The sequence below is a fragment of the Nothoprocta perdicaria genome, unplaced genomic scaffold (genome assembly GCF_003342845.1).
Source record: "Nothoprocta perdicaria isolate Ctin4 unplaced genomic scaffold, notPer1 scaffold_181, whole genome shotgun sequence".
In the NCBI taxonomy this organism is placed as follows: domain Eukaryota; kingdom Metazoa; phylum Chordata; class Aves; order Tinamiformes; family Tinamidae; genus Nothoprocta; species Nothoprocta perdicaria.
In genome coordinates this window covers 26,332-98,420 of record NW_020454994.1, presented here as the reverse complement: position 1 = coordinate 98,420, position 72,089 = coordinate 26,332, and the positions used below count along the sequence as shown (strand labels likewise).

The 72,089-nt window shown below is 41.6% G+C and overlaps 3 protein-coding genes across 3 annotated transcripts; 1 reads left to right on the top strand and 2 right to left on the bottom strand.

Moving 5' to 3' along the window:
- Positions 1–20,014: 20,014 nt before the first annotated feature.
- On the top strand, positions 20,015–27,238 carry LOC112945084 (prokineticin receptor 2-like). Its single transcript, XM_026036598.1, has 4 exons — positions 20,015–20,020; positions 20,864–20,976; positions 22,647–23,183; positions 26,541–27,238. Exons 1-4 carry the CDS (start codon positions 20,015–20,017, stop codon positions 27,235–27,237), a joined length of 1,353 nt encoding a protein of 450 aa, XP_025892383.1. The 3' UTR covers position 27,238.
- A 9,154-nt stretch (positions 27,239–36,392) lies between these two features.
- GZF1 (GDNF inducible zinc finger protein 1) lies at positions 36,393–44,193 on the bottom strand. The gene is made up of 5 exons (XM_026036608.1): positions 42,792–44,193; positions 40,813–40,907; positions 39,566–39,733; positions 38,367–38,524; positions 36,393–37,903 (listed from the first exon to the last, which is right to left on the bottom strand). The coding sequence occupies exons 1-5, from the start codon at positions 44,135–44,137 to the stop codon at positions 37,547–37,549; spliced, it is 2,124 nt and encodes a 707-aa protein (XP_025892393.1). The 5' UTR covers positions 44,138–44,193; the 3' UTR covers positions 36,393–37,546.
- Positions 44,194–48,146: 3,953 nt separating this feature from the next.
- Positions 48,147–58,892, bottom strand: LOC112945083 (GDNF-inducible zinc finger protein 1-like). The gene is made up of 7 exons (XM_026036597.1): positions 57,456–58,892; positions 55,163–55,239; positions 53,444–54,379; positions 51,158–51,252; positions 50,480–50,647; positions 49,450–49,607; positions 48,147–48,650 (listed from the first exon to the last, which is right to left on the bottom strand). Exons 1-7 carry the CDS (start codon positions 58,890–58,892, stop codon positions 48,405–48,407), a joined length of 3,117 nt encoding a protein of 1,038 aa, XP_025892382.1. The 3' UTR covers positions 48,147–48,404.
- Between the last annotated feature and the right edge of the window lie 13,197 nt (positions 58,893–72,089).

Here is a 72,089-nt window from a genome sequence, read left to right as displayed (position 1 = left end):
AATATGGCTGGATGAAAACTTTGGACAGCATGTTTTTGACAAACATTTCAGAGATTCCTGTCCTTGAAAAATCCCAGTCTTAAAAAGGAAAAAATAAAGTCAAAAAAAATGGTCTACTACTGCTTGAACAACTGCAATTACAAAGTAACAGGAAGAAAATCRTTTGCTTCACCACATTTCTACATCCCGCTTAAGGAACACACATAATTTCAAGAAACCTGCTGTAGATCACAGAATCATAAAATCCTTAAGSTTGGAAGAGACCTCTAAAGATCATGTAGTCCAAACCCCCCGCATACACAGGATTATATCCAAATAGGTTTGAAAGATCTCTAGAGGAGGAGACTCCACAACCTCTCTGGGCAGCCTGTKCCAGGGCTCGGGAACCCTCACTGTCAAAAAGTGTTTTCTCAAGTTCCTGTGGAACTTTTGGTGCCTCAGTTTGTGGCCGTTTCCTCTAGTCCTATCAGTGTCCACCACTGAAGAGGCCGGCACCATCCTCCTCACTGCCTTCCCTGAGGTATTTATAGACACTGATCAGGTCCCCKCCTCAGCCTCCTCTTCTCCAGGCTGAACAGGCCCAGCTCCCTCAGCCTTTGCTCATAGGGCAGATGTTCCAGGCCCCTGATCATCCTCRTAGCCCTGCACTGGAMTCTCTCCAGCARCTCCATATCCCTCTTGTACTGGGGAGCCCAGACCTGGACACAGTCTCCAGATGTGGCCTCACCAGGGCTGTGTAGAGGGAGACGATCCCCTCCCTTGACCTGCTGGAGACGCTCTTCTTAACGTACCCCAGGATCCCGTTGGCCTTCTTGGCCACCAGGGCACACTGCTGCCTCATGGTCATCTTGTCACCCACCATGAGATCCATGTCCCTCTCTACGGAGCTGCTCTAGATGAGTAGTAGTTAAGTGCTGTAGATGAAAGAACTTGGAAAACAACACATGTTTGTAGAGTTTTCATTTTTATAGGACAGTGTAAATACATAATCAATTTCTTTCATTACTCAGAATAGGTTTGCATTATTTACTGGACATATTTAAAGATGCTTAAGGTTGCAAAAACTGGTCAGATAATAATAATAATAATAATAATAATAATAATAATAAACAGCTATAATCTTACCTTTTTTTTTGTAAGAATATGCCAATAGATACTGTCACCTGCAAATTCTGCTGTTTTATTGCTCTTCACAACTCTATGTTGAGTGATTGCTTGTCTCTTTTAGTCACTATAAAACTGCCTTCAGCTGCATTGCTTATTTCAGTGCTTTCTCTATAACTTTGCATGGACACAGTAGGAGTTTTACTATGCTGATTTTAAAATGATAGGTTGTCTCTTCCAGCACATTTTTTTCAATACAGRTGAAGCAGAACTATTGAGTGAATGAGCTGTACCGCTGTCACTGTTAGGTATTACTGAGAAATCTTACGCCAATAATTAACATGTACAGTAATGTACATCAGAAACTGACTTTTAAAGGTCTGCTATATCATTACTAGCAACTGTCACCTCATAGTGTATAATTACATGATCATGCAACATATTTTAAGGTAATGCCAAATTAGATAAGTTATGGGAGATAAAAGAAATACTAGAGCAGGCAGTTGTGATTGTGCAGTAGGTAAGTGGCTTGTATTTAAGTTTGCTATTTGTCTCATTCACGAATAGCCTATCATCTTTAAAAAGCAGCATCTGAAATGTGCAATGTTTAAAACTGGCTCCTAAACTTCACAGCTGAGATTGGTAGGAGACCACAACCGGTATGTTCGGGGAAAAGACGGAGTTTGTCTGTTTTCAGCTCMATTGATTTGTCAAATCAACGATGCTGCAACACAGTTAGACTCTTATTGTGTTCAAAGCTATCAGAAAGCATATGGCTGGCATAAGCAACTGTACAGAAGAATTAAAAAGATAAGCATCGTCTTTATTTAGGTGGAAAGAATTGATTAGAATACCAGCTGAACACAAGTTGCAGCCTTTGAGCAACCTAAGAATAAGAAAGAAAAAGGAATAGGCTATGTTAAACAAAAGTACATTCTTCCTACAGAATAATCAGCTTACTATTATAACTTAGGTAATCCTTAGGTAACAAGCAGAAGGTCAGGCCAATATTATATTGGTTACTATAAAAGTATTTTCCTATGTCTGTTTATCTATGGATCCGACCACAAGTCTTGAATCATTTAAGCTGGGAGCTCACATGATCTAAGCATCAGTCCTGAGACCAGGTTAGCTATGCAAATACCCTCTAGAGATGACAGAGAAAAGGAGCAGAGCTCTCTCCTGGAAGGGGCTCCCAAATTCATATTTATAGGAATGAACTTAAGGAGTCTGGGTCAACAAACTAGCTATGAGTAGTGAGTTGAAACTCACCATTCACTGAAATCCTTCATGAAACCAAGTCTAGGAACTCCAAATCAAATAGTTTTACTTCAAGTTGATATAACGTATATAAGCGAAAGCAATTATGCACGGACAAGAAGAAAAAGTTGTACTTCTTCAGCTCAGCATCCTACTCTAAATAGTTAAGATGGATCTCTCACAACACAGTTGTAATGGTGATGGGAGAGCTCAATGGCAAATCATGCCTGTGTCTTTCCTGTCTGAATTTATTTAGTTTTCTTTTAAGCACATATGAAGGGCACAAAAAGATTTTACCAAAAGAGTAGAAAGTATAAGAAGACTTTTCTTTCCCCGTGTACAGTTACAGGTTTGACAGCTTCTAACACAGAATTCTCCTGTCTATAGAATTTAAGGCTGTCAAAAAGCCTGCATTATTGATAATAAAAATGTCTATTGAGAAATGAAACTACTTTTAACCTGTATTTGATATTCTGGATTTCCAACCTTTTCTCTGCTTTCCCTTCACCCTACCCCTTTCATCCAGCTAAAAAATATAAAAATATATTTCATCTAGATAAAAAATAATAGTTGAGTAGCAACATAATCTGACTTTGTTTAAATACAGGAGGCAACTGGTCCTGCAGTGCATCTGTGCTTCACAGTAACAAATTACAGAGAAGACAGATATTTCAGCAAAAATGAGACATCTCAGAATCATTCAAGGGTAATTCTGTCATAATGACAAAACACCTTGTTGCACAGTCAAAGAAGCTTCATTATATCTTAATAAGAGTATATCTAGGCTAAGAAACATAGAAATAGCATGAGTGCTACCATAAAGTACATGCAGAATTATAATCTTAATTATTCTAAACAATAAGCATCTCAGACCATGCTGTTTGAGTGCATTGCATACGAGCACACTGTGAATCCGGAGGAAAGCTTCGGGAATGCTCTTTTGAATCTGTATCTTCATTAGCGATGAAACAAGGCACTGACAGAGAAACAAAGACTGAAAATAAAAAAGATATTGCCTGTAGTACCAAAAATACTCTGTTTAATCAGTGTTTTATTAACGGCTGGAAAGTCACTGTCAGTTACATTGTGCTCCTTTGAATTTTCCTAACACTTCTAGCAAGCAAAGATTCTTCTGGGAAGAGAGTTATTCCTTTAAAGGATGTCATCTTAGTTTCTTTAAAAAAAAATGCTATTAAGAAGGAATGCATTGCTTGCCCTATTTTGAAAACCCAAACAAATCCTTCTATTCAAACTTGTGAACGGACATGGGCTGTCTCTTCCGACAAACAACTTGCAGGTCAATGGAGGATGTTCTGTGCTTTGCAGGAGAAGCTGACCTGTTGATAGCATCTGCCTGGTCATTTGTGGTGCACAATGACATCCTGGTAACTTGGCAGCATTTCAGCAAGAGCATTCCAGCTGTTCTGCAGGGTTTATTCAGCGAAAGCTAYTCCAATGCATCCCTTCCCCTTCACCTCTCTCGCAGAACAATCCTAAATACAAGTGTGGACACTCAAGATTTCRTTGTTTATATTACAATGAGGGGAAAGGCGAGGCAGGGAGAGGAAGAAAAACTTGAAAAGATTGTTTTTTCAAATAAAAGTCATAGCAAACTCTCAATACCTCCTCCTTTTCTCCCTCATTCAACATCTAGCCCATTCTCCAAATGCCAATCATAGAAATCCCAAACACAGAGAAATCTGTGTTTTCAGACAGACATAATTTTAAGATTGTGTGCTTCTGCATATCTGGTTATGTGAAACAGAGTTGCTCTTCTGTCTGCAGGGCTAAACACATTATTATTTTTTTTTTCAACTGATGAAACTTGCAGGTTATAATTATTCACATACAGGACGTTCATGGTGATCACAAGTCTCAAAAGTAATCASATCTTTGCCAAAGGGCCTGAGAAGACATAAAATTGGAAAATTCAGCCTCTCTGGAAAAAAAAAAAGTCACATTAACAGATGCTAACAAATAATTTTTGATTGYGTAATAGTTAGGGGTATTTCTAAAGATTTCTTTTTTGGTCTGTGTTAGTTTTATATTTTATATTTGTATTTTAGGCAATTTAGATTATTTTTAGAATAACTACCTGAGAGGTCAAAGTATACAGAAATTAACACCAGCATTTTATTTTTAATAAGTTTTTCAAAACAAAGGAAATTGTTGGAAATACTATCACACTAAAAATGCCAAAACATAAGCCAATGCCAGGAATCTTTCACAGAGAAAGTAAGAGGAGAGAAGAGAGGTTTATTAGGGAAGGACTGTTGAACCTGCCAGGAGACCATAAACCACCATCATGAGAGTGCTGGGACACAGCTACCACCTCTGATGAACTTCTGCCACAGAAAGCTTGGAGAAGGAACCAAAATGAATGCWGGAAAGAAGGCAAGCAAAAAAAAAAAAGCACAATTAGGTGTTTGCATGATCTGCTTAGGCAAGTGGAAAATGCTTAGGACAGGCTCACAGCTGCATCACCTCTGAAGTGCTCACTTCTTTCCTTAGACAGGCAGCTTGACTTGTTTCCTTCTCACTGCAGGACACATTAGCTGGGCACAATCCCAGCCTGCAGGAGACACAACAACTGCAGCTGTGCCCTGCCCTAAGACACAGGGGCTCTGCTGCAATCTGCACAGAGGCCAGAAATGGCTTAAGATGTTGCACTGCTCTTATCTCCAGTTGTGACAGGGTCCCATCTGCAAACCATCTTTTAAAATTGTCCACATCAGGAAGGAAGGAAGGAAGGAAGGAAGGAAGGAAGGGAGGAAGGAAGGAAGGAAGGAAAGCAGATTTTTAAGTACTGTCAAGGTTGTTAATATAAATAAATTACTCTTTTATGGACACATTGCCTAAAATGTATTCCACCTGTAGACAGTAGCACTGAAGCATTACTATAGTCACAGAACTCTTCTGCAGTTCTGATACATGATGGTGGGAATTCCCACAGAATTGGGAAATGATGTTCTGTAACTCTGCTTCATTCCCAACAAACCCCAGCCTTTTTATGTAACTGCAGAATAAGACACATCTACACCCTTTCACCTCCGAAAATCCAGCTAAAACTCCACCATCCTCTTTTATTTTATCACGGATGTATCTGAATTTTCCAGAGGTACCAAATGGAGGAACTCGACGCTGCACTTTTGCTCGTGTRCAGCAACTGCAGTAACTAGTCCTTGAGGTCTCTCTGCTGAAAATAGTTGCTGTCATGTATGGTCTTTTGGCACGAGGCTGGAAAGTGAGCTGTGTGGAAGGCAGCTTCGATGTCTCTAGCTGCATCTCCTCAGCGCTCTTCTCCATTTGAGACAAAATACTTCTATGCACCATGGTACAGAGGCATGATCTGCTGTAAACTGATGATCTCATGCTGTAAACTGATACACAGATAAAAGACAGGAGTGAAAAAGTTGAGGATACACGAACAGAAATATAAGAAAGGACCTTCCAACTAACAAGGAACCAGCAGAATCAGGAAGAGATAGATAAATTCATTGGAAGTAAAAAAAAAAAAAAAAAAAAAAAAAAAAAAAAAAAAAAAAAAAAAAAAAAAAAAAAAAAAAAAAAAAAAAGCATATGTCAAATACCTAACAAGGAAAATGAATAAACAAGTAATACAAAGAGTTGACCACTCAGGAAACCAATTTGTTGACAACTCAACAAATATAAATACCCATCAATCATCCTTAGGGAACCATGCTGGAGAATGCATAAGAAAAAACTTAAGTGCCAACACATTCATTCATCTCAGAGGTAGCTAGCTTAAATTAAGTCAGATAGAGCTTTTCAGCACACTACTATACAGTTTGAAAAGACTTCCATACCTTCCGTCAGCAGATTCAGAAATCAGAGGCTCTGACATGCTAGTCCCTACAAGGAATTAAATCTTTGGGAGGATCCTGGACCTCCACATAAAACTGCAGTCCTCCCATGTTGCCTGCCTATTCCTGCAGCTTGTGCCCCTTGCATCTCCAAGAAGACCATGGGCTCAGATTCTCAGCTGTRCTACACTTATCTGGTGGTGGAAAGATACGTCTAAAAATTAATTAAAATGAAAAGCTAGCTAAAATGTAGTTGAAACCCTAACTATGAAAAGCTACTTCAAATACCTCTGCCAAGTCAACAGCTGTTCAGAAGGGATGGAAACAGTAATGTAAGCTCCTTTGATGTGCAGCTGGTAACTCACCTTGCTGTATATGAAATGAAATGAAATGAAATGAAATGAAATGAAATGAAATGAAATGAAATGAAATTTTGGACTTGATCATTGATTTTGTTTTCTAATCACATGGAACACTGTCAATTTAAACTTTGAACATTTTACTTGGCCTTTGCATGGCTTATTTCATTTCAATTTTAATAAGAATATAAAATCTAGATGATCATTTTAAAATATAATGAGTGATAAAATCATCTAACAATAGTTATTTATTTTAATATGATTGTTTTTCTAACTGTTTTCTACCATTTTAAACCAATTTGCCATTCATCAAACTTCAACAAATGAGATATTTGAAAATAGAGTCATTAGATGAGTTTAATAGCAACATCTCACTAATTCTCACTTCTTTTCCCAGGAACCTAAAAGTTTCCTAAGTTATTCGTACTTCTCTCAACCTGCTCTTCATCCATAATTAAAGAAAAAAACATGAAATTATGGAAGTCGTAAACAGTTTTTAACTATGAAGATATAGGCTTGGTAGGCATTAGGATTTCATTTCAAAGCATTTCACTTTGTGAATTTGGCCCAGTGAAATTATTTTGGTTTTTAAAATTATATATACACATAAAACTAGAGGTCACTGAGCACTCAAGCTGCCATACAACTGTAGTACTGTCAGGTATCTTCTGATCCTTGCAAAATTCAGTGTTAGTAGATACCTCTACCATACAGAAGCCAATTAAATTTATTTGGCAATGTAACTACTTCTTTTAAATCAAGACAATATTATCACTTTGCTTGGTTCCAGTTTAATCTACTCATGGCTACTGAGTTTATACACATGTGTTGACAACGTGCGATTGTTGCCAACGATCTAGTTTATAGCTTACAATTCCAGTAATTCTGAGTGTTACTAGTTGAACAGGGAGGAGAATGGCCTTTCACATGAAAGATGCCAAAAAGCAAGAATGAATTTCTACCTTTATGTCTGGGTTTCATGCTATGCTACTTTGTTGTTTTCATCTGTACAAGAATAGAATCAAAAAGAATTGGTCAGCAAGACATAGTAGGGCAAAGCTATAATAAATCTGAAAAATATAGGAAGACAATATTGTTCTTTTTCATCAAATGATGAAAGAATCTTTCTGTACAGTAATAGAAGTCTTGACCTACATCCTCAAAAAGTAGAGATAAAACAGATCATGCTGACCCTTCCTATATTTTCAAATATTGGAACTGAGTGAAGACCAAAGTCCTGCCTCTACCCCCTTGCTAAAAAGTTGAAATTTACAGTTCAAACTTTACTCCACTAAATAAAGCAAGCAAGTGCTCCTGTGAACAACCCTGATCCACAGAGAATAATCAGAATCCTTTCCTACCGTTCATATTTCTGTGAATCACTGTCACAGAAATGAGCGGTGTAGGGGGCTGAGAGATGMAAGGCACTTCATTCGTATCAGAGACTAATATGTTTTATTGGTATGGGCAGTGGTTTTAAAAAGATTTGATGGCAAGGTCACTGTTATTTACTGCATGAAGGACAAGCTTCTACAAAATTGCTAAGATCCTCACGTTGAGTCATGGGGTTCAGACTGGCCCTCCTTGCTTTCCAAACTCCCTCTCAGAGGAGTCTGGGTGTGGCTGGATCCAGGCTTAGTCCCACAATTGATCAACAGTTCATTTCTAAGGTATTATGTGTACAGTCAATCCTACATACAATTTAATACTGCTTGCAAAGGTTTAGAAAGGTTCATCATGCTACTCTCACTTAATGAGGATCAGTTGCTCGTAAGCACCTCTCAACTTTGATGAGTAACTTTGACAGATATCCCGGTTCAAGAGGAGATCCTGGCTTACAGCCTGCTGCCTTGCAAGGAGCGCTCAACAGGCTTTTGAACTGTCTCCCTCTTTATGGGATGATTGACATACTTATTTTTGCGTGTCAGTCGAATTTGGACTTGTACAAGCTCGAGCAGCCCTTGTCTGTTGTGCTGCTTGTTACCTGTCTCTCCAAGTCCATCAGAATGTCCTCCATCAGGATGCAGCCATCAGGATATTATCTCTGGTTACTGTCCAAGTGGGTGAAGAGATCAGATAACACCAGTGGTGCTTAACACTTCAATGGGGCTACACTTGAATAGGGCTATATGTGAAATATCAAATTAGGCTGGGGAAGGAGCACACCCGTTAAAATCACATTAAAAAAAGGCAGGAGTAAAAGTCCATATATTTGATAAGAGTTGGATAAGATGCTTCTATCTAGATTTGCAAACACAGTGATTCAACTGAGTGGTTTCACACCACCTGAATGCACCTTGCTGTGTCTAATGTGCTGCAGACTACATGCAGGGCGGTTTATGGAAGCACTGTAAATCCATACTATGGTAAAATTATGCTATCTCAAAATGCTAAGAAAAGGCAATGATAAACACAAGATAAATGCTAACTTGAAAACTGTTTCCTCAAAAAGAATTGCTTCAAGGCATATTAATCTAGCCTAAGTACATTGAGTGACCTCTTGCATCTGCTGTTGGAAACATCTGGATCTGAAATGTTAAGCCTCAAATTTGATTAACTATACAGTAATCTATAAGGACAGCTCTAAGACACAGAAAAATTTTGATCTTTAAAATGAAGAAGAAAGCAAAWTGTTCCCTCTCATTTACTAATGAAAAATGTAATTGGAAAGGCAGAATATACACAGATCATAAATTAACAGTGACATGAAGCAATCACATTATTCTTTTCTGCAACAGGAATAAGCAGCATAAATTTTAGGCAGATTTTGATGCTTCAACATTACGGGAGCTATTTTTGGTATCCAAAATGAAACTCGCAGCACTGGCACACTTAGCATATGCAGTGCGCTATTGAATGGGAAGTCAAAGTTGGAGGTTGAGTAATTAATCTTACATTTCTAGGATATTAAACAAAATTCACAAGATTCTCCAACATGCTTCCTGCATGGAATGACTGTAGCTATTACATTAATACTCTCTGGGAGCACTGATGGAAATGCAGAATGAATAGATGAGGGATGGATTCAAAGCAGTAGACTCCAAGACACTGAAGTGCACCATAGGCAAACAATCTAGTAAATCATGTTTAAAATGACTATAAAAGCAATTTCAGTGAATTAAAAGCTCAATTAATTAATCCATTGATAAATGCTTCCAGAATAGTATTTCTGGGGGTTCAAGAGGCACTATTCTTGGTACATTAGAAAAGGTGTCACTACTTGGCAGTAAGTCATATACTTTTGCCAAGTGAATTTTCATAAAGGCTTTGGGGAAACAAGGAGAGCTGAGAGCAACCAGGCTGCACCTGGAATATTGTCCCTGCAGAAGCACACATCTCAGCATTTTGGAAAACTCCAGGAAGGCTTCTGTTGCTGGGAAAGACCTGCCTGTACTTGCTCATACATGTCCGGATGCACAAATGCAACAAGAATTATTATTTAATGCATCAAATCTCTTGCAGCTTTAGACCAAGACCAGCAGATAGGTCTGCTAGGTATAATGTCTGCTGTGCTCTTGAACTGACTGAGTTTTAAAAAAGGTCCTTCTGTCAGCAGTCTTGCTAATTGGGATAAGTAGACTGCTGGACTACTGGACTAAATGGAAAGCCAAAAAGAATTTTATGGAGGTTTTTGTACAGATCCCTTCCAGTGACACTTCTCCTGTGAATTAAGGGACTCCTGGGCTCCCAAGCCAAGAAGGATGCAGTATCAAAACACAAATACAGTCAAAACTAAAATTCATTTGTTACCACCTGAAATAAGAGGCAACAAGCTGGGACTAGCATGTCCACTTWGTAGACATAAGAAGAAGCCTTGCTGACAGAGCATTATGAATGACCATATTCTCTCCAAGATTTAAACTTTAAATGGATCAAATGTAGCGTGACGTAAACTACAGATAAGCTGTACAATCCTGATAAAGATGAGGTAGGAAAAACTAGAGCAGACTCTTCACCCAAAAAAGCACACAGCTGGCTAGCATGATGTCAGTGCAAATAATACATTTCTGACCGTGGCACGGTCAACACATGCCAGCCAGTCAACACACCAACAACAGAAAACACTTAATAGAAAGGAACATGCTGTCCTAAGAATTCAGATACTGCTTGCTGTATATTCACATTTCCTATAACCAGGATGAAGCCTACTGAACTGGCATTTAAATGTGCCCCAACCTGCCTCAGCAGAGAGCTTTAAMCTTCTTTTCTAAAGGAGGGAAAATGAAATAAGATTTTCAGCATAGTGCAGCTCCCCTTGTTCCCACAGCTCTACACCAAATCTTTTAATAAACTTGAAGTACCAACAACATTGGTGAGCACTGCTGCATGTTCAGGATAACAATTAGTTAATCCCAGTGTTTGCAGTACTGAAGGTAATATTGCTTGGAGACAAATACAGTATGTCAGAAGACTAAGATACTGGTAAGATTTTAAATACTGTCTCTACAAACATTATTCTAATTTTGCAGGCTGCGTACATAAACATTATAACATCTCTTTACTCTTGGGAAGGAGTGCAACTGGCTTTAGCATTATGGTATCATGGATTTACTTAATCTTTCCTGAGAGTGTTAGAATGATTCTATAAATTTCCTGACTTATCTTGTAAATTAATTCAGAGCTGTAAATATGGCTCTAGAGGCTGCCTCTCCTTTGCTCTGCACTCTCTTTAATTATGTTCAAGGCAAAGCAGCAGCAGCTGCAGAGAGAAGGCTACCGCTCAGCCAGGACATTATTTATCGTCATCAGAAACAGCAGTAAATGAGCAGCAGCTGCATGGCCAGGACGGATCTGACAGCCCTACAAACCCACTGGAGAGATCCCTGCAAGCAGAAAAGCAGGACACTAATTTCTTATACTCTGGAGTCCTGGAATAACTCACAGAGAAAAATGCTGCCAGGTACTCCCGAATGGCTTGTCTACCACGTCAGGAAAACCACAGGACTAGAACAAAAACTACAGGCAGTAGACTGGCATTGCACCGTCAGTCATAAGCACGATTTACATCACCTCTGCCTTCATGAGATACTATCCCCATAACAGGGATACAAGCATGTTCGAAATAAAACTGTTTTTCTGACTGCCATTTCCAAGGTCATCTTTGCAGTGCACCAGAAGCTTTACACCAAGAGCTAATCTGCCTCAGTGGGGTTCTGCAGCATCGGTCCTCAGTATGACCTGTGTTTTGTCCCCATTTCCATGCTACACAGAAGCTCCTTTTTTCACATTTATATCCTATGCACTTCACTTGCTGAGAAGTCACTCTTTGAGACTAATCATATTTAAACCATTTTCCACTATCTAATCCTTGATTTTTGCTTCTTTTGTCCACTTAAGAGCTTTTAAAGAGCTGCTTTTCAAAATCTATATATTTTTTTAAAATGTCTCCTGTCTGACCTGCTATGGTTTTCTTAGGTCCAGAGCCCTTCACTCTATTTGGCACCATAAACAGGTGAAGAAGCTGAATTAGACCATAGTCCCACTGAGATCAGGGCTGGGACATTGTTCCCAGCTTCTTCAAATATCCTGTTCTACTGACCTGATTTTTGAAAGTGTTGAATAACTGGAAATTTCAAATTAAAAGTCAAGGGTAAATAAGCCATTGAAATGGCTTATAAGACCATAAAAAGCTGCTTTGCAACTCCGGAGTATTCTGGAGTAGCTTCTGGAATCATCCCGAACCTACAGATAATAGAGTCAAAATAAATCCACATGTTTCCAGACTAAAGCTCTCAAACCAAGAATTTCTACATGCAGATAGCTTTTATCAGTCTTCACCTTAGTCCTCATGTTCAGTTACAGAGTGATACAAATAATGCACAGTAATGGCCACTCATCGAACAAATACTGTTCTTCCCATCTGAACTTCACAAAGATTTTCTATCCAAATCTCAGGGAGCAAATGAAGTTAATCAGGGCAAACCTCTCACAGGATCAGAGCATCCACGCAGCACTTACACTGGAAAAGCCCCCTTTTCACCTCTCTGTCTTCATCCAGCTCGGCAGTAACTTGTTTGTCTGCCCATGTGACTTCTGAGGGAGCATCATGCCTTTGAGCAATGCCAGGTAATTCGATTACTTTGATTAATCTTTTAATCTTTTTCAGATCAAATCTTTCTCAATAGTTCCACTTTTTGAAGGAGAAAAGCACTGTCTTCAATGATCAGCAACTTGTGTTGCCTCTAATTTTAACTGTAGAATTCATTTTGCATTCTTGTCTGGCAGTATCAAGCTTAGACCCTAGCAGCATCAGAATTTCTTTAGAGATCCAGCAGAAAGACTATCTTAAGCCAGAGAACCTGTACACCAGAGTTCAGCAAGAACCAGCTGTTTCTTTTCACTGAAGAAAAAATAAGTATATAAATAAAAAAGCCTGAGCTGCAGGACACAGAGTTTTGGGCAACCTGCAACTGCCCACAGCACTGATACAACAACCCTTTAAACCATCAAAATGGTCTCAGGATCTCTTCTTTTCTGAGTAGCCCCAAGAAGGCATTAGACATGTAGTAAGCAAAAGTGAGGATTTCTCTTTTCTTCTGTATGCTTTAGTGTGAGACATATCTAGACACCCCCAGATGGCTCAGTAGAACTGCAGCTGAGGGGAAGCTTTCATTCATAGAAACAGATTGGCCCATTTCCATCTGGCTGATGTTAGACTACTTAATATCTTTATCGATACCCACACAGGAGATAGGGTAGAGGATGCCAAGTCTCACCGTAACAATTTCCTGAGGAAACAATAACCTTCAGGAAATGGACAGCTGAGGCATTCTGTGGAATGCCGATCCCTTGGATTTCTTAGCTGAGGAAAGGAGTCATATTCCAAAGTGAGATAAGAGATCTGGAATATGAATGCATGGAGCAGCAAGTGCTAAAAGCAGGAAGAAAGGTAGAATCTCTCAAGGTSTGTATGGTAGAAATCTTCAGTGTTATGGGACTCTTTCAAGTGTAAGAGGGAAGGAAATCTGATGAGGATTTGAGATTTGATAGAAATCACTTTGAAAGTTTGACAGGGAAACCTTTGGAATGGTGCTCAAATAGTCGGTCTGTCATTCCTCTCTCTTTGAAATGAACTCTCTGCAGCAGAATTAGGCAACCTAGAGGGAGATTGGGAATTTCATATATAGTCAAAATGACTGTACAGGTGTGCTGCCTAATAGCTAAAGACAAGAAACTGGTTATTAAATAATTTCATTTGAAAAGGCCAGCTGGGCTTATATTAAATATTTCTTCTGGTAATATTTAATACTTAAAACCTCAAGTTCTTTCAACTAAGTGTTTTTTAACAGGAATACCATGGGAAATAACTGGCTGCCCATCACTCCATCATCCAGTCAGACCCTTCAGGCCATGACCTAATGCACACATCTAGAAAAGCTTATCTCCCTTGCTTTCTTTTTCAGTCTTATGGAAAGAATAGGCACACTTTCAGAGCATAACATGCAGTAAATAGGTGTTTTCCATGTCTGATTCACAAAGAGCATTAAACCCRAAATCCAGCAGGATGTTACATTTTACAGTGCACTCTTCCCACTGTTTCTCAGTATGACCAGCCAAAAGGCCAGTGCTCAAAGCAMCTCCGGAGCCCTCAATTTCTTCCTAAAAGACTTTTTCCTAAGAGATTTCATTCTGGTGATCAGTCCACAAAGCTGAGCAGCAGCAAATAGCTAAAAAGCCTCTTTCACAGTGGAGCAGGCTTGTGGCTCGTGTCCCATGGTACTTGACTCCATCTACACATTGCACTGGGGGATTAGACACTGAGCCCTGGGTCCTGACATTCACTCCCCAGCACTGTCTCCCTCTGGCACATTCATCCCCTTTTGCCCCTAAACTGTCATCACAGGTTTTCACAAAGAGCTATGGACAGGACAGGAGCGTGCTGCTCACCACACTCCCACCGCAGCCAGCTCTGGTGCAGTTAGGGATCACATCCATAATCCCATAAAATGGCTGTGCAGCTTCTGGCGTGGATTTTCCACAGGGCCAAGTAGTTGAGGGAGCTCAGGACAACCTCTCTTCTCCTGTCAGAGCAGTCACATCAACAGTGCTTTCCTCTTCAGGACTTCAAATATATTATCAAAAGAAGGCTGATTTGGCCCTGCAGTTTAGATATCACATTAAAAGAAGCATAAGACCTTTTCAAGTCAGTGAAAAAGGTGTGATAATAGGTTTTCATGAATCATTCTGACATTAAGACCAGAGTTTCATGCTCTGAGTAGTTTCAAATGAAGCTGCCATTAGGCATAATTTCTGTCAGGCCAGGATTCATTTTGTGTGTACAGAAATGATAATAAGAACTSTTACCTGCAATAAGGCTTTCATAGTGCATTAACATCTTTCTCAGGTTGACGCTGAACTCCGGCATCCCTTTCAATCTCAAATAATTTATGAGAAAAAATACTGACTTCTGAAGAACCACAAAAAGATGGCATCAGAATGAAGCAKGAATCCAAAAAACTTAATTTCTTGCTGAGACAAATCAGGGGACATAGACTAGCTAGGAACCCTCTCCACATGCCCCAGACCTCTGCAAGTCATATTATGTAACTATGTGGGTGCTGTTACCTGTAACTGTTTGCTTCAGAAAATAGAAACAAGTGAAAAGAGGGTGTCTTTTAAACAAAAGTGGGAGTATAGGAATTATAAAGGCAAGATTCTTAGAATCATTCTGCCTGACATGGATTTATAGAGCTAAATATTTCCTTAGAAGCAACATTGCCACAATATTCAAAAGAGGAGAAATGAAAGAGCAGGATTCTGTCAATGGCAAAAGAAAAAAAAAAGTAATATTCACTGGGACAATATTCATATGAACAAAAAAGCAAGTTGAAGTGATAATAGAAATAGGAAGGTTTGCCAACAGAAAATACTAATGTGCAGACAATTTACCTTAAATTTCACACTGTAGTTTTGAGGGTTACCCTTTCTAAGAAGCCCAGAATTCAGCTTCTCCCAATTAGACCTCCAAAAAAAAGTGAGTAGGTTTTCAGAAGGAAGTYTCTCCTACTGAGATACTTCAGTTAAAAAGCTGCTTCATTTCCAAAASCATTCTGGAGCTCACAGCACCCATTGAAAGAAAAGGTGTATGGGGTGTATCTTTGAGAAAGTTCAAAATAAACAATATTGCCTCTAAAAATCCRAAGGACAGATAAGCCCAACTGAAATACAGGTCATATTAATTTCCTCTTAAATGTTTCAAAATGCAAATCTTTTTGAAAATGGGTTGTAAGTAAACCAGTTCTAGGAGAAGAGGCCAAATGCATACCTCAGGTTAGAGATATTAAAATGAGAATCTGAAACTAGGACCATGAAAACTCTACCAAGCGTAGCTAAGGCATATTTAGTAGTTCCATATGAGAAGGCATGATCTGCACATTACAGAAGGTTTTACTAAACTTCTGTTAATAGGCTATGCAGGCATTTGTTAGAAATTGCATGAGTACATGCAGTGCAGCCCCGGAAAAGAAATATAGATYACATGCTAACTCTGAGAAACGTTTCTTAAATGTTTTATAAGACACATACTGTTTTATCTTAACTCTTTTAGAACAATGTTTAGAAATAGAGGKCAAGAAAAATGACTGTATACTGAAATTGTAAACCCTTCCTAATAAAGGGGACTAATAAAGACTTCAAATTCAAGACCTGGAGATCTTACTTTTGGAAATAATGGAAAGTTGCTTCTGCTTCTGCCTTTGACCTCCCTATATAAAAGATTAGGTCTTTCTTTAAAATTTCAAGAGATTTTAAAGATACTATAAGAGGCTAATATCAGAGTAAAGCATTTCAAGTGGCTATATTGATCCTTTTCTCTAATTTACAAAAGGTTTCCAGGCACTGATCTTTGTTATTCCATATATCCAGTGTAGAAGAGAGGGGGCTTAAAGCGATGGGGCTTTTTAGGAATCTCTGGAAATGGATCTAACAAGCTTAGCCTAAAATTAGGCAATCTCTAACAGCTGCCTGTGAGAGGAAACAGTCTCAGCAGAGGATGAAGTTGGTGAGATGGGCAAAGGAGGCAGTTTCAGCTAGTGTCTACTATGCGCCCATAGGAAGCACACTGCTGTACACCACTGCTGTCAACATCTGCTGTGCTAAAATCCGCAGGGGGATCTCCAAGTAGGATTTGGGGATAAAGGCCCTTAACATTTGTCTTTAAAAGGCCTTGGGCTCTTCAAAGGCCTGCAGACTAAAGTTGAACAATATGGCAACATGATGGTGAGTTTCACTAACTCTGGGAAAATTAACGAGGTCTGTTCACAATATGGGTTCTAACTCTCCCTTTAAAAACAAGGCTTAAATAATGCAAGAGCCTTCAACTGACTTTCTCCAGCAGGGCCCAAGAGACTGGTCTGTGATAATGGGCATTTTCTGTAAGGGAGGTCAGGGTTAAAAAAAAAAAAAGAAAAGAAAAGAAAAGAAAAAACAACACAAAACAGACCCTAACACATTCAAAAGAAAAGAAGAAACTGTGATGTTTAATAATTGAGTGCAATCTTTAATGTTTAAAGACTGAAATGCCTTTTTTTGTGGTCATTCATGCCATACTATGGCAGCACCAAAACTTTTGCACAGTCTCTGAGCTGATCTTTGTCACCTGTCCTGCCCCAGATTCTCTAACTTTTGCTTTAACTAAGACAACATCTCTAGGAATGGATGATAAGTGATAGCTAGGAATACAAACTTCATGTATCTATTTCTATACATTTCATAGACCATAGTTTTGGGAAAGGACTGTGCTTCTCACAGAAGATTGCCATGCTGAGCTGGGCAAAATAAACATTGTTCTGTAATCATAAAATGTGAAATGGAGATGAAGAAAGCAGGAAATACATACTGGTAGAGAGTAGAAAGTGAAATGAAAGACAAGTACAAAGAATGAAACTTTCACTGTGAAGAAAGTCACTGACTGCCCCAAGGCACTAGCACGTTGTTCTGCAGTAGAGCTCTGCTAAAGCTCCTGTCATTTGGCTGTGAGACCTCCCTGAATACCACTGTCCATAGAAACCTGTGCAGCTCTAAAAGAAAAGGAACGTTTGGATAACAGCACCACATTTGCTCTTCCAAATAGAGATGATGACCACCTTGTGGGATGTTGCTATGGTGGTTGACAGTGTTKTGCTATCTCGTTAAAGCAGACAGTAAAAGAATACAGAGGGGCAACAACCACTGGGCTTTAGTTAGTTGATTTTATTCACCTGAGCAAGATCTTGGTGATAACAACATCCACCATTGGCTCAACTGTCATAGGGGATCAGCTTATCAATTAGCAACTAGTAATYAGCACAATTAAACACAGTACAGTGATTGTCCCAGTCAAATGCTATAGTGTTTCTTCACCCTGGACACACAGGGGACTGCCACTCTGACATGGAGTTACCTCAGCGCAGCGTCCCAGGTTAAGGGGAGAGATACTCATGGTCCAGAGGGAGGATTTGCTTAGGCATTGCTCTGAATTTGGGCTTAACTCATCAGTGCTGGATTCTGCCTTTCATATACATAGGCAAGAAGTATGTGGCCGTGCTACGGTCATTCCCATAAGGTGATCCTTCCAGTATCTTCAGGTGAGGTTTTGGTTCATTATCAAGTTTTTCAAGTGTATTTAGCATTTTGCAAATGTATAAGTTCTTTAGTGAGCTGGGTTTTTGYGAATTTTAGCAAGATGGTCCTGCCTCCATGAGACTTCCCACTTCCCTTTTTTTTTTTTGGTGGGCAGAATACCTAAAGTTCCTCCATCTTTTCTGCCAAGTTGCCAGAGCTTGGGCAATTTGGAGTTTTCAGTTGTTAACTCTCTACTTGCCCATTAGAGAGCGAGCTCTACTGCTCCTTCTGATGCTTTTGCTTATTCAGGGGATGAAAAACTACATTGTTACCCTTTGGGACAGGATGCACTTGATAAGAAAGYGGTAAGAAGAAAGTAACATTATTACATAGCCCATTAATCCAGTCAAACACCTTCCCATACTCCTGCAGACTGCTCCAGGGACAAGTCACCGTTAAAAAAGGTGAATCATCCTAATCTTTTAACAGTGGGATTACATCTTTGTGCAAATATTGCCTATTCCACCAAAAGTTGCTTTCCTGGTTTTCACATATTATAAAATTATAGCTCACACTCTATGTAAGTAAACCTAAAGTCCTCCTAAACGTAAATACTAGTAACATTCCTAGATTTAGAAAAGCACTTGAGCCAAATATCTGGTTAAAATGCTGATTCTCATTAGAAGGTTTGTCAGGATTTAACGATGATCTCAAATGCTTTTTTATTTTTTTTAAATCCATTTATATTTCACCATAGTGGATGGCATTTATGCATTTAGCCTAAATAYTTGCTAAATGAAGGATTTATGATACAAGCTCTTTGGACATTRTGTATCTGAATACAAAACAGAGATGCTAATACTTGCAACCCACACAGGCTACTACTTTCTAATTGTTCTTCTAGAAAATCRTTGGTATTTCTGGCACTATTATTTTATCAAATTCCTGTCACATTTCACCATCTGATCTGTATTAATTCCCTCTGTAAAACTTCTAAGATGAAAGGCCAAATCCAGCTATACTTTATACAAAGTCTATGTGGTACCCTAGGATTAATTACCTAGCTCAGAGTCCAATTTATTAAGCAATTAACAAAAATTTGACATTAGCTAATGAGTTTACTCTTTTGAAATGAAAGGTCATAATTCTTATCTCTGTTCCTACGGCATTAGGATAATGAATTTTAGAAATTCATTATTTGAAAGTCCCTAAAGAAGTATTTTACATTTCAATCTTCCAATGTTTTTTTGCATCATTTATCCTCCAAATATTTTGTTAGTTCAAACCCTACACATATTAACGAAGGAAAAAAAATGCAAATTGTTCATTTGAAAGTTTTCAAATTCATCTTTTCTTCTCATCCTGGAGCTATTAAGAGAGTAATACTGGTGTCAGGAAAAGCACCACTAAGTGCTGTGAAAACTTTGAAAGTGTTGCTGGAAACTGTGAATCAAAGCTATGAAGGATCAGTCTTACACAGAAATCCAGTACCAGAATCATGCATCCTCCTGAACATAGTCATGTAATATCATGTAATATCACGTAATAAATTAATATCATAATTCATAAAGCTGTTAATTATTGTGGGGAAGGAACTCTGACCAGCACTGTGAGTCCTGAGAGAGGGTGCCCTTCTTCCAGCAGGTGAGGTGATCTATAAGCTGCAGAGCATCTGGACAAAGACAGAGCTGCAGAGAGCTCCATGGGCAGCACTGCAGCTCGGCTACCCAAAGCAGCCCCTCTCCCTGCACCAGAACACACCAGAGACAAGAGCTTCTGCACCACGGCAATGTCTGCAGCTAGGAAATCCTCTCCTAGAGCTTCCTCGGTTTTCCTTTACTGTATGAACGCTACGTACACAGGAGCAAGTGCAGAACCTGAGAAGCTGTAATTATAGGGGCTTCAATGAGTCCTTGCTTCAATTCAATGGAGGTATATTGTTTTGCAGAAACTAAGGCTTTGGCCTAAAGGAATTAACTTGATTAACTAAATAAATAACCTAATGTGACACAATTAAATGAACTCTGATTAAAGAGATCACACACCTTTCTAATGTAAAGCTTGCAAGAATTTATTTTACTTTACTAGCTTTTTTTATGGGACATTTAAAGTTTATGCAGCCTAATTTGGGGCTTTTTTAGGTTTGGTTCTGATGCTCACTTTAATTTGCACACTTTGCCTCTCCCTATATTTTCTCAGAGGTTGACACTTTCAGTGGCCAGTCCCCAATTGGATTATATATAATTTCCTCATGGTCCATTTGGTTGCATCTTATCAGTGCTTCAGTTCCCCCCTCCCTGCTCAGGAGCTGTTCTTTGTCCCCAGTGCTCCAAGCTAAGGTCTGTACTGCCTGCCACAGACCCGGTCCAAAGGACCACAGCAGGGAGGAGATTCCCATAGGTCCCTTGGAGGATAGTTCCTCCTTCCTCCCCCTCCTCTCCACTGTGACGCTTTTATTTCGAGGCAGGTATAAATAATTACCGCTCGGTAGACACAAATCTCAAAGAGCAAGCACAGACCCGGGCTTTGCAGGGGGAAAAAAGAGGGGGCTGTGTTGCATTGCCTCTGTATTGCACTGCCTCTTTAAAATTAGAAATGCATGGACAAGCTTCAAGGTGCCTCCCACCGCGAAGAAGCTTTAGATGCACGCACACAGACAGCAGAGCCGTCATCCCCTCTGACCTGCAGGGCAAAATTACTTGGGAGAGAAAAGATCTAAGCTAAGTCCGTTGGCTGGTGCTTTTTTGGTGATTCGTTTTTGTGCTCCAATGACAGTYGCACGTTTGCAGGGAAGAAGCCCGGAAGGTAACTCCAGAGTGCCGGAGACCTAAAAGAAAACGGGAGCAACTGCAGGTACAGTTAGCTGATGGGGTTATGGCTCTTTTCAGGTGGGTGTGTTGCCTTTTTTTATTTTAAAGATCCGCTGTTTTGCTGAGAATCCTGAGCAGATGCTGTTCCTTGCTTTGGGAAGAGGGTGCTTCCAACATACACCTTTTGCACCTGAATATTCGTTTGGTTCCGTTCTTACATGACCATTCCCATTTCCAAGCAGCTATGTAAATGGCTTAAAAGGCAGTGAATTGTTTGAACTGTTCCTTAGTTTCAGGCTTGTCTTTCTGTTATTCTCTCATCCTATAACTGTGTGTTTGGAAAAGCAGCACGGAAACAAAACTTGTACAGGAGAGTTTCTCCTRGAAATTCATTAAGTGTTGGTTTCCTAGGGCACTCCCAGAGAAGGAAGCRGGGATGACGATTGTCCTTTGTAGCTATGCTGGACATTATTAATGGCATTTGACATTATGAATACCTGTTTTAACGCTATGAAGCAATAATTCCCCCAGATTCCCTTCGGAGATGGGTTGGGGCTGGCCTAGACRCTGCGAGTCTGTAGCTCTAAGTACTGAGGGTGTGAGAATTCCCAGTGTGGGGCAGAGGGATAAAAGAAGACAATGCTGTCAGTGTCATGATACAGAATAGAGGAATAGATTTAATTTTTGCTTTTCTGTGTGAAGAAAACACATTTGTATTTAACATGTTTGGTACAACTGGCAGGACAAAGAGGGAAGCTTKCTCCTCCCTCTGTCTTCTAAAAAATCAAAGCACTTTGCCTTGCCTAGAGAATATTTCATCTTCTACCTCAAGAAGCTGTTTGTGGAATCACCCTCGCTGTGACARTAGATTTGCCATCACAGAAAAGCATGACAGTTTTGTGCGGCAAAATTCTGTCCAAGCAAAATGTCAAGGCTCCACAGGTTTGAAAGAAGCATTACAGATTATACCGGCAGAAAATTTTGTCCCCAAAATTTGGCAAGCAAGGATTGCCAAAAAGGAAAGTGCTGGCTTTGCTATTTTGAGGAATTGGCAACTTTTTCTTAAGAAAAACATTTAGAAGCCAGGGATTCAGCTCTCTTTTATTCTTTTTTATTTTTTAAACTTTTTCTTCCTTTTGCCAGTGACATCACTCTGCCCAAGGCATCCAGCATAAAGCACAAAAGCCTTTGTCCAAAAGGCACTTCAGATTTACCTCAGCAAAATGAGATGTCCTTTTCTTCTAGCTTCTGTACTTTGCACGACGATGACAACGCATATGGCAGAGGTTTAACCTGTATTTTACCTTCCTTTCACATTATCATTTCACTCTGCACAAAACTTTGGCTCAGGAAAATAAAGCTGCCAGGTATAACTACTTGTGCATTACAAGGTATAACTACTTGTGCATTACACAAGTAGAACTCCAGGAATTGCATGATAACCAAAGCATTCTCTTACAGTGTACTTCTTCCCACTGTTTACACTTAGGTATGTGGCAAAATTGTTGGGGACAGGTGAAGGAATATGTAGCAATTGCATTCCCTCGAGCACAGTATTTTTGCTATATTTTCCTCTCAAGTTTTTTTCCCTCTCTTTGTTCCCATAGAAGAGTGTAAATGAGGCTGACACTCTCCTGTCTCATCTGAATAAAGACAAGGTGACTCACTGCTCAGAACAGAATCTTTTGATGAATTTTTCTGTCTGCCACGACCCTGCTCTGCCATCCTGGGTAATACCAACACAAAAGCAAAGGCCAGCCAAGATACCTGCRTCAAAAGGAGAAAGACATCACGATGGGGCAAGACGAACATAAGCAAAATACTACTGTCAGCCTCAACTTTGCTGCAATCTACGATCTCCACAAGGGAGATTTCACCTCCTTCAGAAACTTCACCATCCCTTTCAATTTCAATTACAGTGATTATGATCTGCCACTGGACAATGAAGACGACGTGACCAAAACACGCACCTTCTTTGCGGCCAAGATTGTGATTGGGGTGGCTCTCATTTGCATCATGCTGGTCTGTGGCATTGGCAACCTTATCTTCATCGCTGCTCTCGCCCGCTACAAGAAGCTAAGGAACCTCACCAACCTTCTGATTGCCAACCTGGCAATCTCCGACTTCATTGTGGCCATCGTGTGCTGTCCTTTCGAGATGGACTACTACGTRGTGCGACAGCTCTCCTGGGAGCACGGCCACGTCCTCTGTGCCTCAGTAAACTACCTACGGACTGTCTCCCTCTATGTTTCCACCAATGCTCTCTTGGCTATCGCCGTAGACAGGTAAGCAGGGGRCTATGACTGGAGGTGGCCAGAGCTCTTGAGAATGGCCATCCAGGTTTCTCGGCTGCTCTACAGGATCTGCTGGTATCACAGTAGGTATTCTGCTGATCGGGGTGTCTTGCTTCATCAGAATTAAATCACACAAGGTCACAAAATTATTCTGGAGAGACTCAGTAAAAATTTATTGATTAAACTTTTCAGCTAAAAGAAATGTTGATTTATTAAAAGCTGTTCTTCCCCCCCGCTCCTGTCAAAGTTCTGACTCAACTGTAGAATGGGATTTATGAAATACGGGAAAGAAGAGAAAGAAAAATAAGCCAAGAATCATCACTACTTCAGGGATGTGGCTATTAATAGTGTCGCACACTCCTATTCCAAATGTCTTTAAACAACCCTTACTACCGGGGTTTGAGTTTTATTGAATTTTATTTTCTTGGGTCTCACTTTCTGTATAAACAATGAAATAAATATTCTTCAGAGAGAGAAACAGTTGGCCGATGAAAACAATATTGATGATGAGTTTCCTAACAGGGTTCCTGCCTTCCCAGATATTTCTTTCACCCTCTAAGGTATTTTTTTTCCACTTTTTTTTTTTTTTGAACGAAACACAATTAAAGATGAGATTTCAAAATAGCTTGCAAAATAAAACTTCTTATTCTGTCCAGCATTCTCCCCAAAAATTCAACCATCATTAAAATAACTTAAGTAGTACTGAGTTCGTAGCTGCACGCTCCAGCTCAGAAGTGGATGCTGAGCATTTGTGTCATTTGTAGACATCCTATTGATGACAAAAGAGTCATGGTTGAATCTTCGTGAAAATGATAAAGATGATACACAACCCTAGTTTAACAGAGGTTTCCTTACAGCTCACCTAAGAGAGTGAGCAGAACATACTGATACCCAGCTGCTGCACTACTTGCATTGCCTTGCAACCCTGAGATATTTGTCTGCCTCTCCAGAATTTTTAACATCATTTAATTCTGTTTTCATGCAAGTCCTGGTCTTAGTCTTGTGTACTGTGTACTCTGAGGAACCTAGAAGTTGAGGATCAGCTTCTTGTTGCCATGTTTGACACAAATCACAGGAAGCCAGAGACTCACACAGTAAATTATTTACAGAAAGACCATCATGATAAGTCTTTTTTTTTTTTAAATGACCATCATATACCTCTAAATCCTCTGCTTGTAAAAACTATTTTTACAGTTTTTTTTTTAGCATTTTTATTTNTTGTTGTTGTTGTTGTTGTTGTTGTTATTGTTTCCCTTCTATGCCTTTTTAGGCTATAATCTGTTGTTGCTTAGCTTTTGGAAACTGATCCAAAAGAAATTTTAGATTGCTTAACACTAGTAATGGTTCTAGAGGTAACAGTTGTGCAGATTTGCTTCTGTTTTTACTGATGACAACAGAGATTTGTAGAAAATTCTGAGGAAGTTCAACGATGTTTTACCTGGTAAAGGGAAAAAGACCATCAGCTCCTGGAAAACAAATCCTTAATTCATCTCCACACACCAACAACCTTTGAACTGCATCTGAGGAGTCAACTTCAACTTACCAACTTCAAAAAAAGTGTTGTGAAGACAACTCTTCAACTACATATTTGCTAGGAAATCAGGATTTTTCTAGTATTATCTCCCTATGGGCAACTGTATGTTTCAGATACTCTCTTGGAGCACATCTTTCCAGGTAGCTTCATCTGAATTCAGTTAATATCACACACAATATGTTCCAAAAACACTCCCCAATTACAGCCAAAGCATAGCAAGCAAGGATAGTCAGGAAATCCACATCAGAAGCTCCCTTTTGACTCTACTGTAGGGACTTACCCAGATAATCTAATGTTCTGCCACCCTGACAGGCATACTTATAAATGCACACACATACGCAACCCCACAACCTTGTTTTCACAGGAGATAATCTAAAAACTTTAATTTACRAGTTCCACAGTGGAGCTGAATAATGCTACTGTCCTTTGACACCTCACCTGCACTTCTAAGGGCGAAGAGCAGTTTTTGTGATCGCAAGACCTGGCTTATCAAAAGCTCCACTGACTTTCCATTTTATTTTAGAGTGAGTATATTCTGTATATGTTCTGTACATATGAAATATATACAGGCAGAAAAGTCTCCGAATGCATGAAGATTTTCACTGTTTGAAACAATCCTTAATGTCAAGCAATAGTACTGAAAACTCTGGGGTGTTTCTGATCAAAACTGTTCTCCTGGCAGAAATGCCCTGATCTATCTGGGACAGACTACAGCTTCATAAGCAAACAGGCAAACCACCCCAGACTGATTGTCTCTTGGCCATTTTGGTCGCTTTTTGAATGAATCAGGAACAATTGCTGGATCATATATGCAATATATATCAATTTCTCTATACTTTTTCCTCCGAATCACTGCAGTTCATAAATTGCGGTCACTAATTGCAAGTGTAAAGAGCTAGTGTRTATATGATAAATTAGCAAGACCTACATTAGGTTACAACAAACTTGCATGAGCAAAAATGAATATGTAGCCCTTTGTTGACTGATGTGTAAATATGCTCCACTCTAAGCATTTATTAACCCCTGCTTCAGTACTTTCCAGCTCACGGAATAATAAAGAAGATAAAGGAAACACTTTTATGTCCATTCACCCTCTAGGTAAAAACAACATATTCAAATGCTTCTCTGCCTAGAGGAAAATATATTCTCCTCCTCCTCCTCCACATTGTTTTCTACCTGCACCTAACTATGTGGATATTAATGCATATTTTAAATGCTCACCTGAATGTGCTGTACTCCTAAGAATTTCTAGATGCTCTGTCACAGCATGTCCTGGGTACCACACCTTCTGCCTATGTCCTAGCTACTATCGATATATGTGTCAGTATTATAAATATTCTTTCTCCTCTTTCAGTCTATCCCTAACTTGCAAACATGCAGTCTGTGTTAAAAAAAAATAAAAAATAAAAAGTGAAGCAAGTTTACACTTTTAAATTTTGGTTTTCTTTTTCTAACTGTCTGGAATTTAAGACAGTTCTTAGAACTATCCTCAGGCACCATAAAATAAACTGAGATTCTCAAATTGCTGAGAACACGGCATCTTAAGAGATGCTTCAGCCATTCACTCTGCTTCAACTTGCTCTGGATCTTCTTTCTAGRTTTATGAACTCACCTGAGGGCTGTTTCTTCGGACTCTTTTTTTTTAAACTCTCATTCAAACCAACTTGTCAGGCTCCTCTTAAAAAAAAAATAAAAATAAAAAAAATCACATTTTCCTCCTGCTTAATCCTAATTCTGATCACTTGTATTCTGAAGTGTACTCCAATTCATACTGTTTTCAGACTTAATTTTGAATGTATTTCTCTCTTCTGTAGGTACCTGGCAATTGTCCACCCACTAAAACCACGCATGAATTATCAAACAGCAACCTTCTTAATCGCCCTGGTCTGGACAGTCTCCATACTTGTAGCTATCCCATCTGCATACTTTGCTACTGAAACTGTATTATTTATAGTAAAGAAACAAGAGAAAATTTTCTGTGGCCAAATTTGGCCAGTTGATCAGCAGATGTATTATAAATCCTACTTTCTCTTCATCTTTGGCATTGAGTTTGTTGCACCTGTGATTACAATGACCTTGTGTTATGCCAGGATCTCTCGCGAGCTTTGGTTTAAAACTGTACCAGGATTTCAGACAGAACAGATCAGAAAAAGGCTTCGATGCAGAAGGAAAACAGTTATGGTACTTATGTGCATTCTAATTGCTTATGTTCTCTGTTGGGCACCTTTCTATGGCTTCACAATTGTCCGTGACTTTTTTCCAACAATTTTTGTGAAAGAGAAGCATTATCTGACTGCTTTTTACATAGTTGAATGCATTGCTATGAGTAACAGTATGATAAACACAATGTGTTTTATAACTGTAAAAAATAACACAATGAAGTATTTCAAGAAGATCATGTTTCTCAAGTGGAGATCAACATATAATGGAAATAAATCTAGCACAGATTTAGACCTCAGAACAAGTGCAATGCCGGTCACAGAAGAGGTAGACTGCATAAAACTAAAATAAGATTTATACAGTTCTAATCTCACATATTTTAGAGGGGTGTGGGGAAAAGGAAACAAGCAAATGTTGCCTCAGCAACTTCTCCCTGCCCTATGGAAATTTCCTACCTAAGGCTRGAGCCCTAGATAAGCAGCCTAGTCTGGATTTCCACCAGATCTCTTCTATCAGACTACTGTATAATCCCATATATCTGACTGATGCTGTGCCTCAGTTTGCCCATCTGAGAAATGGGGATGTAGATAATTGACTTAAGAATTATTTAAATTTTAAGGAGAAAAAAAGAGTCTGTGAATGCATTAAAGCGTATTAATGTATTAAAGCATAAAGATGCAACAACTGATTGTCAGTCCTAGAAATTATGCCTATAATCCTGCTTCTTCTGTTCTTAAGAGAAACTTATCATCTTTGATTTTATTGTGGCGCCAGCTTCTGACACCTCGTGTCCCCAAACACTTCATCATGGGACTTGTCCCATATTTTTTCCAGTGGTATCCATGTAAGATAACAGCCAGAAGGAGAAAATTCACCCTTTTGTACCAAACCTAAACRCCTTATCAGATCTGTTTGTGTACAAGCAAGACCAAAATAATAGAGAGATCGTAAGATGATGCTTTTCTTCCAGCAATGGAGACCGATATCAGGTTTCAGCAGCTCTGTCACTAGTTGAGTTGGCTAAGCTTATCAACTGCTTAAATCTAAGCCAAGAAAGATGTTTTCTGCATTGCTTCCTTCTAAATGCTACTTTTACTATTCTGATTTTGTGTATTCTAGGATGAATGTTTCTTGATGGATAATCATAAAACAGGTGACAGTAGCAGTAACATATTCTAATTTAAGCTACACATTAAATTTAATGGATTTCTGTATGTTAAAATCGAGACTTTTCTATTGTGATGACAAATACTTCCCATTTAAAAATGTGGTATACCTACTCTTGGAGTAATTTTTTTTGTAATTTGTCTACTTGTGAATATCAACTGAGCTGAAAGCCCAGTTAATAAAATTGTAAACATGGAACTCAATAGCAGCATTCTGAGTTATTTTTCGTATTTTCCTCTTAGCTATAACTTTTCTACCCAAACAACTAATATGAATTATCCCACTCCTGAGAGAAARAAAAAGTGAAACAAAGTAAACAACTAAATTTAACAGCTAAAGYGTATTCAACTCCATGCTCAAATCCTCTCGACACTAGCTCCTCTTAAGGAGTAAATGTTGGAGARGGTCTCCAAACTTTGCTGTCTTAGGCAAAATAAATACTGAAATCATTCTTTAAATGTGCATTTTTAAAGATGGAAAGGTGCTAAATCCACTTATTTCCCTGTTAAAGAAATATAATTGATCAAAGAATCACCAAGACGGTTAACCTTGCAAGTTCTCTTGAAATTTTATATCTCATTTCTCCTGACACTACACACACATATTTACCCTTTGAAACCTGTGCTAGGTATTGCAGATTAGCTAGTAATATCATGGCACTCTGTCAATAGGCAATATTCTCTGTAGCCGTCCTCCCTAGACACTTCTTGGTGGAATAGAACCAAACGATATAGAATTATACATACCTAGGTATTCATCCTAGGCCAAGCTATAATTCTCCCTCTCACCAAACAATACAATTTCAAGCCAAAATTGGGGAGAAAGTTACCAAAAATTCTTGCTGCCTTCCCTCTGAGTGCTCTGTCACCTCATGGAAGGAAGTCACAGCAATCAGCACAGCACAGGAAAAGACTGCCTCACCTAACAAAGGTTCTTCCACCTGTATATAGGATACACATTATGCGCATACCGCCTACAGATGGTATATGTGTCATATGTGTATTTTATAGAGAGAACTTGTATACTTAGCCTTTCCTCTCCTGGTCCTTTCTGGGCAAGCTTTTCTGCATGTTTATCTGTGTTTTTGGCATGTTCATTGGAGATAAAGGCATGCTTCTTTGTCTGGAACATATAGATAAGCATATAGATAAAATATTCCAAAAACATATATACTCCATGCACAAATAATATAATAATAAAAAACTTGATTGACACAGCCTTCTATGTCTATAAAACGGTATTTAGAAACAGTATGTTTGCCATACAGACACACGAAAAAATCTGCCACATCTCACTGACAYTTTTCTGCGTGTATACAGAATATATACTTTATATTTCTTGTACAGATCAAAAAAAGACATCACTTAAAATTATCTCAAGTTTTTTTAAATAACATATTAACTACATGTGGAGCATGTGCAAACATCCAAAGTATCCACTGCACCTCACCTGGCTACAGCTTTACTCTACGGATGCAGAATATATATGCAGAGGAGAAACTTTGGATATAAGGAATGGAACCCCTACACACATCGCCACCCTAACCAAGACCTTCCTGGCAACCTGTGAAATATGCAGAAAACTGCGTATTTCACGTGCAGGCAGAAAAGCCTTCCCTGGCTTCAACACACCCTCCTCCATTCCCAGGCCCTTCCTGTTCACCATGGAATTTCCACACAGAACAGACTAACAGACAGAGCGAAACCCAAAGCCCACATCTCACCAAGGCTCTCCCATCTCCGAGCAGGGTGTAAATACGGAGTAGGGATGCTCTGAACAGGAACAGAYGTCTGGCCTCGCCTCCACAACCCTTTGCTGCCTCCACGTGGAATACCTGGAAGTACTTTACAGTCTGGAGACTCATTTAAGACACTTCTACCACCAAAACATTCCTCCCCATGGGAGGAAGYAGAGAGAAAGCTCAGTCAGCCTTCTGGGAAAGCCCCAGTGCCAGCCTAGCAAGGCTACATATCCCAACATTCCCAGAGAGCACAGGGACGTCAGCAATTCTCTATGAAATGCACAGGCAGCCAGAGAGGAGTCCCTCAAAAGAAGCAAAGAAATTCAGGGGAAGCTTCTCAACTGCAGAATCCAAGCCAAGCAGAGGAGAAACCCAGGAAAGGCTAAGGATTTTGTAAAAGTCAGGACTAATTCCCAGAAACTAGCGATTGGAATTAGGGGGTGGGGATTCTCTAATAGAAAAAAAAGCAAAACAAACAAACAAAAAAAACCAAACAAACAAAAAAAAAAACTCAAAAAGGAAATTCCTAAACAGAAAATGCTTCAGAGAAAGCAATGGTGAAAGTTTCCTAGAAAGCAAGAAGACTTCTTAGAAAGCAATTTGAAGGAATTGCTTAGAGAGGAAAACACGAAAAATCCTGGGAAACTATATGTGAGAACTCCTATAGAACAACGGGAGAAAACSACTAGAAAGAGATGGGGGAAAAGTTTCAGGACACTTACTTTCTCCATTGTGCTTAATTTCTGAGCACTATTTTCTAAAATATCCCCTCTACTTGTTTTCAAGAAAAAAAATGCACATTGCTAATGAGAATATTTCACCCAGGCTTTCTTGGAAATATTCCCCTGCAATCACAGAAATTTAGGTCTTCTTTCTCTGCTCTGGGCTGACAGGCCAAACCTCCCTCCTTTGATTCCTCCTCAGYGACAACACCTTTATTGGATTGCCCGCCACCTCCTCCTGCGCTGCGCACCACAGGACCAGACAGGCGCTTCCTACAAGTTCTCCTCCTTGTCTCCAACTGCAGCTCAAAGGAATGGCTCCCATGGCTCCTCTAACAGGACTGTGCATTCAGTAGCTGCATCTTCTTCTGCAAAGCTGGACTAAGGCCACCGCTGCCTCCTCCTCAGTCTCTGGGCAATAGAGAGAAATGGCTTCTTTCCTCCCCTGCCATGGTGCCTCTCCTTCTCTCCCAGGCCCACATACCAAGCTGCTCCATTCCGCTTCCTCTTCCCCCTCTGGCATCCCAAATTCCTCCTCCTCCATGGCACCACCATGAATGGGCTCTTTACTACCTACCGCTCCTTCTACATTGTACATCAAAGACCCAGTTCTTAAAAGAACYTGTGCACCTCTCCAATCACAGGTCAAACATCTCCTCTTCCATTAGGACTACAGAGCCAGTAGCTGTTTCTTTTTCATGAAGATATGACTAAGGGGCCTCCTTCTCAGCTGCTGGCCAGTAGCAACAAGTGGCTTCTCTTTCTCCTCGGCCATGGTGCACCAAAGAGCCCTTCTCCTCCTCTGGGCTCAGGTGCCAAAATTTAATTGCACTATTCGTGAATCCAACCACTTGTCTTGAAGGTGATCGGACCAACGGTCAGCAGACTGTGGGTGAATCCGGCACTGCCAGAGTTGAGCTAATAGTTGATCACACTATTAGGGAACTCGACTCGCTCCTAGGAAGGCGRTTGGACCTACAGGCRACAGACTGTGGGTGAATCCGATACTGCCAGAGTCGGGCATATAGTTGGCACAGTATTTGTTATCCCTATTAAGAGATGAATCCAGCCACCCTCAGTCCCTCTAACTTTTGAGGATCAGCTGGAACGCAAGGGGATTCATCTCTTAGCAAATCTGCCCTCTCCTTCCCCCATCACACTGCAACAGCCTCCTGGACAGGGACCTGCAACAGCCTCAAGGGAAGCTCCTGAACACCAGCACTTCTGCTGCTCCTCAGCCAGGAGACACAACTACTGAGAGACCTACCCAGCTGCCTCTCTTTTCTCCCTAACAAACTCAGGCAGCACCCCCTGCCTGGCCAATCACTCAGCATTAGGCCCACCCTAACCTCAGATTCTACCTGAACAGCTGAAGGGATTGAAAGGGTTTCACCCTTCCCAGCGCTAATGWGTCTCTTCTCTTACAAGCTCTTCGCTTTTAAGCACCTTGATTTTTTCATTTCTGCTGGCCCAGGTAAGACTGCTCTGCTAGAGCAGTATTGCTCTATATTCAGGGATACTGTGTCCGTTACTCTTTTGGTACTGCAAAAGACCTAGCCCTGCTTGCTTCTCCAAATGAAAGGTGCCTTGGGCTCTTCACTGAAGAGTTGCAGGTGGAACAGTTGCTCAGAGACTCACCTTTACAGCTTTGCTGAAGTGGGCAGCTCCCATAACGCTGGGTATTGGCAGCCTGCACTATGCTTCAAGTATTCAGAAAGCTGTTGGATTTTTTTCCAGCATCCCAAAACTTGTTTCCATGGTATCAATGCCTCTTAAAAGGAACCTGCTCTCACCTGCTGGGGATGCACACGCTGCTGTTGCATGGAGTCCATGGGACTCCCAGGGCAGCCCCAGCCACTTGCCTCCCCAGCAGCTGCAGCTCCTTCCCCTCAATGCATATATACAGCAGCACCTCTAAGCTCTCCAGGGAAAGCTGAGTGAAAATAATATAAAAYCTGTATGTCCTGAATCACAGCAGCTTACAAAAAGATGCATTTGGGACATCTTSCAAGAAAAAAAAACCTAGCAAAACTGACCATTGCCACCCAGCTACTGTTAGGAGAAGCTTCAGGCAAGAATGCACCCAAGGACATAATTTTTGATTCTGTTGCTAGCACATCATGAGAGTATGGACAAAACGGCAAACACCAGTTGAAGAAGGTAAGGACCAGAGTATCTTCAAGGAACCTGCTGGAACTGGGCAGTGGGGCCAAAACAGGGCTCTCTGAGCCAAAATYAGACCACACATGGAGGTGAATAGTATAGAGTTCATTGGAAGAACCCCAAAGGCCAAGCATCAGGGCTCTGGAAAGACCCCTGGGCCACCCARGGGACAAAGGGCGTGTGAAGGTGGGGTGTGTGGTAGTTAGTTCTAGGAAACAGAAGGAATATGTGTGATCATTGCGGGAAATTCAATACATATCTGTAGGTAACAGATGAATATAAGCTTTGGTTAATACARCTTAATGGCGTGTGCATTACGAGGGACTAACCCCCGTGCACTTAGCGCCGGAATAAAAAGAATGCCTCTTGTTAATGCCGCGCTGCGAAACGTCGCCTGCTGCCGGGCACGCCAGGAGCTGTAGTCTCCCGGTGCGGGGCCCCCGGGCCGCCATGTTGCCTTGCGCAGCAGGCCGGGCACGGTAGTTTTCTGGCACAGGGCTTCCGGGCGGCCATTTAGTGGTTCGCGGGGCATGCCGGGAGCTGTAGTCTCGCTCTGGGGTCGCGCGGCGCCTCTGGAGGGGGCAGCCGGGGTGGAAGGCGCTGCCCGGTCCCTGAGCGGTTGAGGTTGGAAGGGGAGAGGGCGAGAGTCCCAAAGGCGGCTCTATTTGTAGCTGCAAATTGTCCCGTGAAGTCCTGTGTGGAGGCTTAACAGTTCCCACCACACGTGCACCGTCTGCTCGTAGCTGGCAGGGCRCCTGACGATTGACTGGGTTGCCCGACCTCCAGTGCACGTTGGACCTCCCGCCGTCTTGTCTCACAGGGAAGAGGCTCCTGTGGCACTCCGCTGGGTGAAGAGAGAAATGTGTGACAGGAGGTGTAGGAGGTTGGCAGAACCAGGAGCAGCTGCCCCCATAGCTTGGGGAGCGGAGGGAGTTGTGGCATTTGGTGCTACTGCACAAGTGCAGTCAGGGTTAAGCAAGCTAGCCTGCCATGAGGAAAAATTAGCTAATCCGACTGATCCCACTATACAGCTGCTCCATCCTCAATTACAAGCTATGTCAAAACTGGCTCTTCCGAACCCTATGGCACTGCAGCACTTGATGCTGTTGCACCAAARTGGACGTTGTGGCTACCTCAACCTCTCCAGTACAAACTGCTGGATTTATATCCCTGTTACACAGGACCTCAACGCCCAAATAGAGCAGGCATGAGTAGGTGCCAAAAGACACCTGTGAACACCAGGAATCAGTGAACACTAGTTGGCTGTTGAAGGTGTTTAGCTGGTTTGACCTTTGGATGTTGCAAAGCGCTGAAAAGAAATCAAGGCGCCACGGAGCTCAGTACCAGGAGGCTCCCTGTGCCCTGTGGCACCTGGAGATCTTCCTTGAGGCAGCATTGGTCTGYCCGTCCATCCATCCATCCATCCGGGAAGGGGCAGCTGCTGCCCTGGATGGGACAGGTGTCYGAGTAGGCATCAGCCTCCCCCACTGCTTTTTCCTTCAGGGACAGGATTCAGCTCTGGTAGCCAAAAGTCAGCGAGCACGAGATCCTTAACAACCAACTAAGCAAGAAACCTCAAGTGAAAGACCTCAAGCCCTCAGCTTTCAATGAGAAACATGAAAGCACCCATAAGCACTACAACAGTACGGACAATCAAGGAATTATGCCTGCAGCTTCCAAAGCTTCCYCTTTGCTTAGAAGGGCAACACAGCAGGCAGACAACCTGTTAAAGCTGCTGCTTTTCGGCTTGAGCCGCTATTCAAAGGCCAAGCACTGCTGATGTGATGGCTGTGGCTGTGCAGGAAGGGCTGGCAAGGCTCCCCTGCCACATGCGCCATGGCCACACAGGACATGGCAGTGTCATTGTAGGCCAGCCGGGAGGCTCTGGGGAGGCCTCAGGCCCAGTGCAGCCTGAAGTTTTCCCTTCTTATTTTTCTGCTCCTTTGCACCACCCTAATCAGAGAGGCCTCCAGGCAGTAACTGCCACAAGCGTCACCAGCCCCCATGCGCCTTTTCCCCCTTGTTTTTCTTGGAGCCAGGAACCTCCAGAGATCATGGGGTCTGCTCGTGCCCCCAAGAAGCCAGTACAAGGGCTTTCACACTCACCTTCCATTTGTTTTGCATCTAAACACATACCTGAAGCAGAACTCCATTTGGCTTCCTGTCCGTAACTTTTCTAGCTCTATTAGAGTGGTAATTTATTTAGCAATTGTTTACCAAAAACATCCCCCTCAAAAACAAAAAGCAATCCTGCTGGCATATGCTCTCAAATATTTTTTTTCTCTTCCTCTAATTTGTCACTTATTTTCTATGTACTCTATCCTAAGTATTCTAACTTGAAGGACCCATATGAGAGTTAYGTTTCATGGTAAGAGTCGATTCCCACACTTAGAATGATGCATGCAGAGCAAGCACAGAGAAAGCACAGGATACAAGAATGATACAACATGAAGACATTTCAAGGCCATTCTTAAGATTTCAATATTTTAATAAGAATAATTCATACAAGTAACTTGCTTCTATACATTCACGGAGTACAAAAGCTTCCCTGTCTATAGGTACTAATGCTCAGACTTAAATATATCTACAAACTCTTTACACTGGTCGTTGGGAATACTGAGCTTCAACAGTAACATCGTGCTTGAATAAATATTTCTAATATAACCTCTTGGAAATGTTCTCTTAAAAAAATCCCTTTTTGTATATTAAGTTATAATTTTATGGTAACATCAGATATCCCTTTATGATTAAAAAATAGCTCTGTGCCACAGTTTGAGTATCTTTATTGCTTTGCCAACCCTTAAGCCTTAGAATGGGCCATAACAAGGCTTGATTGTGCTTACCTTTACAAGCAATCTTTCAGTAAGCTCTTCTCAAAGCTTCAGATGAGAATGTGCTGTGGAAATACCACTTTCATATTCAAATAAGGAGAGACCAAAAAGCAAAACAGAAAAGTCAATCAGAAAAACTCCAGATTTTAACAAGGAGGCATTAGGAAACCAGCCCCGAGTCTGAAAAGTTAACCATTCCAGCAAGCTGCTCTTAACAGCTGCTTCCAAAAGCAAGAGTTTGCCCGGTCAAATGTTCCTCTCAGTAAAAACTATTTGAGAGACAGCTCTCCTGATTTTTTTTTTCCATCAGAAAAATAAAACACAACACCCCCTTGAGTACTCCAGCTAGGTGAACCTTAGGTCAACCACAACTTTGCTGACACTTGAGTTGAACTCACACAAGACAAACAGCTGGCCTTCAGGAGATGCACAAAGTGCTTAGCATGGGCAGAAAGTGCCTCAGAGTTTTAGTCTGTACAATAGCTTTCCCAGCCACTGGACATGACTGGGGAGAGCAAAGGTTTAATTCTCCCTCAAGAAGGGCAGGTATATGTAAAAGGATAACCTTGTGTCAATGAGAAATGCCTTAATAGAAGCAGGACTCTCCTAAGGACTGATGTTTGGGGAATCCAAAGCCAGTGGATGATGGTGAGGGCTGTGTGAAGCTGAGGATACTAATCAGGAAAACCCTTTGAACTATGTTTATTCATAACCTGTGCTCTTGACACCTGCCTTGTTTGAGACAGTTAAAAAGACACTAGCCTAAAACTGCCACTCTGCTCCACCACAGCTTTACTGACAAAGTATTCAAAATTTGGGAACTAGGCGCCTAGTCCTAATTAGGTCTAGGCGCCTAGTCCTAATTGAGAAGCACACTTCTCAATTATTCACATATTTTTACTTTTTTACTCGTGAGCACTATGATCTCCTACTAGCAATAAACCACCCCTGGAGACTCTTATACTAGCAGAGCAATCTGAGGCAACTCAACAGTGAAACAGGAATTAGCTTTTCCCCACCAGAGTATTACTGATCTAAAAACAAGCCTGCAGTTCTGAACAGTGATTTTAAGTGATGGAGAAGAACACAGTGCTGCTGATGTACTTGGACCAATAGAAAGCTCTTTATATATGTTTTAACAAGAAAAGCTGTCTTTCTACTTTTGTTACTCTAGCTTTATAAGGAAAGCTGAAATTCACTTTTGCAAGACAGGTTTTGGCCTCTAATGCCCAAGTTTTATGATTAAAGTGTCAAACCTTAATCTGACTGTCTGATTAAGTGTCAAATTGCACCAAGGTTTACTGAAATGGCACAATACCATCAGCTGTACAGACACAGCACTTCGCTTTCACTTGCCTCAATTTTGCTACTAAATCATCAYGGCATTTTAAGTCTCTCAAAAGCTCGCTCCCACTCCTATTTCCAAAGAGGGAGCTGTCTCACTGCTTGGATCTTTGGCAAAAGCAGGGATAAACCAACACTTCCTGAAATGTAACTTAGCAGATTTTTTTTCTTATGTACAAATTGCTACTAGGGAAATTGCAAGTGGTCTGATTAAACTACCAGGCCAAGAGCTCAACATCATCTCTCTTGACTGTACGTATGTTCAGTCAAATCAACTGCAAATCAAACTTATACCCTCTTTATAACTTGCCTTAATGTAGGTGTTTCCTTTTCCTGCAGACCAGCTAGTGCAGGCCAGATGATCTCAACTATGCCAACTTCCAGTCTCCTCCTTTCCCTAGGAAATAAACTTACTGGGATTTTTGTGTCCTCCACCATCATTATGTTATAGGGATCTAAACTTATTTCAGGCGATAAAACCAATTTRTATTTGGTGTTATTCTACCCTACCTTCAGGAGATGGCACTTTACACACTGAATTTTGGGAGGGAATTCAGGAAAATACTGTGGGTATCATTTACATCTAGCCTTGTTTYCCTTTTATAGCTTCTCCTAGTTCCCTCAGTAGGTTACTGGCAAAGTCAAAGGACTATACAAAGGGCGCAGCTTAAATTGGATTTGTAAATATCAAATTATTCCATATTCACCAAAGCATGAAGCTGTGGCTGAATAGAGTCTGTTTGTGTATGCAGCACTGTCAGCTCACTTAAAGTGGTAGCTATAAGGGCTTCTTGGGGTCCCGRAGTCCCATCTGACTTACAGTCTGTCCCTGTGGCAGAACCACTATCATGCAGTGCAGTCACACTCCCTGGGACAGCAGTCAAGTTTTGATAGTGGCCATTTTCAGAGAAAGACAGCAGCTTCTCTGGTATTTTAGGTGATACATCATATTCTTCATCGGGAAGTTCTGTTTTATGACCTTCATCATTCTTAGATGCTCCTTCCACAATGACAAGAAAGGACTTCCATGGGGTGTTTTTATCATGTATCTGAAAACAAAACAAAGTTGGAATGTACTAGGAGTGCCAGGCAGGCAAAAACTTGAACTCAGGTATGTGAAGAAAAGCTCTCCTTTCCCTCCCACATAAGAATCCCCAAACTGCTTTGGTATATGCATTAAGCTACTAACCAGTATCCCTGGTGGGTTTCCTTCCTCTCTTTTCCTAAAGAACCAAGATGACCTAGTTGACCCCTTTCTGGCCCAGAAAGCGGAAATCTTCCCCATTTTAACAGGAACAAACCTGTGACTGAATACTCCAGGGGGTGCCCTATGCCATAATGGATTAAGAACGTCTTTACTGTACATGCAGAACAGACACCCTTGCAATATTTTTATGCCAACATAGGGCAAGGAATCTGTGCTAAAACCAACAGGAACTGGAGAGGAAGCCCTCTTCCAGGCCTGTCAACTTCCTTGACAAGGAAGAAGGCTCTAGAGCTACTGGTTCTTACTGAAGTGTGTCGTCGCAGGGTGGACTTGTCAGTGAAGGTTCGCCCACAGGCGTTGCACATGAAGGGCTTCTCCCCRGTGTGTATCCGATGGTGACGCTGCAGCGCGTTGAGCTGCGTGAACTGCTTGCCACACTGATCACAGCAATACGGCCGTTCGCCTGCAAGCAGAGCTCAGCATTAAAGCAATCACACAGATAACAGGGAAAGTGTAACAAGGGAGCCTCAAGCAACGCCTACATTTCATTAAATAAGGCAAGCACAGTGTCTTCAGAAAGCAACAAGATGCTCTCAGAACTCTCGGTCAGGTATGTTTTGACACATTTAGAATAAACAGCTATTTACAGCTTAAGGGCTGGATCCACAGCCTGCATAAACCTTTGCAAATACTGAAGCCTTTGTATTTTTTTGTATATATTTTACGTCAGCAAGTGAACTGCTGTCTTGGCAAAGTAGAAATTGCTGTAGTGCTGAATAATGTTGACTTTGAAAGAGCAGACATAAACTAAAAGAGGAAGCAAAACTAAGGCTTCAGGAGGACTGAAATTTAGAGCTAGCACCATAAAGAAACCAGAGTTCTACTACTCTAAAAGGAAAAGGGTAAGAGGATGGTAAAATGGATATAAATGCCAAGGTTTCACATAGTGGAAGTGACTGTTCTCTCCTCCTTCCAACACTGACACAAAGCTTGCATGCTCCAGGTGGCACTACTTGGAAGTCAGTGTTATTGCACTATAATCACTGTTTTCGGTTCAAAAAAACAGAGCAGCAAGTAGGAATGAAACAGAGACTGAAAACTAAATCTAGGTGGGAGAGAAGACAAACATGAAAGGTGGACAAGCAGATAAAAAAAAAAAACAAAGAGAGAGATCAACTCTCTGTATCACTTTGCTCAGAGCTAAAACAAACATAGAGTTTTAGTTACTAATAATCCTCCAATTTCTTCTAACATAACTAGTAACATCTGCACAGACCTTGGAAATATTCCAAAGAACTGCTGTGAAGTCAACAAGAAATACAGGGAGCACCAATAAAAATACAGGAAATAATATACTGCATCAAGAATAGAAACCTTCACACAAAATAGGGGCTAAAGAAATAGAAAATCCTAGTTGAAAAATTCCTTGTCTGTGTTACAAAACAGAGATGTATGTCTGTAAATCCTGATGTCTTGCTTAAATAAATAAAGAAAAAGCCCCTACCTGTGTGAACTTTAATATGCTGGTAAAGTGAATTTCTCTGTGCAAATGTTCTGAAGCAAACTTCACATTTGAATGGTTTGGACCCAGTATGTATTCTGTTATGGTGTTTCAGGTACTCTTTGGAGGCAAAGCTCTTCCCACACGTTTCACACATAAAAGGCCTTTCCCCTGCAGCAAGGGCAAAGTGGAGAAGTCAAGGTAGCATTTGAGAATGCAATTAAACATAAGACACAAAAGCTGAAAGCTTTGGATACAAAGAAACCACAGGCCAACTTCAAAAAAGGATCTGAACGGAACACAGTGAGGAGGACCTCTGCATAACACACACAATTTTCGCACAATAAACTCGTACAAAATACTCATCCTACAAGAGTACCTATAACTATCTAAAAGGACAGCAAAATCTACATATTTTGAGCAAAAGCTCAGTGACATCTTTGAGTCTTCTCCGTATACTTGTACTATTCTGTCTCCCTCTCATCCTGAATACAATACTGCACTCCTTTGATGAAAGGCCTCCACCTGAAAAAAGCCAATTTTAGTTAAAAGGCTCTGGAGAAGTGTTCTTTAATTTAAAGTACTTTATTGTAACTTACTGTAAGTTTCCTGCTAGCTGCATTTAGTTACATGTCACAGGCATAACGTGGATGCTTCTACAGCAGTTCAATTAGAAATGCACAAGTACCACACATGACTGCTATGAATGGTCAACTCAAAACACCAATTTTGACTTCACTCCTCCTGAAGAGGGAGATGTGCTTTTAAAATAAATATTAGCAATCAGGATGAGCCAAAAATCTGTTAAGTACTTCTGGCTTACAGAGAAATTACTCTTCTGTCCGAATTTCAGCCAGAATTTCTACCAGCAATCTTATTTTTGAAAGTACTCAAACAGCTGTAAATTAAAGAGACTATAAATGTAATGATTGAAGATATTTTTTCACTGCACAGAGTAATGCTAAACAGGATTTTCTATAAAAATACATCTACCTCACAGTCTAGTAGGATATGGGTACTATGAATGATACTGCAGTTATTTCTCTGAAAATTAATTAATGTTTTTAAGGAAATACTAAGTAATTCTTGCAATTTTATTTAAAAAAAAAAAAGATTTTCTAAATCCTAAACATCATTTTACTACTTTTACTACTAAAAACTCTCAAAAGCATTTGGCTTCTGAAAAAAAAAAATCTGGTTTCACAGCAGGCTTCCTCCTATGCACAGTACATGGTAAAGGAAAGTCTTACCTGTGTGACATCTTTTGTGATATATAAGCATGTGATTCTGAGTAAACCTGGCACCACATTCATCACAGACAAAAGGTTTTTCACCAGTATGGATTCTGAAATAAGAAAGTTACAATAAAATACCAAGGAATTTGTCTCTTCTGCAGCACAACGCAGGTTACTTTGTGGCTGTTCTCTAAAAAGTGACTATKCATCTCCAGATTTTGTTTTCTTTCAAAAATAATTTCAACTAGGTCCACTTCTGCATCATGGTTTATGCAATGCTGAGTTTATTTTAATGTGCTGGATAATCGAGGCTTATATGCAGATTTTTTCAAAGACAAAAAAATAAAGGTTAGAAAACTTACATGTGTACAGAGGGATCGAAAGAAAAATTTTAACCATCTTAGGATCTGAAATGAAGCAACTACCTTTATATAGCTGATATTATCTATAAAATATTCCACATTCAGAATATGACTGATGTGTTGCCTGGCTAGACTACTACTGCATCACTTCTGCAGGGTCATCAAGTAAAAAACTATTCAGTGTCAGAAAATTTTTCTTATTTTACTGATATTTTTCTTACTTTCACCTCAAGCTTGAGGCTATACCTGCTAGGGAAGGCTGYGTGTACAAAAAGAACAGTTTCCTAAACTGTTGTCTGTACCAGTGTTTGTTTCCTCTTATCAAAAGTTTTCAACCTACGCAAACTTCAGGAATCTTTCACACAGTGTCACGGACACAGACAACCTACAGGCCAGCTTCATGGTAATATGTCAAAAAGAGGAGCTTAGACATAAAAATACGTATGAAAGATGAGAAATTCTCACCAAAAGCCGTCATGATATGCAAGTTAACAACATTGAATATCTCGCACTTAGGAAACAGGAGATATTCCCAGTGGTACCCAAGAGAAACTGTACCCTCACTTATGCCAGTAAATTATCTGTAGGAACCACAAAGCAGTTACTTAAGCTTAGAAAAGAACACTTGATGAAAAAGATTTTATACAGCTGCATCAGCAATAATACATGAACTCTCCAGCTGAGGTTTGCTTCTAGGCATGCTTTTTGCCACTGGGAGTAAATCCATCGACTTCAAAAGGRCTAGTGAGGTAAAGCAATGCTTAATGAACTCTCCGTACCTTACAGGAAATGCCTTCTAGGAATATGCTGACGCTGCTGCATTCTCTCTTTGGATCTGAGAAATAATAGCCTGAGATTTTGCCTCTATACCTCTCTCTACACTTACTGTATGTCTACAGTCCGAACTTCGTTTTCAAATCGCTGCTTTGGTAGCCAGTGCTGCTCAACACCTGGTGGGTCAAGCCCTGAATGAATCTTTGCCTTCATAAAAACATCTCTCCCACGAACTTCCAAGATCACGTCTTTGCACTTCCAACTTCAAGCCTCACAGGAGGCTCTCAAGTGCTACAATTGAATTCATCAGTTCTGCCGTGGCTACCATCTGTGCTTCCTTCGCCTTCACTAGACAGGCCTGTTTTGAGCCAAATTCCAGCTGTTTTCTATGCTTAGCATGCCACATCTGGTGTTCTCAGACTCAACACCACCAATTCTTTTCATAATATTTTCATACTTACTTCAATACATTTTTCTATTAAATTTAGAGATATCAGATGAGCCGAAATGACTGCAGGCCCGTTCCTACAAATCGCTCAGCACGGCAGCCCTTCTCATGTGAACAGTCCCACTGATTCTTAATAGGTCTGTTCCCATGAGAGGTTAGCTTTGCCATTTTACTGTATCAGTAGGACTGTGGCCCGTGCACCTTCACTTTGACTTAAGAGAGAAACACATCAACTCTCTTATCCTAAAAGGAGAAAAAGAAAGAAAGAAAAGCCACGATAAAGGTAATACTGAAACATTTCTGGTCAGTCATGTTTTACATCCCCACTTCACTGGAAGGCTCAAGACGTGTTCCAGGGGATTCTGCTTCTCCCCCCAGAATCTAACAAGTCCAGTTAAATCTGTTCATACCTCATGTGTGTTTTAAGTGCAGAAGGCTGAGAAAATTTAGCCTCACACTCTGTGCACCCATAAGGCTTGTCGCCTGTGTGCGTCCTTTCATGAAGCCTCAAGGCAGTTTTGGAGCTCAACCCCTTTCCACACTGTTGGCACTGATGACGCTCCCCACCACCCTCATGAACCTGGAGAATGTGCCTCTTGACGTCCTTCTTCCTCTTGAACTTCTTACCGCAGAGCTCACAAGGGAAGTGGCGCTCGCTGCTGTGGACATGGCGCTGATGGCTTTTTAAGTTGCACCGGTTGGCAAAGGTTTGGCTGCAGGTTTCGCACCGGTAAATGATTTCGGCTGCAATGCCATGGCTGTGTTTTATATGCTTGAGAAAACTTTTCTCGTATAGGAACTCCTTCTCACAGGTGCTGCACTTGAAGTTGCTGCCTCGTTTTTTTTTATCCTCCTCAGACTTTTGCAGGTTTTCCTCCAATTCAAAGTTGCCATCGCATTCTTCACTTTCTGGTTTAATGTTGTTCTCCACTTGCTCTTCCTCCCTCTCTGCATCACATGTGCTCTGCTCTTGTGAGTATCTGTTTTCTTCCACAGTAACCTCTGCATTCTTCTGCTGCTCTCTCAGTCGCCTGGTATATTTCTTCTTAGGGATTTCCACAAATACTTTCCTGCCAGCCAGCCTCCCACTTGCTCTCCTGATTTTGGCATAGGGAGGCTTCAKCATTTCCTTCTTCTTGTCCATTTTCTCTTTTGATTTGGCAGCTGGTATCTCCAGAGACACTCTATCAGTAGGCCTGCCTACTGGGGAGTCTGGAAGATCCAGAGGACAGTCTGCTCGGTCACCTTCTGCCACAGCAGTTGCTTTTGTCTCGAGCAAAATGCTTGGCTGGGAAGCACTCTCTTCCTCAGAGTTCTGTGATTCAGAGAAGTTTTGCAACTCCAGCAGCACCGATTCAAGCATCTGCTTCTTTAACTGGAAGCAGGTTTCTGAGAGGTCCAAGCACTTCAGCTTTTCAGCTATTTCCAGCATACGCTGCACTCTGTCTTCCTCCACTTCTACCTTAGCAGTATAGACAAACTCAAGGAATGAAGCAAAATCAGCAACCTGGACCTCGTTCAAGAACACATTGGTTCTTGGGCCATCCATGCTCTTCTCATTCAGAAACATCTCCTTAAAAAATTTGCTCGTTGCTGCCAATACAGCTTTGTGAGCAACAAATTCTGCCCTGACGCCTTGGTACTCCACACTAACTGTCACATCACAGAGATGGCCGAGGAGACGCAGCTGATGCATTTCGTTCAGAAGGTTGATAGGAGAGGACTTGGATTCCAGTAAAACTGCATTACTTTCCATCTTTCTTCTTTCTGCAAAAGAAACCTGTCAGCAACATCACACATTAGTAATTTGCYACAGAAGCTAACAAAATGCAAAGATTTTTAGCAGCCAAAAGTCACATCCAGAAGTCACTCCRTTTCATTCCATCCAAAAACATTCAAAATTGTTTCCCTAGACAGTTAGGCCCTTAAGATGTTTGAGCTTAACTGATCACACTCTCAAAGAAGCACTGAAAAAAAAGGGCCATCTAGAAACACAGAAAGATTTTCAGAAGTGTCACTCAGTGCAGTATTATTTAACAATGTGCTGTCAGTCATATGAGTAAGTTTCTTAGAAGTTAATTTGATTTTAAATCTCAACTGTAGTTTTAGCTAAGGCACTAGAGGGAGAGTATTAGATAGTGTCATAGAAATGAGGCAAATAGGAAGATAAAAGAAATGTTCTCACTAAGGCATACGGAATGAAGAAATTATTCTCTAATAAGATAAGAGAAAGGGAAGATAAAGGTAAACCGATAAGCCTAAATAAATGCTTTTTTAAATAGGCTTTTGAGATAAGCCTTTTAAATAAGACTTGGATAAAATTCTAAATGTTTCACCTGCAGAAAGATAGGAGACTTCCTAATTCTATTCTCAGATTGCAAACCTAAGAAATCTTAAGAAAACTAAACAAAAGACACTTTGGAGGAATCTTTTAATTCATCACTCTTAATGAATGAATAGTATCTAAGTTTTTGAATGTCCATTTCTATGCTACAAGGGCTTCATCATTTTCACTAGTGTTCAGGTTATGTTGTATTTACAAGTGATGTTTTAGTTTCTCCAAACTTGTCAAAACAAATCTCTTTCACAGCTAAAGGGTTTTTTTTCCCCCTCTTTTTTTTTTTTTTTCCAATTTCTTTTCTGCGTTTGATCTCACAATAAACGCTATTTCTGTTCTGTTCTCAAAATATAAACAATATTTTGGGGAAAGTCCAAGCAGCCCCCCCCTTTTTTTTTTTTTTGAAAATAATCATTTGTACTGTGTTCACAGGAATTACACTAATTTTGAATCCGACAAATTTCCTTCCCATTTCCAAAAGTCTCTTTTCTTTATTAAATCTCTCCTACAGAAGACTTGAAGTCTGTTACACAAGGTGCATTAAAAATCTTGTTTAGAAGATTAAAAAAAGTAGCATATAAATGGAACACCATTTATATTAAAATAACATTAAGGGAACAGTTCTAAGCACGAGAAAGATACGAAAATATTCACGGCATCAGAAACAACAGATGGATTATTTTTGCTCTGTCAAAATGATTATGGACTAAAACTTGAATTTATAGCAATGTTGAGTACCAGAGGAAAAAAACAATCTCACATCCTAATACAATTTTCTRTTAAAAATAATCTTGATACAAGTCCTATTATTTATGCTGTAAAATGGAGAGCTGCAAAATACCCTACTTCATGGCAATTACTAGTAATCAAACAAAACGTGTGCTGGATGAACTTCGTTCTACACTAGCCAAATAGCTACAGGGGGTCCCTGACCTAAAGAGCTTTAAAGAAGGACGGCAGATGAGCCACAATGTAAGAAAGGTAGGTTTTCCCAATGTTGCACAATGAACAATACTGAGACGGAACAGTAAACACAACCCTCTGCAGGCACCCAAACTACTACCTTAGATTCTGCAGGARAAGATTATCCTCAGCAAGAACTACCCTATTTCCTAACCTTTCATTTATTCTCTCCATAAGCTTTACGCTAGACTCAAGTAGGTGTGTTAACATATATATATAATACATATACAATCACACATGTGTGCATATATACATTTTACATATATATATATATATATATAAACGCTTATGGCGTTACACTTACCATACGTAAAATAAAAGTTTTAGGGAGGAGATGAAAAGTCCATTCACCTCTTGTCCATGCCAGCTCAGAGCACAACAAGCATCTCGGAATATTATCTGTTTTTGCAAATGAAACTCACTTCCCAGTTCTGACTGGAATTTCAAATGACCAGGAATGACATGACTTGACTCCTAACTGAAAAGCTGACACTTCTTAAGATGTAATRAAAGAAAAACACATCTGAACTTCATTTCCCTTTCTCTGTATTTACTCAGATGTTTTTCCTCCCAGTCAAATGTCACATTGGCACACATCTTTTAGCATGAATTAAACCGATTGATTCTTTCATAAAAGCATTTAAAATATCAGAACTCTTTCATCTGTTTTTTTTTTTTTTTTTTTTCCCATTACCATCACCTTAAACTGTTTGTCACGTTAGCTCATAATACCCATCTACTCTTTTACTTCAGCAAAGACAAAAGCTCAGGTCACATACAGACAACAGGGATCCCTGGTAGGAAACAAGAACCACAAACCACAAACTTCCTAATCGTGCTTAGCAGGCTATTAGTCTCGGAGGGTGACAACAGACAAGTGTTAACAGATGCACGATGCTGGTACATTTTTATTAACTGGAAAGCAGAAGCCTCCTACTCTTCCCACAGTGGTATTTCAAGCAGCAGAAACCATTGTAGAAACACATCACTTGCACAGTAGACTCGTTTTGGAATCTGTTCAAAGAAGAAACAGTAATTCAGCCCACCCAGTAAGATATTTATTGCACTGCAAAGGCCTTTTAACCCTAATTATCACAGTGGCAAGTGCACTACTGAGCCTGGCCCTGGACAGGCAGGATCCCACCACCAAACTGTATTTACTCACCCTAAGGAAAATAAAAAAGACACGGCCTGAAAACCTGCAAACTGGGCCTGCACGCGCGGAGGAGCCTGCAGAATCAGCGTTCACGTAGCAGCCATCCTTGCGCGCTGTCAGCGCTCATCGGCCGTGACGCGGCGCTCCCACCTCAGAGCACAACCCGCTGAGCAGACACCAATACACCACCAAGAACCASGTTTACGAGCCACGGCAGCGCCGCGCCGCGCCCGCTGCCACACACGAGGCCTCCTCCTGGGGCCGGCTCCCGCAGGCACCGGCTGTGGGACGGCGGCCGGCGCCCGCGCGGAGCCCCGCGCGCTGCAGGGAGCGCGGCCCCGCCGGGCTCCTCCCCGCGCCCAGGCCCGGGCCCCGCCGCGAGGACCCCCGCACTCACCGCAGCCCCGCGGGGGGCCGGACCGCGCCGGGTCGGGTCGGGTCGGGTCGGGCCGCGCCGCTCCTCACCACACGGGCAGCGGCCGGAAGCGCCGCCGCCGCAGCCCCGCCCCGCCCGCGGCCGTTGGGAGGCGAGCGCGCCGGCGTAGAGCGGCGCGGCGGAAGTGGCGCGCGGCAGCGGCGCGTTGCCGGGCAACGCGGCGCGGGGCGCTGCCGTTCCCCCGGCAGTGGCCGTTGCTCCCGCTGGGGACCCGGTCCCGAGCGGTTCCCGGCCGGGGGGCCTTGAAAAACGCGTGGCGTTTGGTGCAAGTTTGGGCCACACTGAAACAGGCGCCCTCGGCCTGCCCAGATCCTCACCGGGAATCAGGGGAATTGCGAATGCGCAAGTTTGGGATCGCTAAAAATACATCAGATATTAAAGACGTCATCAAACTCGTAAATTCTGTGTCTTGAGTTTATAAGACTCACTGATTTGCTAATTATTTATTATAAATGTAGATGTACTGTATGTCCATTACGTTTAAGAAATAATGATGAATATACACAGAAATTATGTTTAAAATCTACAGCGAAAGATCACCATATCAACTTAAGTGAACAGAAGGAACATCAACCACAACTATATTACCATTTAAGCATTTACCTTCTAGTTCACCATATAACATTCCACAGCAGCATTAATAAGTTTCACATTTATCAGGGAAAACACAGCCAAATAACAAGCATATAAACAGGGGGAATGAGTGGACGGTCATTTTATGTTATGAAAACATGGCTTTATTAAAAAAAAAAAAGTTAATTTGCAGCAATGGAACAATACATGTCTATCTATTGCACACATGCAAAAACAAAACATGCTTTCAGAAACAGGCATTTTATCATATGATGTATTCAAGATTTTGTAAAAATAAAATTATATACATATTCTAAAATCTTAACTGGCATAAATTCTTTTAAGAAGAATTATGAATCCTTTCTTTAACTACAATTATGAGCCCTTTCTTTAACTACAATGTACATAATTTCACACCAGACATAAATACATTATATCATTAGCTTAATGAGGCAGTTACAATAAGCAAAAATTTGAAATAGTTTAGTCTATTGTAATAGGAATGCAAACACGATACAAACATGGACTCTGTACAGTACTTTGGTGCAAATCTGATGTTATAAGTACAGAAGAGAATGATCAGTGTCTTGTGCATTATTGACACTAGAGGGCATGTGTTCTACCTTTTCAAGAATAATGCTTTCTGGTTTGTAAAGTTTACCTTGGTCAACTGACCAAATTTCAGGTGCTGAGTCTTCACCCATGCAGGCTTCTGATAATGTTTCTATTTTGGACCAATTATGGTCTTTTTTGGTTGTAAGATCTATTAAGAAACTTCTCCAGTGAGCATTCCTATCATGAATCTAGGAAAAAGGGGAAAAAAAAATTAGGGATGATTTTGAAGAGTCTTTTTCACAATTGAGGATTTTAGCATGCTAAAAAACTAATGGTGTTAATTTTAGCTCTCTGATACTGCGCTTGAATGTGCTAAACACAGGTACAAAAGCTGAACAAAACCAGATTTATTTTACTGACTCTGCCCTGATAGTCTGACTCTGTTGCCAGGAAGCACTTATAAAAGAAGCTAGATTTATAGTATCCTCATATATTTTTTTCTAATTACAAGTTTTTAAGTCTAAGTTCTCTCTTAGCAATCACTTCAAGAATCTAAATATCTCTGAATGCAATTAATCTTAGCAGTCCATTTTGTGGTGTAACTGAAAATATGTAAAATCATATTCATGTATGATACAAAGACACTGTAAACCATCATGTTATCTCCAATAAGAGGTTTAAATGACTGAAGAAATGCAAAACGTGTAGTCAGCATTTTACATAGCTAATGTCCTTCMTCATATGTTCTCATAAGATTAGATTTTCCTTCGAAGACAATGATGCAACTACTTTGGAAGTGATTGGTTTGACTGTAGGACAGTCTCTCTGCACACTTTAGAAATGTATTTTTACAAGCCATACATATCTAGGATAATCTCCCAACCCCAATATTCATTCTCCTATAATTTCCTTTTCATAAAGATCGAACCTAAGCACCAACTTAAGCCCTCAGTAAGCAAAGAAACTTCTTTCAGCTAGAGTAGCATGCCCCATATTTAAATGCATCTACACAGTTTGATTGCCCAAAAGACGTCAGAGGCTGCGTACCGAGACGTGTCTCCGCAAGGTGGACATATCTGTGAAGGTTCTCTCACAAGCCCTGCATTTGTACGGCCTTTCCCCGGTGTGAATACGCTGGTGCCGCCGCAGAGCGCCTTGCTGTGTGAATGTTTTCCCACACAGTTCACAGAAGTATGGACGGGTCTCTGAAAACAGAACAGGAATCTCAGGCTTTTCAGACAGGCTCTTTTGGCTCCTGACTTCAACAAACAAAAACAGCATACGGAACTCTTCAGAAGAAGTTGGAAAAGAGCAGCATTGGGATAAAGTGCTATACATAGGAAGATCAATGGGGCCTTGGTTTCTAAAGATTTGTGATCCAACTTTATATTATTTCTTCGTTGTGAAGGAAAGCGTGAACAGAGCTCCCTCCTCTTTCAGGGGAAATAGCATCAATTGCAAAGGCTGTTTCATCTTTCTCTGGCATCTTTCAAGAGCACAAAACTGGCCTCAGTCTTCTGGGCAAGTGTCATTTGACTCCTGCTCTGACATTATGTTTTTCTGCACTGACTGCAGCAAAGGAGAGAAACACAAGGGGTTTACAAGTCCCAAACTATTTTAGCCACACTTTGAAGGGAAGAAACATAAAATTGTTTGAAGAATCAGGGTGTTCTATTGGGATTCACACTAAGTCATCTTCTTCACTATACATTTGTTCCTGTTAACATGTATTCTCTACACTGTATCAAGAGACAATCCTCTTTGATGTATGAAAATATATTATATAAATATATATTTAGGCTATATAGGTTAACCTAATAGGCTATTTAGGTTAATAGGTTATATTTATATATATAACCTATATATAAACAAGGCTTTATGTGATACAAGGTGGCCTCAGGTCCTGATTTAGTAAGTCAGAGGCTGTATAAACCCTGCTTTTCCTCATCATCTAATTCCAGGAATTTACAAAGTGGTTCTGGAATAAAAAGTTAGCACCCAAGCTGTAAATGCAGCTTGGTTTAATATCCGAACTTTCAGTGCAGTTTACTCTCCATAACATGAATTTTTTAATTACCTGCATGAACATTACTGTGCTGGGCTAGGGAAGCTCTCAAACCAAATGTTTTCCCACAGACTTCACATTTGTATGGCTTAGCACCCATGTGGCATCGCTTGTGGCATTTTAAGTATTCATTAGTAGCAAAGTGTTTTCCACACACGTCACATCTGAAAAGACGTTCTCCTGAGTAGAAAGGAAAAGATATTTTTTTCATCAGTTTCTCCCAGTAACATTTTCCTGACCAAGTTTTAAAGGAGTCTTTCCTGCATGTTTATCTCCCTGTTTTTAACACATTCAACCATTCCTCTTCTCCACAATTATATASTTTATAAGCTTAGATTTTTTGAATTTCATATGACTTTGATTATCCCTTGATTCTGTTGTTAACCCTTTGTGCACCCTGCATCCCTTGCGACCTCCCTCATTCACCATTTAATTATTATTTCAGTGCACAGGACTCTTCAACTCCCCACACTATATWTCTATTCGATTTTGTACTTCAAATTTGCCTTTTAAATATCCTATTCCTAAGAGCTCATTCACTTCAAGTCACTCTTATTGAAAAAAAAAGATTGTTATCTTCAATTGCCCATTAGCTCTTTTCAGGTAGTAACAGGAACTGAGCTTGTTCTTTTTCTCTGTGAAAGTGTTCAATAGTATAAGATAGAAGAAAATGGTGTGTTTAATGCTTACCTGTATGAGTCCTTTTGTGGCTGGTGAGTTTGCCTCTATCAGCAAAGCAAGCCCCACAGTCCTCACAAATATATGGCTTTTCCCCTGTATGGGACCTAAATGAAGTGGAACACAAATGACTATTGATAAAATAGCTCTCATTTGCTGTTCTTAAAACACTGCATCTAAAGTACTGAAAGTGTATCTTACACATTACAGGCAGCATACTTAAAATATATTAAATGGAGGAGCTGCAAGAAAATAAGTGTTTTGCTCAGCTAAGAAACTGAGTGTTTACTGCTGTAAGTGTTATACTAAAGATTCCTGCRGACCCAGATCCCAGTGGGTAACTCGATATCCCAACTAAATAATTCCCCTTCACTAAAAAAGCAGGGGAAGTTTTAGCATGTAGCATTACTTAGAATTGAATATGTTAGTCTTCAAATGATGAGTCTTTCAAAGAAAGACAATATTTTCATTAAATTGTGCCAGAACACTGAGGAATGTGTCCTTTAAAGGGAACTCCTGAAGCCACTTTGYTTAAACATCTGCTTTTTTCCTGCATCCAAAAGGCTAAAAACACTGCCCCATCCTGGCAGTCAACTGAGGCCCGAATTCCACTTGTCTTCAATATCCTGGATAAAAATTAATTTTGAGATATTCACAAACATTTTTTGGCTTGCCTCTGAAAGAAAAATGAACCACTGAAGCATGGCAGGTATGCATTTGATGGATATTTCTGATGTCACCAAACAAAATCACAGGGTTTGTTCTCAACTGCCACAATCCAGCAGAGTTTCTTACAGTCAGCAGAGATGTCAGTGAATTTTGGTTACAGTCCTAAACTAGGTGACTGAACTTGGCTGTAATACAGGCTTTCAAAGTACTCAGTCTCATTTCCTGGTTTCCATTTAAGCCTCTGCTTTAGACCCATTTTCAAGGCTTGAAAACCCCAACTTTTCCTTCAAAGGTTGTAACTCATGGCATAAGCATTGGAGCAGTAAGTAGGAGAGATAACAAACTGCTGCTGTGTTAAGACAGAAAGCTCAACCAGATTGCCTCTGGCATGATGCCAGCAGCAGAGCTCTTGAGAGGCTCCAAGCCTTAATCTTAGCTTCTGTAAATCCCTTAGACCCTCCTCCTTGGGCCTACAATTTTTAACTAAAATGTTCCCATTTTTAAGACTACAGACACTACTGAAAGGCAACCAGTGTTTCAGAAGACACTGCACACATGCTGGATACCTGATTTTAAACAAGCTCAAAACAGGCAAAGTCTGAGGCAGGGATCCTAACATTTTATCTTAATGCCATTCTGACTTTCCATATTCTAACCCGGGTTGTATGATATGTAAAATAATGCATGATTCTGAGTTGGCTGGGCAAAATGTTGCAACTTGGAGACGACCTGTTACTGAACCCATCTGTCACTGCTTTGTTGGGGTTGTGCTAAATTTTCAGGTCATGTTTCACACTGTGGTTGCTTTTCACACCTTTGTTTTTCAGGTGACAGTAACTTGATACTTCAGATTTTTTACGACTAGAGAATCAACATATCTCACAAGTTTTTTTTTTTKTTTGTTTGTTTGTTTGAATCATTTTAAAACATCTAGAGAAAAGCTACTGTTCCCATTTTACAGACCCCATGAGTCTGCATATGATGGGATTTTTCTCACCTAATTTAGACTTCCAACAGTCAATATCCTAATATAAGCTCTCTGTAAGACTCCCTATTTAGGAAAAGATGGGAAATTTCATGGTGTAATTCACATTCTCCTGGGATATGCTGCATTTAGCATAGATACTGTCAGAGAATAATACATCCAATCTAGCTCCACTGATGGAAGAAGGAGCCCGGATGAGATGTCCAGCTTTTAAATAGAACAGGGGAAAGGAAATCCCACGCTCCATGACATCCTCAGAGTAATAAAGAAAGAGGAGGGCTCTAACCCTTGGTCCCCAATGTCCTGGGCTAATTCTTCAGACTATGCTGCTTTCCATCAATGAAGACTATCGTCTTATTTGGAAGTCTCAATTTCAAATGGGTGTTTTTTGCTTTCAAGTTTGGATGAAGAGTCCTTTTCAAAATTTCTACCAAAATGGATGTAGTGATCAGAGGCAGACAAAGCCTTTACACAGAAGAATTAATTATGGATATGACAGAACAAATTATATTGCAGGGTTCCTGTTAAAAGGACACCCAAGTAGAATGACTCACAATTGGGAAGTTAGAATAAGAGAAAAAATGTGCTGAAGTACATTATGCATGCAGGATGTAGCAATGGGAGAAACAGTACTTTAGGCTGACCTGGTATGGATCTTAAGCTGGGATGGCTGAGCAAATTTTGAATGGCAAATGCCACATTCGTAAGGTTTTTCTCCTGTATGTGTCCGCATGTGAAACACTAGCGCTGTTCGGGAACTGAGGATCTTCCCACAGACAGAACAGAGAGGGCGTTTGACTCTGCCTTCGTGCTTCCGCATATAATGTGTTCGCACATCTCTCTTTCTCTTAAAAGTAGCATTGCAAATGGTGCAGGCAAACTGCCTTTCTTCAGTGTGGACGCAGGCTCGGTGCTCTTTCCAGCTGTTGTAACTAGCAAATGACTTGCTGCAGATGTCACACCGATAAACTTTCCCAGGCAAACATTGATGGACATCTCTGCAATGATCCACATACTTTTTCCGGGAAACAAATTGCTCATTACATTTATCACATGTTATTACATAGGCAGATTTCTTATTCACCCCACTTTTAATTACCTTCTTTATTGTAAACTCTCCATCTGATTGACGTTCTTGAGTTTCCTTCTCATTACAATATTCATTCTCATCCTCCTCCTCAGTACAGACCTCCTCAAGGCCTCTACTGTCTTCAAATTCTGAACAATTTGCTTCACAACCTCCATCCTGCTCTCCCTTCACGCTCATTCCACCTTCATCTTCCTTCCCATCTACCTTCCTTTTTCCCCTTCTTGCTTCAGCTTCCTCACCTTTTCGCCTTCTCTCTTCTTCAGCATTGCCACAATCTGCTTGGGTGACAGATGAACCTGCAGGTTCTTCCTCACAACTGGAGGCCTCTCTATGCTTTACACACCTTCGTAGTCCAGCCTCCAGGGCCCTATCCCATATCTCTCTGGTAGGATCTTTCTCACAGTTTGTTGCAGTTGATCTTAATGCAGGTGGAACTACCATCCAATAGACTGGTAGAAGTTTCCTTTCTTGCCCAGATTCATGGATTTTTCTGTTAAAATAAATAACAAAGCACAACTTTAATAAGCTTGATTGTTTCATTTCATACCTGTGCATTTTGGAGGAAGAGATGTTTCTCTTTAATTGTTCCTCACACCACTTAGGGATTTAACAATGTGGCTGAAGAACCCAAGCATGACAAATCTGCAGAGTTGCCCTGAATAAAATTAAAAAAAAAAAAAAAAGTCTCAAGTAACTCATTTTGTGAAAACACTATTTTAAGAGCAGTTTTTTTTTTAATTTTCTTTTCTCTCCCTGGCATCAATGAACGTTACACTAGACATTTTCTGAAAAGAATGAAGATAAAATTTTAAGAACCCTGGGTTCAACAAGAATGGAAGCTCTCAGATATATTTCTTTGTCATCTCACCAGTAACATAGGACAGACTAAAAAAAATTACTCCAAGACCRCCGTAGAAAAGAAATTAAGGTCTTAAACCAAAAAAAATGTAGATTAAACATCTACATGAAAAAAAATACGGCAGAGCTCTTTATGAATAATATAGTTTGGTAGTTAACTGTGTTTTCCACCAGTCAGGATGTGGAACATGCAATGCAGAGGTTTAAAGAATAAGATAGACAAACATCTGCAGAARTAACAAAGCTGTCACCATCTTAGTGTATATGAATGCAGTGTATGACCTCTTACAAACCTCTCGTGGACTTAACTTCTGTGACTGCAGACTAACAGATGTATTCTTCCAAACACAGTTTTGTGAACTTTTACTATTATTATGTTATTATCAGGGACTTTTGATTATTTGGGGGGGCTCACCTGCCAGAAAGCAGCTCTTCAGAGAAGGATGTGGGAGCCTTGGTGGACCACAGTAAACGATGATCCAGCAATGTGTCCTTGTGGAGARAAAAGCTACGGGGTGGGTTGTATTAGGAAGAGCATTGCCTGTAGGCTGAGGGAGGTCATCCCTCCACACACCATTCAGCCCTGGTGAGGGCTGGTGAGGACACATCTGGAACAAGGTCCAGTGCTCCCCAGTACAAGAAAGATGGAGCTAAGAGAGCAAGTCCAGCAAAGTGCATCTAAGATGACCAGGGGACCAGAGTAGCTCTCCTATGAGGACTGGCAGAGCGAGTTGGGACTGGTCAGCATGGAGAGCAGAAGACAGAGAAGGATCTCCTCAATGTGTCTAAATMTAATAAGGTTTAAAGAGGATGGAGTCAGACTGTTGTTAGCAGTGCCCAGTCACAGTATGAGAGGCAAGAGGCACAAACTGAAACACAGGAAGCTCTACCTGTGAAAAAGCTTCTTTACTGTGTGGGCAACCAAATACTAGAACTGGCTGCCCAGAGGGCTTGTGGAATCTCCGCTCCTGAGCATCTCCAAAAGCCATGTAGACACARTCCTAGGCAATGTGCTCTCCATGACCCTGCTTGAGCAGGGAGGTTGGACTAGATGATCTCTGGAAGTCCCTTTCAACCTCAACCAGTCTGTGATCCTGGAATATCAATAAATAGTGTCAAAGTTGTACATAAGCACTTTGATCTTTAGTTACTCCTTAAACAAGCAATTCTGCTTGCCACTAAAACAGAGATTGTAAATTTTWAAAAGTTCTCAAACTAAGAGAAACACAGATTTAGACTAATAGGTCAAAGATGGGTCAAACAGTGAAGGGGTTTGTTTGTTTGCTTGTTGGTTTTTTAAATGGGTCAAAAGCTGCTTAACTACAGGCAAAGTTTTGGTTTCACTTGAGAAAAAGACAGATGTTTCTCTAATCAAGATGTTAAGGATTTTATTCCACCTCACATGATTTTCCCTGGAGGCATCGTGCTTTATGCTCCCTAGAAATACGGGTGCTTATGTACAGGACAAAACTGGCACTTCATTTCTTCATTATAAACATTAATACCTTGAGAATAATGCAAAAAGATGAGGAAATTCATCTGTGAAAAAATGCATGCTTGCTTGATGTTTAATTGAATTAGGTGCATCATCACCTGCCTACAAATTATGTTCAGTAACACTCAAGTCTGTCACTTCCCACATTTTTCCCCACATTTGAAGAGGCTAAAAGCTTCACCTTCAGTATGAAGAGTCCTAAAATCAGATACAACTATAAGAATAAGAAGGTCATTTTCTGGGGAATGAATCTTAAAGAAGATAGATAGAATGAGGGTAAGATCAAGGTCTATGGGGAAGAATGGAGGGATGAGAGAAGCACCATCTCAGGAAGGAGATGGTGCCTGCCTGATTTCCTATTTTTTCTCCAAGCTTATTTAGTACTGAGCTAGATCAACCTGTGGTCTCACCCTTTGCCATCATTTTTATATACTGATACTCCTGATCCATCCCCTGTCCTTTCCCCCATTCCTTCCCCCTTTTTTCATACTCTTCTTTTGTTCTCTTCACTGCAATGTCTTATGGCCTTCTGTATAATACAGTGGCTGCCAATCAAATAGTTAATGATGACATTTTTCTAAATATTAAAACCTCATTTAAAATAACAGGAAGARGTAAGTTCCCACTCTCAAACCCTGGCCTACAACTGAGGCAAAAAGACAGAGCTATATCCATTGCACTGAACACATACCTGGAAGATTTTTGGGGCTACTGAAATGAGCAAGCAATGATTTTTGCACATTTCTAAAAGAGAAGCTGGAATCCAGTAAGACACCATACGTCTCATACGTCTCTCTTGACATGTGCAGTAGCTTTTGCATCTCTGCAAACTACTGTGTAATTTCAACATCTCGCCTTCAGGCAAGCAGTGCTTGGTAAGCCTTTTTTTTTGCATGCTACCTAACAAAACATAATGCAGGATACTTAGCCCAGAAAAAAACCTACATGAAAGCACCAGTTGCATTTTCATTCACAAAAAGGGCATTTTCTTGTTCATATTAAACAGATGCCAATTCTTTTCAAGCTCCCATTTAAAAACCCAGATCTGAGGCTTTCAAAAAGTCACTGCCGAGATTCAGTTGCACAAGCCCTTTTTATTTCAATGGAAAATACACATCCAAATTCTGGACGCAGTTTGAAAAATCTCAATATAATATTCTAAGATGAAAGTTTGATGAAGTCAGTGGGGAAAAAAATATCTGTGTTGATTTCAACACACTTCTGAACAGGTCGAAGGGACTTCTGGAACTGAAGCAATCAAGACTTCAAAAAATGTATTTATCCCAGTGTCCAGAAACAAGCACAACAAACCAGAAGCACTCACACACATGCAGGGAATGCTGTACCTTACATGAGTATTGTAAGCAGACCTCTGGGCAAAGCGTGCAGGGCACTGGTCACACTTGTAAGGCTTCTCTCCTGTGTGTGTTCGCACATGGACCGTCAGGCCGCACTTGGAACCAATGACTTTGTCACAGTATGGGCAYGCCTGGGGATCCTGCCTCTTCCTGTGCGCTCTCCGCCTGTGATCCCTTATGTCTTTCCGTTGCTTAAAGCGCTTGCCACAGAACACGCAGGAGAGGAGCCTCTCGTCACCGTGGGCAGCGAGCTGGTGCTGCCTGAGGCCCTGGGGACTGAAGAGCTGCTCACATATGTTACACCTGTATTTCATAGCAAGGTTCATCTCATGCTTGAGCTCCATGTGTGACTGATACTGCTTGACGAAACAGAACGATTCATTGCACTTCTCACATGACATCTGTGGCAAGACCTTTGCTACGCTCCGCAGTGATTTCTTACACTCAGTTTTACTGGCAAGTTTGGAAATTAAACTGTTTTCATCTTCCCACTGCTCAGGAAGGGTGTTTGGAATCCCTATAAAGGCTTCTTTTGAGTCAGTCTGGCTGCAGAGAGAAGGACTAGCCTCATTTTCAAGCCTAGTGGTGTCCCCACTGGTTGTCTTTTTGGAAACTGTTTTGTGACATTTTGGGAACTTTGCAGTCTTTGGTTTTGACTGTGGGAAAGCAGTGCCTGCTTGCTCAAGACTCGCTGATCGGCCTTCAGGTTGTTCATAGCCAGCCAGCAACTTTGCATGTTTTTGCCTATGCCAGAGTTTCCTCTGCACGGGCACAGCCACAATCTGGGAAGAGTTACACAGTTTGCGCTTTTCCTCTTGCTGAAGGCAAGTCCACTGTGATCCACTACTTTCACAGAGCTGGCCTTTCASATGGAGGCTCAAATCCAAACCTTTTTTACCCTCTGCTTTCACTTCTTCACAAATATCAAGTAAATCCTTGCACTCAAGTCTTTCAGCTATTTCCTTCATCCGGTGCAATTTTTCTGCTTCAATTTCTACCTCTGCAGTGTAAATAAACTCCAGGAAGGAGGTGAATTCTTCTGTGTAAATGTCTTGTAGAGTCACTGTGCATTTTGTAGTGTCCAACATTTCATCATGCAGAAAAAGCCCCTTAAAATAGTTGCTRGAAGCTGCCAAGACAGCTTTATGAACCAGAAACTCCTCCTGAATACCTCGATGTTGTGTGTGAACTGTCACATCACAGAGGTGACCAAACCGGTACAGAGAATGCAGTGCCTGCAACAGGTTCGAAGCAGCAACCTTGGATTTCATTAGAATCTTCTTTTTCTCCATTCTGCCAGAAAAAAAACAGACAGATTATTATTAGTTTTTAAAATCTCCTCTCTCTTCCATGAGTTATCTTTTTGCAGAATCGCAGAATGTTCAAGGTAGGAAGGGACCTCTAGAGATCATCTAGTCCAAACCCCTGCTCCAGCAGGGATACCCAGAGCACGGGGCACAGGGTGGCGTCCAGGTTTTGGAGACCTCCAGAGAAGGAGCCTCCACAGCCTCCCTGGGCAGCCTGTTCCAGGGCTCTGTCACCCTCACAGTAAAGAAGTTCCTCCTCACCTGGAGATGGAACTTCCTGTGTTTCAGCTTATTACCCATTTTCATTCATATATGATATCAATCACTCATCTAAAAGGCCCAGTGGAGGTCGGTGCCCTAATTTCAAATTTAAACCATAGCAGAGGCTTCTATTAAAGTAGCTGCCTTCAGCAAGCCCACTTTATTACTGTCACAGATTTAGATTTACACACTAGGATAATCCTTCAAAGTGAATATTCTGTAGCCAAGCTCACAGCAGTAATGAAATGTAAAACAACTGGCCCATTTTAATAACAAAAAACTCTTCCTATAACGYCTATTCAACAGCAGAGATCACAAAAAATTAAAGAATGACAACAAGAAAAGCCCCCAAACCCACACATCTTTCACCACCTCTCATTGCACTGATCAAGAACCTGGAGCGTAGTACGTTGCTTCCTGTTGTTTTCAAGCTCATGTTGGGAACAGAACCTGTGTTTTCACAGTCCCACACCAAAGCTCTGCTCACTGCACTAGGCAGTCCCTCACACTAGAGCACACAGATAAATAGGATTCATTTTTATTTCTTTTCCTCCATGAAAACATTCATACATAGGGGTTAATATGAACTAGTGAGCTTCTATTGTATTTATCCACTTAAAGAAATGTACATATCATACAAGGACAAAGTCAAATTCTAGCTATTTCTAGATTTATTGAGGAGGTAATAGTATTTTATTTGAAAAAAAATCTTTTTTTTYCCCTCTCACTTTCTGTCAACAAATACAGGCCTCAAAAGTCTTCTAACATCCAAAATCAGTTGGTTTTACTCCATTATTGTTTTTAGTCCACTGTTGTTATCCATGAGTAAACAGCTACTTTAGTATACTTCTACCCTAAAGAAATTTATTAAGGCAGAATAGGTAACTGAGCTGAGAGAAAAGATAAATAGTGGGAGGGAGCTCTTGCTTCTTCAAGGCAGAATATTTTATATAAATCCAGTCAACGCATGCTACATCTCACCAGTAGAACCTTTGAACTAGTCACTGTTTGTTTTATTTATTTTATTGAGCTGAAGAGGCATAAGTTGCAGTGTCAAGGAGTTGGAGACAAGGGAACAGTGAAAGCTCAGACTCAAAATTGGAAATTTCCATTTTCAATGGAAGTAGCTGTAGAAGTCAGGGACAAATGGCACTTTTCTTAGGGGGATTAGATCTAGTACCTGACCTAGTCATCTTGATTCCCTATAGGTAAAGGGAAGGTTAAAAACCTCCCATGCTACATGGCATGTTCTGCTTTTCTTGGTGAGCTCTTCAGGGGAGTCCTCAAGACATCTCCATTGCACTGGCCAGTCAGTTGCTGCTTTCTGTTTTTTTTTTTTTTTTTTTTTTTTTTAAAGGTTAATTTGAACCTAAGTTCAAAGCAATTGTCTTAAATCATTCTGTTGTCAGGATGCAATTTCCAGAACATTTATCATTTATCTACTGCATTTTACACATCTAATGCAGAATGAATGGAATTAATGCTTGCACACCTTTGACTGAACTGCTGTTCTATATGAAGTCAGGCAATGGGGACTGTCACATGTAAACTGCATACATTTAATCAGATAAATTCCACCCTGCCTCCTAAATACACATGTAAAACAGAGACAGATGATACTTACTGCAGTGCAAAATTGTTTTTCACACCAATGAGCTGCTCACAGATATTCCTAATTAATACTTGAAGAATGAGCAGTGGAAACAGCCTCATTCTCCACAAGGGCTAGAGACCTTSAGGACAAGCAGCTGGGCTTGGAACTGACTTCAGTGAGACACAGATGACACTGAGCGCTTTAAAAGATACTGCACCTCCACTCCCCAACACCATACACACAGAGAAATAACACGCTAACTAGGATATAACACACCCATCCCAAGATTAACAAATATTTAACGTATTGCTCCATTCCTCATCTCATTGCTACAAAAAGCTATTTTAGTACAACCTAGGTCCCTGCTTTCCTGAGACAGGATGCAAGTTTTGGTGTGTTCTTCAGTTAAAAACCTATCGTTGCCATACCTACATACACCAACTGCGAAGGAATCAGAATTTGACCAAGACCTATGTATGGACAAAACCAGTACTCACTCCCTCGCAAGCCTTACATCCATTGGATTTTTATCCCCTAGCTTCATCCCCTGTTGCCTCACATCCTTTTCAGCACAAATTTCAGCACAAGCAATACAGCTATTTATCATGTGTAGTGGTGGCATGTATGATTTGGTATCCTAACTCTGCGAGCATATGCGTTACACAGGAGGAATGTAACACAGCGCCTGTGTTCTGCCAGCCTTCCACAGCATATGTATTTTGGTCTCTCTGGAGCTTCGAGCACACAGGATTTCACAACCCCCTTAGTACACTAAGAGGACTACAGAGGTCTGGGAGAACTCAAAAAACTATTGAGGCCTTCTGTTATTCAAACTTTACCTCCCTAGAGCAACACATTTACTCCTCATGCTAGAAAACTAAAAGTTCTCTATCCTAAGACAGATGATTTTAAGCCTGTGTCTCTCATGGCTAACATACATCTTGTCTATAATTAATCCAGTGCATGGAAAAAAWAWATATATATACACACACACCATCCACATGAAATTCATAGGTAGGAGACAATTTACTCAACAAGGGTTATCTTAATGGCAAAAGTTGGTCGACTTACTGTATGTTGTTTTTTCACCGTATCTTATTCCCACATAGGCTAAGTATATTAGCTCCAAATGAGCATATACTGCTAGATCACTGCGAAATAAAACTCTCCAGATGGAGCCTCAATTTATACCAGTGATCTATGGCCACTTATGTGAAAGTGGCCATTTATGCCACTCCACTTACGCAAAATCTTAAAGCAATAACTAAAAAGTGTAGATTTCTTCACTGYTCTTCATCTTATTGGGAGTTTGACCTTTTAATGTAGAGGTATCTTACTTACTATTTAATACTTTATCACATATGACACTGATAAACACAGAGAGAAGACCCTTTATCATTTATGTACATTGGGAGAAAATACAGAGAAATGACAATAGAAAATATCAGAAGAAGAAAATGCTGAAAAAAAGGAGTGAGAAAGCAAGGGAACAGGACAGAAAGTGACAGTTCTGAAGATTAACTCACATATTCTCATCTATATTCCCATCCTCTTCAATAATAAAAATAATACATCAATTATTTAGTGACTAAATTAGGAACAGATTGTGTTGTCTGTATTCATCTGCCACTAGCAACAGGGAGAGAGTCACTAAAGACTAGGAAGAGCAGGGAGTCCTAAATATATATACACCTACTCTATATACTGTAATTAGAAAGATAAGTAGTTCCCTCAAAGATGATACTCCTGATACAAAATAATATTTTAAATCTCTGTTATTTAGCATATATTTCTGACAGTTCTGTAATCTAGGGAAGAACATTAAGCCAAAATAAACAGCTGAAGCAGCGTGCTGTTTAAACTTGACTTACTGTACTTGATCCTCACAGTGATAATGGATTATAGAGAATTACACCAGACTATATTTTAATTTCTCACCTAAATTACAAATTTAACGTTACACTACAAACATTCCTCAGCACATATAAACTGTGTGAGTAGGAAGACAAATTTGTGTTGTATTGACTTTGTAGTATTCTAAATTGAAGACATAATATAGAATGAACAGGGTTGAAGAGCAAGCTTAAAATAGTTCTGAGACTACTAGCTGCAAGAGCAAGCACTACAAAAGACGATTATCTTTTAGTCTACAAGACATTATCAATTGATAACTTGTGACAATCACACTTGTTTTCTATGATCATGTCATGTACTGCTAATGAGGTCATCAGAAAAAWTTGAAAACCAAAAGTGTGTACAGTTTTAAAAACATTATTTGGAATGTCACGAGACATAAAATGTCTGTGAATTTGAGTTATGCAAAATCTTAAATATTCGTAATTTAACTCAGGGTCTGATCCAGAGTACTTTTTCCTATCAGATCCTGTGAGAAGTCCCACCCAAATCCATGGGACTGCTTAGGACCTCAGTCTTCCCACCCAATTGGTGGGGAACCTCCTTGCTYCCCATTCCTCACTACTGGAAAGTTCAAAGATACTTAATATAGAAAAAAAAAATAAAACAAAAGGTTAGCATAGTAGAAAACATTTAAGAAAAGCAGTAAAAGAATAAAAAGACATGTATTTAAATATCCCATGGAAGACAGAAATTGCTGGGGGGGGAAGGGTAATAAATATATATATATATAGAGAGAGAGAGAGAGAGAGAGAGACAGAGAGTTTAAATTGTCTAGATTCTACCAGATAAGGACCATTTATTTCCAAATTCTTGCAACTGTACAATAAATAACTCAAACACCTGATATATCCTTTAGTATAAGGACAATCTTTTCAATAAATGCATACACCATTTTTGGTTTTGCACCTCATTTTGGCTGGAATTTCTGCAAGCTGCTGTAGTCTGTGCATGTTACTTCACACTTAACCCTTCAGAAGCATCTACTGCTGCCAGGGGCAGCAGGTGACAGTTTGCATATGTCAGCAGTTATAAAAGAAAACAGCAAATTGACCACTTGGATCCAAGAGACYAAGCAGCACCTTCAAAACACTTGCAACTCAAAATCCAACAACTATTCCCCATTGAAGATGTAATAGATGCTACAGCACACTTGCAGACTTCAGGAAGAAATGCAGACCCAGAGGTAAATACTCTGGCTGTGTTCAGTACACAAATTTTATTCTGCTCAGGAGCAGGGCAAAACAAGGGCATGGGAAAACTACAGGTCCTCAGTGGATAAGRAAAGCTGTTTACTCCTTGTTCTTCACATTGAATTAAGATCTAAGGACAAGACACGATGCTTGAGGAATTCCAGTCCAGAGTAAGTGGAATGAGGATGAAARGTGTTTCAGTAAACCATTTACTTACTGGACCAAAGCGAAGGACGTATTTTATTGTAAAATGAGTTATGGGTCAATCTTAGCTTGAGGGGGGGGGAAATTATTGATAATTAAATAAGAAAAATAATGGCAATATCATGGTTAGTATAAAGCTTAATTCTGTCCCTCTGCCTCCAAACATCTTGAACTAGTCATTGCCCTTGAAACCAGCAAGCAGAAAAGGGTTGGTCATGGTTTAAGGACCTAAATGGATACATTCTGCATTACTCTGTAGCTACTTCTCAAATAAAACAGCCACTTAGTCTCTGAGGAAATTTCTCCTCCAGGGGAAGTTTAACAACATTGTTTCCCCAAAATGTTGCATTTTACGGTTTTGTTTATAACTCCCCCCCCCCCCCGCAAATATTCAAGATAATTCTCATGTAAGCAGGATTTAGAGAAAATCWAACTAGTTTAATACAACTGCAAAAGGCAAAGCATATTTCAATTCAGTTACAGGACTTCATAAAGCTTTTGGAGTATATCCAGCTCTTTTCAAAAATAAATAAATATAGCAGCCTAACAGTGGCTTCCACTCTCCAGTGAATAATTTATGTTTATTTTCTATTACAACACGATTCTTTCATGATACAAGGAGTCAGTCAGTAGCAAGCCTTTAATTCTAGATAATTAACATGGTAAATGTGTTAACAAGCCAAACGCTACCTGTGCTTTTGGTTTTTGCATTTTTTGTTTTTGGTTTTTGCCTCAGTTATTCTTCTGTGAAATCGGGTTACGTTTCCCTGTCAGAGACACTGTGACGATAAAACACATTAATGACAGGGAGATGCCAGGCCACTACGGCAGCAACAACAGGACAATAAAAGAGGGCATAAGTAACAATTGGGAGTCATTTGGCTGCATTTATCACCTGGAAAATTGACTTCATTCGTATAAATTCCCACACAACTCAAGATAAATGGGAAGTTAGGGGTCTGTACGTACAAACTCTCAGTGAAGAGTGAAAACAACAACTGCACTTGCCCCAGCACAGCATCTGGCCCCTTCAGACAGGGTTGGATATTAGGGTCACATAATCAAAAGATATTTTCTGCACAGAACTCTAAATTCTATCAAGACCTACCCATCTCTATATCTTGATGTATATTTTGCTATCTGTAACCCTGCCGCCCCCCTCCCCTCCCAACGGCCGCCGCCTCCCCCGTCCAGGGCCGCGCGCCGCTCTTACCCTGCCGGGCGGGGCTCCCACCGCTCCCGGGCGGGCAGGGCAGAGCAGGACGGGCGAGCCTCCAGCCCGGGACTCGCCCCCGGGCCACGGGGCGCCTCACGGRGAGCCCGTCCCCGGCCTCCTGCCCGAAAGCAACATGAGCACCTCAGCCTCACCGCTCCGCTCCCTGCCCCGCCTCTCTTGGGGCTATCCGGAGGGAGGGGAGCCAACGGGCGGCAGCCATCTTGGATGTGGGCGCTCCCGCTCCCGAAGCCCCCGCGAGGCCGCCATGTCCCGGCCGCCCGCCCGCCTGTGGGTGCTGCCCGCCCTGCGCAGCCTGTTCCCCGCTGCCTCTTCCACAGCATCATGCACCTCCTTCAGCACCTGCCTTGGGGCCTTCCCCTGCACCAGCCCTCTCTTCGGAGGGCAGCTTAGTGGCCCTTCACCTAAAGTGGCTTTTTGGTGTATTTTCATAGTCATGTAAATTAGGCGGCAGTCTGTACCATGTGAGGGTTAAACAGGGTTGCACTGACAACTGCCAAGTGATAGTCCTCTGCAGCTGGGAATGTTGAAAACCTATGGAGAGCACTGTCCTCTCTTGGATGGGTCTTCTGCCAGTATCTGAATAATATAACACCTGCAGGCTCAGGAATAGAGACCAACAATATCAACTTGGAAAAGCAATGTTTTAAAACTAAGCCATGAAGTTCTCTCTTTTTTTTTTTCTTTAATTGCAGCAGTTGTTCTGTTTTAGTCACCATCAATAGTCAGTGGGTAAATATATACACACACACATATATATATATGTATATATACGAGTTAAAAATGCCTGGCTTGGATTCATTTCAAACAAACACCTTTATTATTTCCCAAGTGCGAGTTTACAGAGCAAGGGAGCAAACGGTTCAGCACAAGAAGAGGTGGTGGCGTATACCCTTTCCACATATACTGTGAAGCATCACTGCTGTTTACTGTGYATCTACTCTGATTGCCATGAAGAATGAATGGAAATGACAGCTCTGAGGACCTAAAAAGTGGCTCTCAGAAGCCAGTATCAGTCAAGCCTCAGCCATACCTCTTTCCTTTCTATGGGCTGTGCATGTTAGGACTTCTCTCACTGTTCAGAGAAGACCCATCTACCAGCACAGATCTGCACATCTGCTTTAACATACAAGTGTGTTATCAGCTAAAACAGATTTTCCTGCCACTCAGCAGCTCCTCCAAAGGGCGTTAAACTTTCCCAAAGACTTATTATTTCTGATGATGAGCCTGGTTTCAGTAGAGGGCTGTTCAGCAGCATATCAGAGGCTCTAGAAAGCATGATCATCAATCAGAATTTTATTATGGCTTCACAGAAAGGAGAAATGATTAGATGGAGATGAATAACCAGAGTTGTAAAACGTGGATTTAACTTGCTATCCAACCTTACAGACATGCTGGGAAGGGCAGGGAACTATAGTGTGGCCAGGCATGTCACGCTTATAGATGTAGAACAAAATTAAAGCAGAGGTTGGCTGATTCTATAGGGACTCTTGTGAGGGAACCCTTTCTACAGACTGGGAATAAACTGCATGGTGACTCTGACGCTTTATTTTAAGCTAGTGGGCACTTCAACAGACCGCATGGAAGCCCAGGAAGGCCGCAGGAAAACCCTCAGGGCCTCTGGGGCCAGCTGAACATGGAGGCCCAAGGAGGCTGCATGAAAGCTTACAGGGCACCCTGGACCAGCTGCATACGGAGGCCCGGGGAGGCCGCACAAAAACCCACAGGGCACTCCGGACCAGCTGCGCAAGGAGGGCTGGGGAAACTGGACGAACGCCCGCAGGGCTTCTGGTGCCAGCTGCGCATGGAGGCCCAGGGAGGCAACACAAAAGCCCACAGAGACCCCGCAGCCACCTGTGCACAGAGACCCAGGGAGGCCACATCAAAGCCCGCAGGGCCCCCGGAGATATTTGTGCATGGAGGCCCAGGGAGGCCGCACGAATAACCTCAGGGCCCCCTGGGCCATGTGCACAAGGATGCCCAGGGAGGCCGCACCAAATACCGCAGGGATCATGGGACCAGCTGTGCATGGAGGCCTGGGGAGGCCGCACGAATGTCCGCAGGGCACCCGGGATCAGCTTTGCTCGGAGACTCAGAGAGGCCGCATGAAAACCTGCAGAGACTCCAGGACCAGCTGTGCACAGAGGCCCGTCTAGGCCGCACAAATGTCTGCAGGAACCTGGAGCCAGTTGTGCACAGAGGCCCAGGGAGGCCATATGAAAGCCTGCAGAGCCCCTGTGGCCACCTGCACATGGAGGCSCGGGGAGGCTGCACAAAAGCACGTGGGGTCTACGGGGCCACGTGCTCACTGACACCTGAGGATTCCGCACAAAAGTCCGCAGACCTTGGGGCCAGCTGTGCATGATCGACCGTAGAGGCTACACGAAAGCCTGCAGGCCCCCAGGGCTAGCTGCATACAGACACCTGGGAAGGCCCCACGAAAGTCCGCAGCGCACCTGGGGCCAGCTGGGCATGGCGACCTGGGGAGGCCACACGAAAGACCACAGGGCCCCCGGGGCCAGCTGCATATGAAGGTCTGGGGAGAACGCACGAAAGCCCGCAGTGCCACAGGTTCCAGCTGCATACGGAGGCCTGGTGAGGCCACACGAAAGCCTGTAGGGCCCTTGGGATCAGCTGCGCACGTAGGGCTGGGGGGGCCGCACCAACGCCCGCAGGGTTCCAAGGGCCAGCTGCATACGGAGGCCCAGGGAGGCCACACGAAATCCCGCAGGGCTCCCAGGGCCACGTGCGCACGGAGGCCAGGGGAGGCCGCACGAATCCCAGAAGGCCCTTGGGACCACGTGCACACGGAATCCCATAAAGGCCACACGAAAGCCAGCAGTGTCCCTGAGACCAGCTGTGCACGGAATGACGGCGAGGCCGCACGAAAGACCACAGGACACCGAGAGCCAGGTTTGCACGGAGTCCCGGTAAGGACGCGCGAATGCCCGCAGTGGCCTGGGGCCAGTGGCGCCCAGAGGCCTGGAGAGGCTGCACAAAAGCCGTCAGGGTCTGCGGGGCCAGGTGCGCAAAGAGGCCCGGGGWGGCCACACGAAAGCCCACAGGGCTCTTGRGGCCAGCTGTGCACGGAGGTCTGGGGAGGCCGTACAGATGCCCACAGGGCGCCCAGGGACAGGTGCACACACATAATCGGGGAGGCCGCATGTGGGAGGCGGGCTTGCGAGAATGAAGAGACAAGTCCATATGAGTTGCAGATGATCCTGTTTTATTGTAGACAAACTGGGCCTTACATAGGATCTAAGCATAACAAAAGAAACGGAAGTTTATACTGATTGGCTTCAACAAAAGGGTGTAAAGCTCAAAGGTTTGGTTGTCACTAAACTATGCACGTGGCTGCTTTTTTGGAACGTTCTGTGGTCTGACCGTTGGAATAGGGTCACTGAGAGTTCACATAACGCATGACCTGACTCCTGACCTAGCTTCGAGTTGTGAAATCTAAAGCTGAATACTCCTCCGCAACACTCACCTTCCTTGCCATGGCACATTCACTACATGGAAAGAGCCCATTCTTTGAAAAGGACATTCTGCAAATTCAACCCTAGATTTAGGGCATCTTTCCAGACATCTCTAGACACGGCGCACACTTGCAAGGACAATCTTAAGACCTACTAGATGAAAGGGGAAGTTTTAGAACAAAACTCAGTTCGGTGCATGTTCTGGATGGGTTCAGGGCTCGGCAATTGAAAGCACACGCACTGAGAGCCAAATCCACCCCTTAGTTTATTTAGGACAATTCACACTAACATCACACTAAAGCAAGACGACTACTTAGCAACTGCCTGCGAAACGAGGCGCCTACATAGCAATTACTTACAATTACTTACGAGAGGATACTTGCCAGCAGGACAGCGAGACCGATCATTCCCCCGCCGTGGACAAGAGGTGGCTGACAGGCTCCGAGCTTGCGGGCGTCCCCACGGAGACAACGTAGGTCTCGGTTGGAAGTCTCTCCCCTCCTCTGATCCACGATTATTTTTTATATCTGGCGCATCCCACCACGTAGGGCCACCACGTGTCAGGAGGCGTACCAGAGGGCGGGCAAAGCTCCACCTTTTTCGTTATCCAATTTTGCCCGGTGTGCGCATGCGCGCCCACCAGTGGGGGTCTCTGGTCTCGTTATGAGGGTCCCGCCTTCATCATCTTCCTCTCCCTCGCCTCAGGTTTGACCTCCAAACTGGCTTAGAGGTCGGCTGTGTTTTGGTTGGCCCCATGCCTTCTGGCACAGCCGCCTCCAAATTCCTCAGTTGCTCCTCACCACCAGATAAGGCCCCTGTTTTCGCAGCTGTAGAGCCGCCTTCAAACTCCCTACAAGCAGATAACGGGTTAGTTCTCAGCTTCACAGTAGTCTCAAGGCCTCTACAGATCATAAACAGGCTGTGAATCTTTCCTCCTCTTATACAACCCTCTGATTAGATAGGTGAAGGAACAACAAATCTTGTCTTTGCCTTCTCCAGGATGAGCATCCATAGTCCTCTTAGTCTTTCCTCACGTGTTGCGTGCTCGGTGACGTCCCCTGGGCTCACTCCAGTATATCTGTGTCTTTTTTCCTACTGGAAAGCCCCTAACTGAAAACACAGCACTTCAGATGTAATCCCATCACTGCTATAAAAGGGCAGGGAGTGCTGATGGCAACAAGATTATGTAATCCATACACACGTACATGCATATACATGTACATATGCACACCTGCTTGGYCTTGAATCTGAGGACATCASTATACATCAAAATACTCTGTGGAGGGATGGCAGAGAAAATCCCATTATGTTCAGAGAAGAAGTGTTCTAAGAGAAAAACGGATTGCAGGTACCCAAGGTTGTTCCACAGTAGATAGGAAAATGGAAGGAAAAAACCAACAATCAAAGACTGACCAAGGGGGAACATGTATGTGGGATGCAGGAGGCCTGGGATTAAAGTAAGAGGCCTGGAGGACTGAAAGACATAACAAAATGGAATGGAATGAGACCAAGAAGTATATGACTAGAGCTGGGAGGTGTGTAGTGTGAAGGGGAAACAAGGGAGGAGGAAGGCTGCGAGCTGGGGGAATACATGGAGAAGCTTGTCTCCTAAAGCACGTTTGCTAAATCTCAGAAGAGACAAATGCCAATTTCTCTTGGTTATTGTATGAATTTACAAGCACACTGCCATAGGGCAGAGCAAACAGCAGCAATGTCAACCTCTAACAGAGACGAATGACAAATGTATTTAATGAATTAAAAGATGATGAAGTACTACTGACAAAGCAAACACCCACACATCGTGCGCTCTGTCACTGATCTATGTGACACAGCAGCCCTCCAACAAAGACTGCCATAGATCAATCACGATGCATAGAGCTCTAGAGACAGGCAGCCCCAGGAGCCTGGGGAATGACGAGCACAGGCTTGAGGAGAAGGCTCTGTGGACGTTGCTGGTGATGGGAACTGAGGTATGTGGGGCTGCTCAATGCAGAAAATACATCAGGCTTATTTAGCTCAGGCACTGAGCCTTTTAAAGTGGGAAATTCAAACTTCTGACTGTCTACATGCTGAAGAATCAAGACAAGACTTAGCCAGGCTAGAAGTTTGGAGGAAGGAAGGAAAAGATTTGCCGATTGCTAAGCCTCCTTGGCTTTGAGCACTCAGCTGGGAGTGCAATGCTGAGCTGCATTGCTGCTGAGACTCAGAGGAAGAGGTACAAAGAATAGTGGTCCATGGCCTGGTACGGTAAAGATTTAGGACTGTGCAGAGATAGCACAAGGGTTAGTGAATCAGTCTCMCTTCTCATCTGGATGCAAATCCGATCTTCTCAGTTTGTCTGTTACGTTTCATAGATCTTGTTCACAGCCCTGTTCACATATAACTAGACCACAGTCTTGAAGGTTTTTTCCAACCGTAATTATTCTATGATTCTAGAATTAGGCAGGGAGTTCGGATGTGGGCGTGAACGGTTCTGAATGGGGGAATGGGAAATTTGGTTGGGAGCAAAATGTCATTGCATGCTTGCTACCACCGCTTGTGTAACCCAAAGTCCTCATCCAGATTTCAGAGAGCCTGAATTTTCAGGCCTGCCTCCCCGGGCAGACAGATTACTCTGGAGTCTTTTTGATACTCATTTTTGATCATTAGACACCCGTATCTCCCCTTTTTCTTCCTTTGCTGCTGCAGGCTGCTCCAGAGAGAACTGTTAAGAGCTGCCCAGGGAGGCTGTGGAGTCTCCTTCTCCAGAGGTCTTCAAAACCCGCCTGGATGCCTCYCTGTGCCACATGCTCYAGGTGTCCCTGCTTGAGCAGGAAGGTTGGACTAGATGATCTCTAGAGGTCCCTTCCAACCTTGAACATCCTGTGATTCTGTGAATATTAGTCCACTGCTACAAAAGGAGGTCTGGAGGTCTTCAAAACGTGCCTGRATGCAACCGGTTGCCCTGTGCTATAGGTGTCCATGCTTGAGCAGGGGAGTTGAACTAGATGGATCTCTAGAGGTCCCTTCCAACCTTAACCATTCTGTGATTCTGTGATTCAGTGATTCTGTGATTCATGGCTCCATGAAGCTGAGGACAGTTCCAGCTTCCAATGCAGCCAATCACTATGGCATTTTCAAGACATGAAAGACCTCTGCAGTGTGCTGCACATCTCTAAAAGTCTCCTCCGTGTCTTTTCATCCCCCTGATGTGGCTATGACTCCTTCCACATCCAATTCTTAGGAGACAGATTGTTTCATAGCACCTGTGATTTATTAAGCTGACTATTTGAACACTGTGTTCACGTATTTCCTGTGGCTGCCTGC